The sequence below is a fragment of the Eucalyptus grandis genome, chromosome 6 (genome assembly GCF_016545825.1).
Source record: "Eucalyptus grandis isolate ANBG69807.140 chromosome 6, ASM1654582v1, whole genome shotgun sequence".
Classification (NCBI taxonomy): domain Eukaryota; kingdom Viridiplantae; phylum Streptophyta; class Magnoliopsida; order Myrtales; family Myrtaceae; genus Eucalyptus; species Eucalyptus grandis.
Genome location: NC_052617.1, coordinates 39,356,762 through 39,428,850, shown reverse-complemented (window position 1 = coordinate 39,428,850; position 72,089 = coordinate 39,356,762). Strand labels below are relative to the sequence as shown.

Sequence of the window (72,089 nt, the reverse complement as noted above, 5' to 3'; positions counted from 1 at the left end):
TGAATCGGAGTAGGCAGACATCATCTATGAGCTAATTATTGAACTTATATGCAAATTTTATGTCATGTTTAAAAATATTTTACTGAGGCATTTCCAGAGAAGTGGAACATTTTGTTAGGATAATGACTCGATTGACAAAAACCACTAGACACTTAAGTTTTCTAGGAGAATTGCCTCGTAAACATTTAAAAGTATCAGGAAGGACACTTGGGCATTTAGTACATCATGATTTTTCTAGTTAGTTCGTAGATCAAGACAATCAATCTGAGCCACTTGGGAATTTATTATGCTTAATTGGACAGCTTGGGTGTTTTATTAGAGAACTGTTAAACTATGCATGTTAATTGTCAAAAATGAGACTTACAGAGCAGATTGCGAAATGAGGGAAGTTTGGTACTTTGCAAGTATCGCTTCACTTTAAATGTGACATTTCTATGTATTGTTCAAAGCTAGTATGGACTGGTATTCAAATCATTGCGATGTGATAGGTCAAATTAGAATCTACCCGCAATAGCATGGTATAATGCCCGTGGAGCTCTAGTTGTGGCGTACATATTGTTGGAGAAATCTTCCTTGAGTGTTTTGAAGCTGACAAAACGTTTCCATCAGTCTAGTCTGAAGACTTGCAGACTCTTCCATCAAAGTCTGAAGACCTCCGGATTGCCAGACTCAAGACCCAAAGTCTATCCTCATTGACAGTTTCTAGTCTGTCGAAGAAGACTTATCCAGAACTTGATGTTTCGTCAAGGATTTGACTTTATCGACTGGAGAAGATCTCTTGGCTGGATATAGTATGTCGGAATCCTTTATTCTAATCAAGATTGATTTGGGAATCGTGGATCTGTTAATTGGCGAAGTATACTTGGAAGGTTCTACTTATGGAAACCAAGATCCTGATTGTATGGGCGAGCAGGATTGATGGGCTATCGTCATGTTCCTTAAATAGCTCGAAGATCTTCCTAATTGATTCTCGTCCAACGGGTAGATTGGAAGAATTCCTTTGGTAAGTGCCAACGCGTATGATGGCATAAAGGAGTATATAAGGAAGACGTTCCGCTTGTTCGAGTGTGTGCACGATAGAAGAATTCCAAAGTCTAAAGCTCCTTGTTCTTAGTCAATAAAACTGTTGAGCGAAATCTTGTACGCAAAAGAGAGTCTATATCATTGAGAGACCTTGAGGAAGTGTAGTAGAGTCTCTACACTGTGGAATCAAGGAAGAGCCTAACTGTAACAACTCTTTTGTTCATAGTGAAATCCAGCCGGTGGGCTGTCAGTGCGGAAGAGTGGACGTAGGCTTGGATTAAGCCGAACCACTATAATCTCTATGTTTATATTCTCTTCTCTACACTCTTTTACTTTGATCGTAACTCGTTTTGTTTACAAGAGAGAATTTCCTTTTCATAATCTATTGTTGATTAGCACTACACATATCTCGCAAAATTATTTCTGCACCTATTCACCCCCCTCTAGGTGCTCATACTAGCTTTCACAATTGGTATCGAGCTTGTGTACTCACTTGAATTGAAGTGTTTTACTTGAGTTAAAGATCCATGGCTAGTATGTTGGCTCCAGGACTGGTTGAAGGGCAAAGCAATACCAGACCGCCTTACTTTGATGGAAAGGAATACAACATATGAAAAAACAAGATGAAGGCATTTCTAAGATCAAAGGATCCTCTGGAATAGGACGTGGTAGAAAAATGAATCATTCCTAAAGCTGCATCAGTCTTAGAAAGAGGAAAAGAAACCATTGAGTCTAGCGAAATGACTCAAGAAGAGATAATTAAGAGACAAGCTCTTGATGCAAAAGCTATTTATTCTTTATATTGTGCATTATCACCTACTAAATATAACATAATATCTTCTTGTATTACAGCTAAATAAGTCTGAGATAGATTACACATCACCTATGAAGGAACTGACCGAGTGAAAGAAACCAGAATCAACATTCTGCTCGGACAATACGAAGCATTCAAAATGAAAACAGGAGAATCTATCACTGACATGTTTAGTCGTTTTACAGAGATAGTGAATGGTCTTGAAAATCAAGGTCAACCAATTTCTAATCCCATGAAAGTAAACAAGCTACTGCGTGGACTCTCCAAGGATTGGAATCACATAAAGACCTCAATAAGGGAGACACAAAGAATCATGCCAGTCTCTGTTGATGAGTTGGTTGGGACTCTTTAGTCTTATGAAATGGAGCGAATCAACGAAGATGAAGATCCTAAAGATAAGAAATCCATTGCATTAAAATCTAATGATGATTATGATGTCACAGATTTTGAAGACGATATGGGTGATGAAGAGCTTGCTCTCATGATAAGAAGATTCAGAAAGCTAAACAGAAAGGGAAGAAGATTCAATCCAAAGAAACAGAGTTTTCAAAAGCAACAGAGTAAGTCTGTTGAGGATGATGAATCCAATAGAGATGTAGTCTGCTTTGAATGTAAGAAAAAAGGACACATCAGACCCAACTGTCCCCTTCTGAGGAAAAATAAATGAAAAACTGAGAAGTATCGAAAGACACTCAAAGCAGAAACTTGGAGTGATATAGAATGTGAAGAAAGCGATGATGATTATGCAAATATTTGTCTCATGACACAATCAGACTTTGAGACAGACTCAGATTCAGACAGTGAAATTGAGGTAAGTAATTTGAAAATCCCTACTAAAGTCTCTAGATACATTGATGAATTATGTCTTAGTCTTAAAACTTCTCTTAAAAGGATTTCCGAACTTAAAAGAGAAAATTCTGCACTAAAACAACAGGGAAATGTTTTGAAAGAAAATGTCAAAAGTTTAGACAAAAGTGTTTCTACCTTGAAAGAAAATGAAGACAATCTTTCAAAAGAAAATGCATTCTTGAAAAATGACATCTCAAATATTTCTAAAAGATTTTCTATGGGATCCGAGAAACTTGAGAAAATTCTTTCAAAGACAAAGACCTTACTTCAACAAATCAGGTTTAGGAATAACTGTTGAAACCATTCTTCTAATTGATTTTCCTAAAGTAAAAGAAAGAATTAAGCAAAGACCTACGAGAAATGCTTACAAAAATCATTTCCAAAAAGTGTTTGTAAAACCAGTAGGTCGCAGTGCTCTTAAATGTTCAAAGTGCAATAGTTCAGATCATTTTGAAAAAGAATGTTCTATGGTTTGGAAACCTGTTAAGAAGGTATGGGCAAAGACAGTATATCATACTAACACCAATGGACCCAAGAAAATATGGGTACCAAAGAAAGCTTGAGTCTCTTTTCTAAATGCAGGTCACTATCAAGAGAAAGATTAAATGGTACCTAGATAGTGGGTGCTCAAGGCATATGACAGGAGATTCAAATTGCTTCATAAAACTTGTTCAAGTTAATGGTGGAAAAGTTTCATTTGGAGGAAACAACAAAGGAAGAATTGTGGGATACGGAACTGTAAAGATTGGAAATCTCACAATCAGTAATGTTTCCTTAGTGGAAGGACTCAACTACAATTTGCTAAGTATCAGTCAGCTGTGCAATACCGATTTCAAAATCAATTTTCAAGAGGGAATCTATTCAGGAACCAGTAAAGACTTCTCTCAGTCTTTTATGGGTCAAAGACATGGAAATATCTACCTCTTGGATGTCAAACCAAATGAAACCCAATGTCTAATCTCAATTCAAGAAGAAGCAAACTTATGGCACAGAAAACTTGGGCACATCAACATGAAGCAAATAGCCAAAATTTCAGCAAAGAAGCTTGTTCGTGGTTTACCCAATCTATCATGCCAAAAGTCTGATCTATGCACACCATGCGTATTGGGAAAACAGGTAAGAAAATCATTTAAACCAATAAATCAAGTTTCTACTAATCGTGTACTGCAGCTTCTGCATATGGATCTCTTTGGACCAACTAGAACTCAGAGCATTGGAGGTAAGAAATATTGTTTAGTGATTGTGGATGATTATTCAATATTCACTTGGGTATAATTCCTGGTAAGTAAGTCTGAAACCTTTTCTTACTTTAAAAAGTTTGCTAAAAAGGTTCAAAATAAGAAATTGTATATTATTTCAAGTATACGGACAGACCATGGAGGTGAATTTGAAAATCAAGATTTTGCTAAGTTCTGTGATGAATCTGGTTTTCAGCATGTGTTCTCTTCTCCATATACTCCAGAGCAGAATGGAGTTGTGGAAAGGAAGAATAGATCTTTGCAAGAGATGGCTAGAACTCTTTTAATTGAAAGTAACATATGTTCACGTTTTTGGGCTGAAGCAATTTCTACAGCATATTATATCATTAATAGAGTTTTTCTAAGGCATATTATGGAGAAAACTCCCTACGAGTTATTCAAAGGTAAGAAGCCCATTGTTTCATATTTTCACATGTTTGGATGTAAATGTTTTATTTTGAAAAATGCAAATGATCGAGTTGGGAAGTTTGAAGAAAAATCAGACGAATGGATCTTCCTTGGATATTCAACCTCAAGCAAAGCTTACGAGTATACAACAAAAAGACTCAATCAGGAGGAATCAATGAATGTCAAATTTCAAGACTCTATGCAAAGCGAATCGATTCAGACTCAACTTGAAGAATCTGAACCTACTCTAGACTCTACAAAGTCTAAATCTCCAGAAGCAGCTCAGACTTCAGAAGACCAGCAACAAATGATAGTCGAAGATTCAAATGAGAAAAAAGATCAATAGTCTGACAAATCAACCTGCAACTAGAAGCATAAGTCCAGTCATCCCACAGATCTCATTATCGGCGATATTAATGAAGGAATTCGCACAAGATCTAAAAGGCGCGAAAAGTCTAGTGTTGTGGCTCTTATTTCTGAAATAGAACCCAAAAGTATAGAAGAAACTCTAATTGATGAAAGCTGGATTGAAGCCATGCAAGAAGAACTCAGGCAATTCAGTATCAATGATGTCTTGGAATTGACTCCTAAACCGAAAGGTAAATCCATCATTGGAGCTAAATGGGTTTTCAAAAACAAGATGAACGAGAAAGGAAAGGTTGTAAGGAACAAAGCAAGACTCATGGCCAAGGGATATACGCAAGAAGAAGGGATAGACTATGATGAGACTTACGCACCAGTAGCAAGGTTAGAAGCAATTAGATTATTACTTGCTTTTGCTTGTCATAAAAATTTCAGGTTATTCCAAATGGACGTCAATAGTGCTTTCCTAAATGGATTTATCCAAGAGGAAGTCTATGTGGAACAACCACCCGGTTTTGAAGACCCAAGGAAACCAAACTCGTTTTCGTGAAAAAAGCTCTATATGGTCTAAAGCAAGCATCTCGAGCTTGGTACGATAGACTAAGTAAGTTTTTAATCCAAAATGGCTTTGTCAAAGGTAAAGTAGATACTACATTGTTTATCAAAAGAGAAAGCAAAAGTTTTCTACTTGTTCAAATTTATGTTGATGATATTATTTTTGGATCTTCTAATGAAAGTCTGTGCAAGAAATTCTCTAAGTCTATGCAGGATGAATTTGAAATGAGCATGATGGGTGAGCTAACCTTCTTTCTTGGGCTTCAAGTAAAACAACTGAAGGAAGGAACTTTTATTCATCAGAAAAAATATGCCAATAAACTTGTCAAAAAGTTTGGGCTGGAAAATTGCAAAAAGACCGATATACCAATGTCAAGTTCCTTGAAGCTAGATAAAGATGAAGGAGGAAAGAAAGTTGACCAGAAGCTATACAGGAGCATCATTGGTTCACTTCTTTATCTTACTGCTTCTAGACCCGACATTTTGTTTAGTGTTTGCATTTGTGCTAGATTTCAATCAAACCCTAAAGAATCTCATCTAAGTGCTGCAAAGCGTATTATCAAATACATTGCCTCAACCTCAAACATAGGTCTCTGGTATCCTAAAGAATGAGACTTTACTCTTCTTGGATACACAGACGCAGACCTAGCCGGATGCAGAGTTGATAGAAAGAGCACCTCGGGCACCTGTCAACTACTTGGAAGCAGGACAGTGTCTTGGTTTTCGAGGAAGCAAAGTACAGTAGCTCTTTCTACAGCAGAAGCAGAATATGTAGCTCTTGGAAGTTGTTGTTCACAAATTCTGTGGATAAAACAATAGTTAAGAGACTTTGGAATTGAAGATTCATGCACTGAAATCAAATGTGACAACACCAGCGCAATCAATCTCACTAAAAATCCGATTCTTCACTCAAGGGCAAAACATATAGAGATTCGACATCACTTCATTAGAGATCATCTTCAAAATGGAGAAGTTTCGATTCAATTCATTGACTCAAAGAATCAACTGGCGGATATACTTACAAAGCCTTTGGAGAAAAATCAATTTGAAGCTATTCATTCCGGACTCAATATCCTAAAGTCTCGAGGAAGTTCGGACCCGGACCGAAAGTCTAAAGACACTCGACTCGCATACAATCAAGATTTTTTACCGTAAGTTATTTTTATTATCTCTCAAATCAAATCCCAAAAAGGTACGATTATCTATCCTTAATTGATTGTTGCTATTTTCAATTTCTGTGATTATTGCAATTTTTTCCTTTTCGAAAAGAAGTTACTTTTGAAATGACAGTTATCCAACTTTTAAAAAAGGCAGTTAATTTTTAAAAGGCATCTTTACATTTCTTTTACGACGGTCCGTATGCCTCGCTTCAACCGCCTTATATACTGTCGGTTCCTTTTTGTTTCATTCTCACAAACCTTAAGAGAGCTCCGATATTCCATTTCTATCCTCTTTTCTTGTTTAATCTTCGAAAAGTTGTCATCTTTCTTGGAAAACAAGCTTGGAATCCCTCAAAGACTGTGAAAGATATCGTCCCAAAGAAAGTCTTCAAGGATCGCGAACAGGGGACCACAGCAAATGCGTGAGGGGCCTACGCACTTTGATCTCACCGAGGAAGAAGAATCTCCTCATCAGCGATAGAGCCCACAACATTCTCAGCAGCGTCCATCTTCTCCTCCTAGACCTCAGAATGTTTCACATCAAGAAGAAGAAGAAATCGTCGAAGACGTAGAACCCGTAAGAACTCTTAAGCCTGGCTTTATTTATAAGCTTTACCGTGCTTTGAAGAGGGGTGGTACTCCTTTGAACTACATTGACGAATTTTTGAAAGAAAAAGGGTATCGAAATGAAACCTATTTTCTACGCACAATGGAACGATTGGGAATTGCCCCTGCTAGATCGGCGGAAGAGACATTGGCAAATATCCCAACTAATCCATGTGTTGGAGGGCTAAGTCAGCCAGATGGGAATGATGATGATAGGATGTACAATCAGTTTAAACCGAGAATGGGTGTTGCGGCAAAAATCCGATGTAAAAGGACAGACTTGTTTCGATCGGATGACCACAAGCAACTGTACTCTAAGTTGCTGAAGCGTGGGGTAATAAACCCTAGAAGTGTGGATTTTGATTTTCTTGACTCTGTGAATGTCATCAATCTGCGGGAAAAATTCACTCTTCTTCAACTCGAACAGTTTTGTTCTGAATCTACAGAAGGTTATGCTGAACTTGTTGCTTATTTTTATTCAAATCTAAGTTTCTTGGATGCGAATAGATTTTCTTTTAGTGTTCGAGATCAGGACTATGTGGTTGACATGAATACATTAGTTGATGTGATTGGGGTTGAAAAAGGGAGATATCAACCTATCAGTGTGTCGATTGCTCGTGCAACGTTGGAACTTGTTAAGGATAGAAGAACGGAAGAAAAGATTTCCTATTCGAGGATGAATGCAACCAACATTTTGCTTCACAAGATTGTGATTAACTGCCTCAGATTGAAATCAACTTCAAAAACTGACGTTTCAAACTCGGAGGCAAAGCTGATGTATGCCATCAATGCTGGTAAAAAAATTCTCTTCCACACACCATTATGTTCCACATGTACAGGGCAGTGGTGAAGGACAAGGGTCAACTCTCGTATGCAGCTCTTGTAACCAAGTTATTCAGATACTTGAATATTCAGCCTCCCCGAATTCTTTGTGGTCGAGCGTGCGATCAAATGGTGGTGGGACTGAAAATGGTCTCTAAAATGCGTCTGAAGGAACTCAACAAGGAGTTGGAGAAGTTCAAGGAGAAAACCCCTGTCAAGACTCATCAAATCTCTTTGGCTGCAAAAAGGAAAGGGAAGAAGCCCATGGTTGCTCCATCCAAGAAAAGAAGAGCTCCCATCATTGAGGATGAAGAGAATGAGGATGATATCACCATTTCTACAATGGCATTGAAGAACTTGAGTCGTTCTGAACCAGAATCAACGGAGAGACAGGAAAAAGACACGGCTGAAACAGAACAAAGGACTGGAGAAAGTGAAGATTTTGAGAAAGAAGCAGAGGAGAGAGATGCAGAGGAGGAAAGAATTGAAGAATAAGAAGAAGAAGAGGAGGAGAGAGTAGAAAAAGAACATGAAGAACACTCTTCTCCACCTAAAGGCATGGAAACAGGGGGAGATCCTGAGAAAAGAGAAACATCCTCAATCCTTGCCACCAGTGAAGGAGTAAGTCGCTCTCCGCGAGATCCAGAGGACATCTATGCCTCACAATTTCCTGAGGAGGGACACGATGTTTCATCGCCCAATCTGCGTGACAATGCTGATTTGCCATTATCTGCTTATACACTGTCTGATCGTGCAGAAGCAAGTACTCGGACTGATAATTCAGCAAACTTTCGCAGAATTCTTGATGTTCTTTTGGAGATGAAAGGTCAAATCTATGCTCTGGGATACGAACTTCAGAATATGCAAAATGCAGGACAAGCTTCTTCAGTTTCTTTGAATGATCAACTCCAAGCCCTTGCTCTTCAAGTTCAGGCAAATGCTAAGGGTGAAGAAGTAGCGCAACTGAAGGAGGACTTGAAAAAGCTGGAAGGCATTGTCCAGTCAATGGGAGATTTCCAGCTTGTTCGTGTTCCCAAGCCATCTTAATTTCATTCTCTTTTTATCTCTACCTTTTTAATGATGACAAAAAGGGGGAGAGATGTGCAGATTTGACTGTTTGGATTTAAAACTTTTTGATTGACTTGATGTTTGTGTTTGGCTGTTTGGATTTGACCGGATTTGGAATTGACTGTTTGAACATCTGTTTATCTTAAGTATTATTGATATCTCATGGCCTTGTTCATAAGACTAACCTACTTTTTGTGGATGCAGATTCTAGTGTTATTACTAAGCCATTTATCTTTGTGAGATATCCATACTTGCTTGAGTAATGTTTTGCAGGTCAAAGTTATCCAATTCTGCAGGAAAGTTTTGTCACCATCAAAAAGGGGGAGATTGTTGGAGAAATCTTCCTTGAGTGTTTTGAAGCCGACAAAACGTTTCCATCGCCTAGTCGAAGACTTGCGACTCTTCCATCAAAGTCCGAAGACCTCCGGACTGCCAGACTCAAGACCCAAAGTCTATCCTCATTGACAGTTTCTAGTCCGTCGAAGAAGACTTATCCAGAATTGGATGTTTCGTCAAGGATTTGACTTTATCGACTGGAGAAGATCTCTTGGCTGGATATAGCATGTCGGAATCCTTTATTCTAATCAAGATTGATTTGGGAATCGTGGATCCGTTGATTGGCGAAGTATACTTGGAAGGTTCTACTTATGGAAACCAAGATCCTGATTGTATGGGCGAGCAGGATTGATGGGCTATCGTCATGTTCCTTAAATAGCTCAAAGATCTTCCTAATTGATTCTGTCCAACGGGTAGATTGGAAGAATTCCTTTGGTAAGTGCCAACGGGTATGATGGCATAAAGGAGTATATAAGGAAGGCGTTCCAGTTGTTCGAGTGTGTGCACGATAGAAGAATTCCAAAGTCTAAAGCTCCTTGTTCTTAGTCAATAAAACTGTTGAGCGAAATCTTGTACGCAAAAGAAAGTCTATATCATTGAGAGACCTTGATGAAGTGTAGTAGAGTCTCTACACTGTGGAATCAAGGAAGAGCCTAACTGTAACAACTCTTTTGTTCATAGTGAAATCCAGCCAGTGGGCTGTCAGTGCGGAAGAGTGGACGTAGGCTTGGATTAAGCCGAATCACTATAATCTCTGTGTTCATATTCTCTTCTCTACACTCTTTTACTTTGATCGTAACTCGTTTTGTTTACAAGAGAGAATTTCCTTTTCATAATCTATTGTTGATTAGCACTGCACATATCTCGCAAAATTGTTTTTGCACCTATTCACCCCCTCTAGGTGCTCATACTAGCTTTCACACATATGAGTTTTACATTTCAGTTTTGCTCGTGGAAGTTTGGTACCCTGACTATGAAAATGCCTCATGGCTTCATATCTTTTGTACCCAGATTGGATGATATCGAGTGAATCAGGCACATGAATCAATCTTTGCTCATAATTTTCAAGTTTATTAAATTGTTGTTTCATCCATGCCGAGTAGGAGCGCAAAGCATTTTTGTAGGATGTTATTATTTGTGCGGTCAATGCATGTCTAGTCCATCTTGCCCCCAAAAATCAGGTAGTCAACCTTTTGTTTGAAGTATCGATGATTCTCAAGCCTTTGGCGTCTTAACAAATTTAACTTAATAACGTTTCTTTTTTTTGTCTTTGTGAAAGTTTCGTTTTTGTCTTAACACTGGATCTAAACATATCAACTCGACTAATCCTCACCAATGCGCATATTATCCCATCATGTGCACTGGTTAAAAGAAAGGGGGTCAGGATCCGCTTTATATGAGTCGAGAAGTTCTTCAGACTTCATGCTTTTAGATTTATGTTCTGTGATTCATACATACGAGTAGCTTTCTCTAAATGATGCTCAGCAGAGTAATGTGCTTCATTGTAGAGAAAGATGGAGAAGTCGAGCACCGGAGTTTTCTCCATGTGCCTCCAGTTGTATCCTGGAAGATATGAGGTAGGTCTTCTCTCAATTTAGTCTAAGACGGTCTAAAATTACAAGCAGTTGCTGTCTCTGGATGAGCTTCACAACCTCCGTGGTCTTCCTGATGCAGATAAAGTTCATAGTCGATGGAACATGGAGGATTGATCCATTGTGGCCAATTGTTCATAACAATGGATATGAGAATAACTTGCTCATTATCACAAAGCCATCCGAAAGAGAGAGCTGACACAAACATTTACACGAGAAGATTCGTTGTCTTATAACCGATGGAGGATGATTACATAGATCCTTCTGCCCTTTTCTTTTACACAATTGTAAACTTATGCCAGGCTTTTGATATGTATATACCACATTGATTGGCATCTTATTCTAATGAAGGAATTTCTATTTGTTTCTTTGGGAAAAGAACTTTCCCATCTTTTACCTCATTTCGATGTTACGGTCTTGAATCAAAGTTGGTTGATGATATTAATGAGTAAGTGTCAAAAAGTCAAGACTGAAATAAACAAGATTGATGCTAACATCTGCAAATACAACTATATGCACATGGTCAAGCCTGCGCAAATTGTGTAAGGAAGAAAAATGCTAAAACCGAATCTGTTTCCCTTGTCTTATAAGTCAGAATTGCATTGTCGTTGTGGAAATTTCCCTCCTCATCCTGCCATAGTGCCTACATTTCCAGAATTCGAGATGCTTATCATTCCACACCATATGCACAATTATTCAAGCATGCCGAGATGTAAATTACAAATCACATCACTCCTTATCAGCTCAACCAGTTTGCACTCGATGCGAAGAATATTTGTAAGGTAGAAACTAGTTCAACAAGATTCAAATCAACCTCTCCCTCGAAGATGTAAACTACAAAAACTAAGTTTGCAAAATCCAAATGTTCCAAACTCATTTTTGTCAAGCTTTCGAACCGCTTGAAACACATAGTGCATAGCAAAAATATCGCAAATACAAAAGGACATTGCCAAATCCCCAAACACAATGCATAGCCAAATTAACCTATAGACAACATCAAACTAGCACTTTTTAGTCTACAACTCAATATCAAGTAGTAGGGACTACACAAGCATTTCAAGGTCCACAATTGCATCTTTAACCACCAATTCCAGATTCTTGAGTGCATGGAGGTTCCGAGACATCAATGGAAGATTGGCCTAGTGAAACTTCAACGACATTCCTTGCTCTTGTCTGCCTCTTGGAAATAGATGGACCTCCAATGTCAATAACTCTATCAGTACCATGCATCTACAAGAAAAAAAAAACAAATGAACTCACTTTTCTTTTCGACATATATATATATATAACTTTAGATAGAGATTACCCTTAAATAGGAATTCCCAGTAGCTTCGGATATGAAAAGTCCATATCCTTGTCGAGCCTAAAGAAACAAAATGAGCATAAAACATTAATAACAATATACACATGATATGAAAGTAAAATTATCCTTGATAAAGCACTAGCCTGTGCTCTCTCCTTCCTGATGACAGTGGAGTCCCTATTAGATGGTCTATTGGCCTGTGAACTAGCCTGTGCACCACTAGCTTCATCAACTTTCTTTGGTCTTCCTCTTTTTGCCTACATGTGGAAAAACACAAGAAATAGCAATGTTATCATTCATAACAACCCAACAAAAATCTTAATTAACAATTACAAAATTGTCCAATAAGACATACTTTGGGTGGCCTTGATGTCATGGGATTCTTGCATGTCTTCTTGTTATGCCCATATTGAAGGCAATTTGAACATTGCATTTGAATTCGAACTTTCGTCAACTTCTTTCCATCACTACTTCGCTCATCCTTATCCTTGATTTTATTTTTCTTCTCTCTACCCCTTTTCCTTCTGTAAGGTGGGGGTTTGATTGGCTCACCACTAACTTTGGGCCACATTTTTTCCCCATTCATGACCGGGAAGGGAAATTTATAACAATTTTCATAAGCATCTTTCTTAAAGTAATCATCAACATAATCATTGATCTCTAACTTCATAAAAGCAATGCAACATATGGCATGTCTACATGGTATTCCAGAGATATCTCATTCCCTACAAGCACAAGTCTTTCTAGCCAAGTCAACCACAAATCTATTGCCATCCCCTTCAACCTCAAATTTATTCCCCAAAGATGCTATAGCAAAATAATACCTAGACTCCAGTTTAGTTTTCTCCAACTTCATTCTAATTCTTGGGCAAATTGGATCCATTCAATCAACCATTAATTGGCTTCTCTCTGTCATCTTTTCCATCAACATGGCTCGTATTTCTTCAAGCATCTCAAGAATGGGTTTTGCTCTCGGTATGCAAATGTATCCATTAAAAGTCTCACTTAAATTATTTTCAACTGCATCACACTTAGTACCTGTCCTAATGAAAGCCCTGCAGAAGTGATTAGGGTCTTGTCTCATAAAGTCTTCATAACCTTTAGGGCACTCCGTCTTCAAATTTGCCATTACTAGGTCAAAATCAGCTTCAAAAGTACACCTCACAGCCCTCCAGAAGAGATTCTTCAAAGCATCCCCTTTATGCTGTTTTTTCCAATTAGCATATATATATATGTCTTGTACAATTTCAATGTTCTGCTTGTGGGGGGATAGCCATGAAACTGCATTCATTAATCCCTGCAACCAAAATCAACTAATGAAAAAGAAATATGTCACAGCAATGATTGTACTAGTGTAATGTAATGGTAATAAAATAAAAAAGTGAGATATCACCTTTTGCTTATCACTAATAAAAGTCCAACCTTCACCTGTGCCCACATTCAAGTCAATAAATAACCGAGTGAGAAACCAAGTCCATGATGCCTCGGACTCAACTTCCACAACTGCCCAAGCTATTGGAAACATTTGATTGTTTCCATCTCGTCCAATAGCACATAACAACATACCTTTCTATCCAATCTTAAGGAAGCACCCATCCAAGCCTATGACACGCCTACATCATGCTAAAAACCCCTTTTTCAACTCATCAAAGCCTACATAAAACCTCTCAAATACTTTGTTTGCTGGGTTGACCTCCATCATGAATGTTCCATTTTTGCTAACTCTCTTGAGCTCCTCCAAATAAGATCTTAGCATATCATATTGCTTTCCTATAGGCCCTCTTATATGACTAAGGGTTGTCCATATGGCTCTATAGCATTTTTTTTTGTTAAGGATCAGGGCAAACCTTTCTCTTGCATCTGTTTGCATTTTAGTAGCTGAATAAGTGAGTCTGGCTCTAATCTTAGGCATGTACTCCCGAGCAAGCCATGTAGAAGTGGCTTGCCTGTTTGTGAGGCTTCTATTGCAGCTGTGCAGACTTCCAACTCTCTTTATTACAAAAGTTTTCTCAGCTTGAACCCAACTACCATACAACCTCCAACCACAACCACTTGCACACTTTGCTTCCATTCTTTTTTTTTTTTTGACTCCTTGGCCAAAAAATGTCAAATCCATTAATCATAGCATATTTTTGCACAGCATTCTTGAACTGTTCATGAGATTCAAATCTCATGCCTAGACTAAACATATTTTCATTACGGTCACACATAGGATCATACCTATTAACCATTCGTCCAATTGTGCTATTAGTTTCTTCAAAATCATCAATATCGGGACCACTTAGAAGTTCATCATCCAATATTGCATCTTCATCATCATCCCCCCTATCGTGTGGAACAGCACCAACCTCCTCCTCCATTCTTATATTGATGGAACCTTCAGGTAAGTCTCCACTATCATCCACCTCCTCTATTATTGCTTCCCTAAATTCTTTCCTCATCTCCCTTGTATTGATCTCTTCATCATCGGATATATATATTTCATTATCACATAAGTCTAATGAACCATCGTCACTGTCACTTTCATTCTGTGTAAAAAACACAAAGTCATACGTTGGAAACTAAAAACAATATTCAAACGTAAAGGGTGAACAATTGAATGAACTCACCATTACTTCTTATTCAACCTGCAACACTTCAATTCTCCACAAGTAAAACGACAATCAACCTAGAATCCCAACCAGCCCAATCCTATAAAACAGAGGTAGAGCAAAAAAGTAGACATTTAAAGTTCAATGTCGGACTTACCATGCTAATCAAATTCCTAGTAAGACAGCAATAACTCTACTATTTGTAAAGCATAATAAAAAGTGACGACACACTTCACATTGTGAAGAAGCATTTCACACAACAATAGCTTATTGATCAGAAGCTCTAAAGAAAAGAATAAGTTCTGGCTCCCAATATCTAAACACATGACAACCCATTTGAAATACGTAACTATTTGAACTAATCCAAAATGATAAAATAGGAGTAAGGGAATTTGAGCTTCCCAAAAAATATGATCGTAGACATGACAATGAATGAAGAGTTGATTGCAGCCAGGCTACTCTGTTTACAAAGTGAATTGTATACTGTTTATGGGACATTTTGTGCTTAGGATTTGTACCATGAGCTCTCAGGCATTCTGCTCCTTTTAAATCTTCCATAAGATGATTGTGGTGAAGTGCAAAAGGCCAGGTTTAAGCTGGACCAAGATCCTATGGAATTAGCATATAGACCAAAGAAAGTGGGCAAATCGAATTTTATACTATATTTGTGGCTAAAAATATTAGCTGCAGCATTTCCTGTTTCTTTTTTTTGCACATTGCAAATAACTATAAATAACCAGCATGATGTTAGGGGGAAAGTATACTATCATGTAACATGTGACTTATATTGGTGAAGTGATACTTGCAAAGTACCAAACTTCCCTCGTTTCGCAATCTACTCTGTAAGTCTCATTTTTGACAATTTACATGCATAGTTTGACAGTTCTAATAAAACACCCAGGTTGTCCAATTAAGCATAATAAATTCCCAGGTGGCTCAGATTGATTGTCTTGATCTACGAACTAACTAGAAAAATCATGATGTACTAAATGCCCAAGTGTCCTTCCCGATACTTTTAAATGTTTACGAGGCAATTCTCCTAGAAAACTTAAGTGTCTAGTGGTTTTGTCAATCGAGTCATTATTCTAACAAAATGTTCCACTTCTCTGGAAATGCCTCAGTAAAATATTTTTAAACATGACATAAAATTTGCATATAAGTTCAATAATTAGCTCATAGATGATGTCTACCTACTTTGATTTAGTAACTTTCATTCATATCTTCATAAAGAATTTTCGATTTTGATAACTCCAGTAGCTAAACTGCTTAAAGCAAATATATGGTGCAACCAAACAGTTCATAATAGAAAATCACAACTACTCCAAAGTTTACCATGAACTACATAGATCCCAATGATGAGAACTAACCTGGGTGGCTCAACCATCAAATGACCCAGCTAAAAGCACCTCTGTGGCTGAATTTGGCCAAACTACGCAAGCCGTCCAAAGAAGTCGTAGAGCTCTACAAGCATTATCAATCCTCCTCTATTTCTCTTCCCCATAAACATGACACTTCACTTTAGCACGCTGCACTTTTACACTTCCATTAGGATGGACAAGTCTTGTTTTTCCAACTTTTATCACCCATTCTTCATATGCCCTTGTAGACAACAAAAGACAAATTACCCGATAGGCGTGAAAGTATCAATAGAGTCCAAGACTCCAAGTCATGACATATCCACCTATGGCCATGATCAAATTCATTCCAAGCCATAAGATTCTAAAGACCTAGCAAATTCACAAGTTCATTAAGCCTAGAAAATTTCAACCGACTTCAGTTCCTGTGAGGTAGATCACTTCTAGACAAACCATCGAGCACATGGTGACCGTAATTTAATATGTCCAATAGCAAAGAGTTGAATGCCTTCAACGCTCTGTCGACTTCAACCCTTAAGCAAGCACAGATCCTTTGAGCCTAAAATTTTCGAGGGAAACGATGTCTCCGAGCGAACGAGTGTGAGTATGTGCGAGAGTGACAATTTCCGTGTGAGAGAATGAGTGAGCAAGTCAGCGCGCGAGATCTTCCAACGGATTGAAGATTGCCCGCGCACTTATTCGCTGAAGAAAGGAAACCGTAGACAGAAAGAGGAGGAGGAGGAGGAGAAGAATACCTTTAGATGCTCTGTCCTTCGACCTTAAGGAAGCATAAATCCTTCGAGGCCAAAATTTCCGACAGAAAGGACGTCTCTGAGCGATCAAACGTGTGTATGTACAAGAGCGAGCATCTCCGTGTGAGAGAATGAGCGAGCAAGCTAGTGCGCGAGATCTTCCAATGGATTGAAGACTCCCGCGCCCGAACTCACCGACGAAATGAAACCCTAGAAATTTTTTTCCCCAAACTCATGAGCCATGCGTTCAGAGAAGAAGAGAAAGAAGAGAAAGCCCAAACCAATTTTTCCTTGTTAGATATCTGACGTGGAAATGCCAGGTCGGATGACCGTGAAGGAGAGTTAACGGCAGGCCAGATTTGGGACACGAGTGAAAGTTAGTGCTTTTTTTCGAGACAAAATAAAGTTCGGGCCAGATTTGTCCCAAACCTTAAAGTTCGTGCTTTTTTTTATGGAATTGGTCCATTAATGGATGAATAAATGGATACTTGGAGTTTCATTCAAAAGGATAAAGAATTGAGCCTCCATAGAATCTGAATAAATCTGTATGGTGTTGCCACATGAGATTATCAAGATTTTCAATGAAATTATCACTTTGGATCTGTTCAATGATTTCTGAGGATATTCCAAGCTTGGCCAATCCCACGTTCTTTCAATCTTGTACTTTTACCGTTGAGGAAAAGCATGCCTAAAAATATACATGTTAATCTTTACTGGTGCCTTGGGTCTAGAGAGAGAATCAACAAGAACATTTTTCTTTCCTATAATGTACTTGCTTTCAAAAGAGTATTTCGAAAATCATTCAGCCCATCGAAGCAGCTGAGAATGGGGAATATACTTTTGTTTGAATTTGATCATTTGAGGAAAGGATGCCATATCCAATTCTACCAAAAAATGATGGCTGATGAAATAGAATTCATACTTTTTAATCCCATTCTTCATTGCCAATATTTCCTTGGAAGTAGAATGGTAATGTATTTCAGCTTGGGAAAACATTCTACTTTTGTAAGCGCAAAGGTTTTGCCTTCAATTTCTTCAAACAAAATGGTTGTCCAATATTCATTACTAGTATTAGTCTAGAGGATTCTCTTCCCAATGGATAGTATTTGCAATCGGGGAAGATTTTGCATTACCTCTTTTAGTTCTACAACTGTTTTGGTTTGAGCTTTATTCCAAGGCGAAGGATTCTTCTTCAGCATCAGTTGTGATGGGAGCAATAATTTTGCAAAGTTGGGAATAAAGTCTTGGATATAATTAATTGTCCCAAAAAATTGTTGAACTTGCTTTGTTATGAAATTTTTTTCTGGGAATTTTAACAATTCCCGTGTAATATGCAGCCTTGGATAGTATGTATATTTATTGAGGTGCATACAAAGAAATTTAATTTCTATCTGAATAATGTTCATCTTTCTCTGAAAGAGCATGATTCCATATTTTTTCACAATGTCTACAAATTGATTGAGGAGTCGACAATGGAATTCCTCATCAGGGCTATAGAACAAGATGTCATCAATGAAAATTGTTGTGCTTGATAGGATTGGTTGAAAAATATGGCATATGGCCTTTTAGAATAAAGACGGGGTTACTTTGAGGCCAAAGAGGATAACTTTCTATTGAAAATGCTAGTTTGGAATAAGAAGCATGTCTTGGGCTTGTCTTCAAGATAAATTCCCAATTACCAAAATCCGGCTTTGAGATCGAATTTGGAATAGATATGAACTTCGGATAATCCGATAAAAATGATTTTGAGAGGGTAAATGGAACTTGTCATCTTAGAGGAAGAGGTTGAAGGGTTAGTAATCTATCATTAGCAGCATTTTTCCTCTATTCTGCTCAACTCATTTGTTGACATACAAAAGCCCATTGAGAATATGAGATTTCAATAAGACTTTGTCGTAGTAGCTCTGAACACTCCTCTGAGCAGCAGCAAGACGATCTAGATTCATTCTCACGTGACTCGTCTTGGTGGGATTTATGTCTTCATTTTTTTTAAAAGGAAGGCAAACAAAAACCTTTAGATTTTTTCATAAAAGATGAGAACATTTCTGAGAAAATTCAGAATGAGATTATGAACAAGATTTTGACAACTTTTGCATGATCAGATCTAGCAAACTCATTTGAATAGAGAAAAACCTTTGAATATTAACAAATTTAGAGAATTGGTCTTTATACTTAAGACCTCTTCTAGGAATGATTCGAAGCTGAAGAATTTGAGTCATAACATCCCAACCAATAATTAAATCTTTATTAGAAAGACTAGATCCAAAAAATTTGGTGGTTATAAAACACCGAGAGAAGAACTAGATGGTTACCGGCGTAATTCACACATTTGTAAAAAAGTTCATCTTGAGATAGAATTGAATAATCAAACATAGGAAATCTAGTATTATTCAGGAAGAACTTTAGTGTCTAGAATTGAAGAACTAGTACCAGTATTTATAAGAGCAATAACTATGATTGATTTGACAAACTTTGAAATGAGAATTTTTACAGGAAATTAAGTACAATGAACTTGACTAGAATATATACTATAGTCTTATTCTGAAGAGGTGATGGATATATGGAAAAGATCTTCAGAGTCTGAATCCTAATCAGATGTACTTAAGATTTGATAGTAAGGAATAACACAAAGAGTTTGCTCAAATGGTTTCATCAATGAAAAACAATGATTCATCATCATCATCATGTTCAAGTGAAACACCAGTTTTAATTTCAATGTAGTACATCAAGTGGTTTTGACCTTTTTTTCTACTAGGAGCAATTTTTGGCAAAATGACCTATCTTCTTGTAGATGAAGCATTTGGTTGATTTCTTGAGGCCTGAGCAATCTTTTCTTCTTTGCATGAATCACCATTTTTTCTTTCTCCAGAAATACTTAGATTTATGCTCGGACCTTTCCACCAAATACCTTTTGAAATGTTTTTTTCTTTCTTGAAGATTTTTCATAAGAGCTATCATAATCTCTTTCGGGATACTTAATTTTCAAATTCTGTCGCGAATAAGCTCAATCAAGTTCTCGATTGTCTTTGAGGTAAGTTTTCATCATCTGGTGTTTTAGACACAAATCATCAAACACAAATGGATCGATTGTTGTATTTCTCCTAAGGGAATATCCACTATTATTCTTTGCTTGTTGAGAAATGATCTCTCAACTTACTGTAATAACTCTCTAGAAATAGAGGCTAGAAAAACCTGTTTCAGTTTTGCATCAGCTCCAAATCTGTAGAAGAGTTTGATCATTTCTCGATAATGTTCAAGATGCTTTTTTTGGAGAGAACAACATTTTCTTTTAAAAAATTCTTTTCTCTTGAACTCATGGAGGTCAGCAAATTTGCCAATGAAAAAATGGTAGAAGAGAGCAATAGCTTGGCCAAAGTCTGCTGAGAGCAGAAATTACACTTGATCTTATTCTGTAACTGATTGTCACCAATGTTTAGGGTTACCTGTGAACTTCGTGACAAATCCAAAAATGACATCATACTCGTCATTGTTGACACCTAATTTTGGAAAAATAAAATTGCATTTTGAAAAGAAAAAATAAAAAAGAGGAAAATTGATTTGATTGATTATGCATAGAAGTTTGAAATTATGATGAGTATTCAGATTTTAATAAATGTAGAAAGAATTGAAAAATCAGGCGAACAAACGGCAAGATTTTGACAATATGGAAAGAATGGACACTCACTCCAATATTGGGCGTTCATGCACAAGTGAATGAATCTGGACACGTTCACGGCAATATAAGTGAATCAGAAAAGGAAAAGATTGCGAAAGAAGATGAGGGACGCATACTTGAGAGATTTACGATGACAAATCAGGGTTAAGATTTGGCAATCCCCACGATCAAAGGAGCATTGATTCTGACTTTCCAATGTTAAGTGGAAGTCTTATGCTATAAAAAGAGACATGTTGAGTCATGAAAAAAAAAGAGGGAGGAGACACACCCTCAAACATCTCATGTCCACTATCCCGAGAATTCGCCGAATTGGAGTATGGCGTTGGCAGTCCTCTCGACGTGCCGTGTTCATCTCGCTTTGTGGATATTGACGACAAGCATAAAGCTAAGTCAAGCATTTTTTTTTTTTGATCACGTGAAATTCCGTTTCGCTATTTAAATCTTTTAACTCATTTATTTTTGTGTTTTCACTTGCTGTCTAGGTTCAATTTCTCGGTCACCGTGGGCTTTCACGCCTAATCTACATCAACATCTCACTGCCATTCTTTTTTACTCTGCGAGAATTCATGCACAAGTCCACACTTGGGACACCGCAGAGAGGGGCGACCGAAGAAAGCGTGAGAAAGAGAGCGGTGGTCGGCCAGCCCTGGATAGGTGACAAAATCCTGAAGAAAGAGATTTTGGATGCTCATCTCGCAGACACGAAGGTCACCCGCAAAGAGAAGAACGGCCCGGCTTGTCGCCGAAACGGTTCCCGTCAACGGACCTCCTGGGCTTAAATTAAGCGAGTGCTAAATTTTCTAGCGACGTCTTTGCATCGCGTGTTGAGGCAATGACGTGTGGTTTCCTCGTTCGATCCGCGGCATCACTACGTGTGCTTGCTCCGAACTTGCTACGACTTGCTGTCCCCGAGTCCACTTCGAGCAACCAGAACCGACGTCCCAGCTTTCAGACAACGTCCAACCGTTGCATCCCGAAATGCCGCCACCACCATTCTTGGTGTGCCGTTAGTCCTTCAATTGAGAAAGCAAGTTTTGGGGCATCGATATGCAATACGAAGCCAAGTAAAGAACGTGATCATGGGGGTTCAGTAAGTCAAATCTTGGGAATTAGTGAAGAGACCGAAGGGAGCAGATTTGTTCCTTGGGTCAAAGTGAAACTGAAGCGGAGCACCTGGACAACCGGGCAAGCACTCAAGCACGCCCACTTCTCAGTGCATGGTCAAGGAAAAGATGGACACCTGGAGAAAAGGATATAACATGCAACTCAGCAGAAATTCTCTTTAATCTCCCTCGGCGCCACGAAGAATACAAGCATTATTGCTTTTGTTTCGATTTCTATTATTGCAGGTCTTTCTGGTGAGACATCACCGCGAAGAAGTCCTTTCTCAGTCGCATATCACCCTGAATCGCCGGTCATTGCTGTCCGAATCATCGATTGTGATCCGCTGCCCTATTTGAATTTGGAAATCATATCCTTCGGGTTAGGTGAAATTCTCATCCCAAGTTGATTTGAGTATCTCATTGTCTATTTGATGCTGTTGATATCTAATTAAATATTTTTGAGTGATAGACATTATCATTTAAGATTTATTTCATGATTCGCAACCGCACCTGAATTTTTTATTTCATCTATAAGGCTTTAGATGAAATAATTAATTAAGCGGGAATAAAATTGATATTTTTGATCTTTAAGGCTTAAGATCAATTTATTGATTTTATTAGCGAAATATTATCCCTCGATGAATAATGTATGATATCTTTGGTTTGGTTTGTCTTGATTGCTTTGTTTATTTTGAAATATGTTTGAATTAGAATATTGCATGATTTAGGGTTATCTTGCATGTTTAGGATAGGAGTTTTATTATTTCGAAATTAAATAAAAAATAAAAACAAAAAAAATCATCATGCATATGTCGTGTAGAATTAGGGCATATCATTGCATATTAGGGTAAAATTGCACTTAATTTAGTTTTAGATAATACTTTTCTTAATTCATTATAAGTTTAAGTATTTTCTTGAATAGATTGCATTTTAAGATTATTTGGATTAAGATAATATTTTAGTTTAAATTAGGATTTATCTTTACCTAATTCCTAATGCAAATTAAATATAATCTTAATCTAGTTAAGTAATTTTCACATTTCACCAAATTTCGAGTTTCATGAAAAAAATACAAAAAAAATGTCATAGAATAAATGAGTTTCAATCTTTAGGATAGATTGTATTCTTTTAAGAAAAAGAAAATAAAAAATGTCATGTGCATGTCATTAGGATTAGGTTCATGAAATGCATGCCATTTAGTGGTTGTTGCTAGGTCCTTTTAATTAGAAATTGCATTGCATTAGAACTAGGTCATTTAGTTAATATTGCATTGCATATTGCATGATTCTCATTAAACAAGTGAAAACAAAAAAAAGAGAAATTGCGTGTTAATTAGAAATCATATCTAGAGTTGATGATGTGAATTCTGATCTAACGACGCAGATGCTTTCGTTGCTACAAGGTAAGTCTTGTAATTTATTCATTACTTTCTTGGGTGTTAAATTGATGGATTGCGTAACCGCATGATCAACCTCACATGTTAGGGAAATAAATTTAAAATCAATTTAAGCTGCCTGCAAAAAAAAAAAAAAACATTTTTTCAAAATAAAAGAATGGTACCGAAAGGGCATTAGAAAAATCTAGTGTAACCAAGTCCTCGTACCCATAATCTTTGGTTTGCAGGAGTAAAATAATTCTCCCGTTATTTTACTTGGGTTTCTAATCGACCCACCAAAAATAGATTAGTGGCGACTCCTAGATAAAATCCATTTGCATGTTAAGAAACTTGAACCTAAGTCGCGAATTGGTATGGGCTTGGGAGAGCCCGAGTTAAGTCTAGGCTTAACAATCCATTAGCCAAATTCTAGGCGGTTCACACCTGAAAAATTGGTCGCGACAGTCATGATTTGTGAGAGCTTGGGCATTTACCCAAAAAGGACATCAATAGCCGGGTTCGAAAAAAGAGAAGGAGGATGAAAGAGATACTAAATCTGGTTTTGAGTCTAAATCGGTCGGAAGAATCGGTTCTAGAAGAGGCTGAATCTGGTCTTTCGAAAAGTAAGATCAATCATTTTTTCTTGTCGATTGCTTAGATCTCTTAGAAATGATTCCAACGGATTGGATAGTATCATTTGATTTGCCTTTTCCTTTGTAGAGGTTGAAGATTCTTTAAGAATCTTTTATTTCTCCTTTCTTTTCCTTAGCCAGTCCATTTCTCGAAGGCAAGTTCGCATTTCTACCACATTAGCTTTGTCTTGTCTGATAGAGGATTCTGTGAGAGCAACAAATATAGAAGCATTTTGTGATGGCGGAAGAGAATACTCAATTTGTAGCAAGGTTGGGAATTGATCAAAAGGTTTGAATTTCCCTTCCTCGAGGAGTTGGATTTGGCTCTTAAGCTTCTTTGTTTCGGCCTTTGAACTTTCGAGATGATGATATCCCAAATGTTGTCTAAACTCTAGTGACGTCAATGGTTACCTATTATCCAATGGTTTTATCCCATCCTTTTATGAGACTCGGGGAAAGAAGGGCAAGTTCTCATCCATTCCGGTGGGTTCCCACTCGATGTTCTCCGGAGACCTCCATTAGTCGCCCCCTAAGCGGCGTCCGGCCGCACCTACACTTGACCTGGCCCCGCCGATCGGAGAAGCCGAGAAGCTGTGCGCTCTCCCGCTTCCTTTCGTCCAAAGCTTCGTCTTTCTCGGCGACACCTTACCCACAAGGTAAGCCCGTGTCCCCGTTTTTGCTGGCCCGGGCTTGCTCATGCTCGTGACTTTCTCTGTTTCATCCTAAAGGTTATTTGCTGATTGGGGGTTGGTTTTGGCTTGAGTTCGTGTCCCGATCGCTGTTTTGGTTCTCCCTTCAGTCGACGCTCCCCACTCATCTTGGGTTCGATGAAACGACGTTGACCCGTGTTTAGGGAAAATCCGAAGGGGTACTCGCTTGTTAGCATGTTATTAGTTGAATCGCTCTAGTCATCGCGTGTGATGAGTCCAATAGACAATCTCGACAGTTATATCCCAAACATCAACATGATAAAAACCATACACCCCAAAGACAAATCTTCAACAATTCATTCACCGCAAAGCGTGCCATTTTTTCGTTGGACAAAGCCAACCCATCATAGGGAAAATTGTCCAAAAGTCCTAAACCTATTGTAGTTTTGCCAATTCAGTCATAAACCTTTTAACTTTGCCAATTGAGTCCTAAACATTTTCACTTTTTGCCGATTCAATCCATCCGGCCAATTTTGGCCGGAAAATGCTGACGTGGACGCCAGCGATGCCACGTAGGACTCGCCGGTCTGAAGTAGACAATTTTTAATAATATTTTTAAAAAATTAAAAAAAATTGAATTTTTTTGAATTTTTATTTTCTATTTTTTTCCTTTTTTTTTTTTAATTCTTTTTGGCTTTTTCCAGTGGCCGGCCACCGGCCATAGGCGGCGGCCAGCCGGCCTCGCCCACCACAGTAAGGCCGGCCGGGCGACGGCAACCCTTGGCGAGGCGCCTAGCCCCCAAGGCAAGGGCCGACCTCGCCCGATCCGGCGAGGGGAGCCCTCGTTGGGGTCGCCCTCACCCAAGCGAGCATCAGCCTTGCGGTGGCCAGTCGACACCCAGCCCGGCTAGGGGCGAGGGCCGGCCTTGCTAGATCTCGGCGAGGAGCCCTCGTCGAGGCTTGCCCTCGCCCTAGCCGGCCGGGCGAGGGCGACCCCGGCGAGTCGGCCCTCGCCGGGCCGTGGTGCCCTCGCCGGGGTTGCCGTCGCCTTCGCCGAGCCTCGCCCGTGGCGGCGAGGCCAGCTGGCCGGCTGTGGCCGGTGGCCGGCCACCGGAAAAGCCAAAAGAATTTTTTTTTTTTTTTTTTTTTAAAAAGGAAAAAACAGAAAATCAAAAAAATCAAAAAATTTAAAAATATTAAAAATTATCCACGTTAGCGCCAACAATCCTACGTGACACCACCGGCGTCCATGTCAACATTTTCCGGCCAAAATTGGCCGGATGTACTGAATCGGCAAAAAGTGAAAAGGTTTAGGACTCAATTGGCAAAGTTAAAAAGTTTAGAACTGAATTGGCAAAACTGCAATAGGTTTAGGACTTTTTGGACAATTTTCCCCCATCGAGATTGGAAACAAGAAACTTAAGGACAAGTATTACTTGAATCTAACGGTCCTCTTTTTTCAAACCAAAAAAATTAAAATGGTCCTCTTTCCTTTACTACAAGAGGTAGTCCTGCATTAATAATGACTAGTCTTCTAAAACGTTCAAGGGATGAGTCCAACAATTTGTTCACGTATTTTATAGAAAATTACCCAATTAGTCTTAAGTTTATTGTATGGATGCCAATTTAATCCTAAAATTTCTAATTTTGCTAATTTGATCCTAAAAATATGGGCAAAATCCTAATGTAGGACAATTGGTAATTACCGAATTGCTGTATCAACGATTTTCAACGAAAATTGATCAGAGTGATTGCATTTAAATTTTGCATAAAAATTTATGACTAAATTGACAAAGTTTATAGTCATATGTACAATAGATTTAGAACTGATTTGGTAATTTTTTTTCAATTTTTTTTAATGTTTAATGGATGAGTCTGCTATTTATGTAGTTAAACTTTTGGAGACAGCAAACAGCTCAGTCTACAATAACACGTCTGTAACGCGGAATGCACCATTTTTCTGTTTCTCAACCATTTGCATTGGCCCCAAAGACAAGAGACAAGTCCATGTGCATACAATGATGAATGATCTTTGTGCCGAACTTATCACGAAGCCTACTCATGTTTCATAACTCGCTGGCATCGGACGGTATAGGCCCGTCAAGATAATGTTGGCCCATTTCTTATGAGATATTTTGCAACACATATAATCTAATTGCATTAAGGCAGGAAAAATTCTACTTGTCATCCTTTTATCTTCACATTTTTTTCCGATGATCCCTCCGTACATTTTAAACTGTTTAATCAAGTTATTATGTTTTTTCCCAAGTTTTGCAATTAAGTCGCATCTAACACCTAATTCGGCCAAATCCAGATAATGTAACCATCAGATGGTGTCTGACTTACGATATGCATAAAAATTTAGTCATCTTAGATGCCTACACAGATGCTATCGTGGAAAATTTGAGCCAATGTCAATTACATTAGAGTATGATGGGGATGAAACTTAGTGAATATGGACGTTCACGTGCATGTCTATGTGGGAAAAATTCTACTTGATGGTAGTGCCGACTGGATTTTGAGGGATTCTACCGAAGGACTTGATTAGAAATTTTGTTAAAGTGAAAGGATTTGATTAGCGAATTGAAAGTACAAAAATTTTATTAGAAAAAGCATGAAAGTAATGGATGTAAGTAAAATTTACCTTAAATGGATTTGGTTTCAATCTGATTTCTCATGTCAAAATATTAATGAATGAATAGTTTCTATGGTGATGAGTTCTAATTGCATACACTTACCAGAAAAAAAAAATTAATTTGAACGACCCATTACGTCAAATTCCAAAAAAACTATTTACTCATTTTCTTTTCCATCTACTAATACTGGATAGATTAAAAATTAAAATGAGATTTAGTGGATATAAATATGTCATGTCAAATTGCATGATAATTTTGCAGTCGAATTTGATATATTTAGCATTATCCTCTTTAACTTACTCAGGAAACGTCAGTTTGTTTTTTTCTTTTTTCGTCAAAAGAGATTTGTGTTTGACACGTTGAGTTTTCCCAGCAGAACCTCCTTTTCACCTACACATTCACGTGATACAGGGTTGGCAGTCGGTTGAATTGACTTTGCCAAGAAGGGCAGCCAACGTTGTAAAGGTGTATTCTCCATTTTATTCTCACCCCAAGCGTGAGAAGTTACTATACCTACTTATCCAACGGTAATTATGAATAAATCATTGATGTTGTATCTACCTTCACCACCGAAGAGCTCCTAATCCCAATCAATTTTTTTGAGGGAATATGAGAGTAACATTGCGGGTCTTTCACCCCAAGGTAGATCTCCCGGCCATTTCTTTTCCTTGAGCCTTTTAAGGACCTACTTAGGTCTAATATATCACTCAATGTTTGATTATTTCGTGTCAATATCATTTTTCAAATAGTTCCAAAAACATTTTTTAATAACCTGCACATTTGTCTTTTTCACTGGTAAAAGAAAAAGACAAAAAATCAAAATCTGGCGTTCCAATCCAACTTAGATGCCCATTTGCCTGGGCGGTCCACTTGATCAAATAAGTTAGGATTTGATGTAATCGGCCCGAGCGGGTCGTGATATGGCCAACTTGCATGCGTGTGTATCAGCTTTTTATTATTCCATGTGTGTTGGGTGTGAGCCAAAAATGTATAATTTATGCCATGAGATAGCAACATACGTACCATATTTATGTTATCACCACAAGCACAATCATATGCATTGGAAATATATGCATATTAACAAGTTTGTTGATTTAGCTCGATTTGGTTTCAATTTGAATCCTTTCGACTAAAGTTAATTAGACTTGCTTGGAGTTGCATGTGTTAATATATCCGTTTTTGAGAAATGGTCATGTAACTCTGAGACTGAGGTACAAGTCAAAATGTCTGAGCATATAACCATTCCTCTTTGGTCTTGTTCAGTCCGTTAATCTTTTTTTCCCTTCGGCTGTCGATTCAATTTGGTTATATACACTACAATCTAATCTTTTCGACACCTTTATCTTTGAAAAATCATCAAAAGGAGAGACCAAGTCAGAATGAGCTATAAACCAATCGATTATGCTACCTAATATATATATTTTTTAATAACCCTCTTTCGATGTGCGAGTCTTTTACGTTGCATCCTTACGCGTGCGGGAAAAGTATCAAAAAAGTCATAAACCTATTATATTGGTACCAATTCAGTCTTAAACTTTTCAATTGGACCAATTCAGTCCTAAACCTTTTAATATTAGTACCAATTCAGTCCATCTGGCCAATTTTGGCTGGCCAGCACTGACGTGGACATCGGCCGGTGACTAGACGCTGACGTGGTAATTTTTATGATTTTTTTGTTAATTTTTTTCTTTTCTTTTTCCTTTTATTTTCTGCATTCTTCCTCACAAGGGGCCGGCGAGCCTCAATGAGGCTCGCCGCCACCGGGCGAGGGCCGTGAAGCCCTCGCCTCTCACCGCCGACACGGTCGCGGCCCTCGCCCGGCCTCTCCTAGGGCCACCGGCGAGGCGGCTTTGCCCGGATCTAGGCGAGGCCAGCCTCGCTCGCGGCTGGCGAGGCCATGGCAGCCATCGCCAAGGCGGAGGCGAGGGCCATGAAGCCCTCGGTTGTTGGGGTGCGGGCTAGGGTTTCGGAGGCGAAGATCGGGCGGAGGAGCTGCGGCGTGAGGGGCGGGAGGTGGGGGACCAGGGCCTCGAATTGGGATTTCGTGGAGGTGAGGGCGGCGGTGACAAGGTCGAGAAGCTCCGAGGTCGACAGCGGAGGAGGCGCCGTGGACTCATCAGCAAGGCCAGGCGAGGCCGATCTGGGCTAAGCGCCTCGCCGGCGGCCCTAGGCGAGGCCGAGAGCGAGTGTCACGACCCTCGCCGGCGGCCGGCGAGGGCTTCATGGTCCTCGCCTCCACCCCGGTGATGGCCACCATGGCCTCACCAGCCGTCGGCAAGGCTAGCCTCACCCAGATTCGGGCGAAGCCTCCTCGCCGCCGGCCCCGGAGAGGCCGAGCGAGGGCCACGACCCTTGCCCAGTGGCCGGGAGCCTCACCGGAGGCTCGCCGCCACCGCCGGAAGAAGGTAGAAAATAAAAGGAAAAAGAAAAAAGCTAATAATAAATTAATAAAAAAAATCGAAAAATAATTAAAAAAATCATAAAAATTGCCACGTCAACATCCGGCCACCGGTCGACGTCCACGCTGTCGAGCCGGCCAGCCAAAATTGATCGAATGGACTGAATTGGTACCAATATTAAAAGGTTTAGGACTGAATTGGTATCAATGCAATAGGTTTATGACTTTTTTGGTACTTTTTGCTTATGCGCGGTGACCTCAAAATTAGTAAAACCTGATTATGAGGAGAAAGGGGTGGCGTTGGTGCATCTACTGGCCACGGTAACTTTTGAGTTTCTCTAACTTGTGATCTTTGGAACAGCCCCACGAATTACGTGTACAACAACACCTGTTTACATCTTTGAGTTGCTCTTTGGCTTGCGACCGAGTCGCCGGTGTTGATTTTCGGGTGAACAACGATGAAGGAGACTCATAGTCGCGGCTTGGATGGGGTTTACGATAATCATCTTTTTATGTGTTTTGGCTGCATATAACTAACTTTTCTTTGTATTGTAGTTATTCCACAACTATTTACAAAGTCTTACGATTTAACAACACTGCTTTGCACTCATAATCTTCTTTATACAACAACACTAATCGAGGGGAAAGTTTAAAAAAAAAAGGTCATAAAACTATTGTATTGATAGTAATTTTTTTTTTTTTTTTTGGTAAAGGGTAAAATTTGTATTGATAGTAATTCAGTCATAAACATTTTAGTTTGACCAATTTAATTTTAAACTTTTTCACATTAGTATCAATTCAATCCATCCGGCTAATTTAAACTATAAGGTGCTAATGTGGATGTAGGCCGTCCAATGTGTCATGACCATTGCTGACATTGATATTTTAAAAAATATTTTAAATATATATAAATATTTTTTATGGCCATCAACAACCACTAGCCATAGCCATGGCCGACGAGGATTGGCCGTCCGGGTGAGGGCCCCCTTGCTAGATTGGGCAAGGCTAACCCTCGCCTAGGATAGGGTGAGGGTTGGCCTCACCACATTTGGCAAGGGGGCCCTCATCTAGATGGCTGGCACTCACCTTCAACTCCGCGAGGCCGGCCATTGGCAAAAGGAAATAAAAAAGAAATGAGAAGGAAAAAAAAAAAGGAAATAAATAAATATATATATATATTAAAATTCAATAAATTGAAAAAAAAAAAAAGTATTAAAAACATCCACAGCAATTTCTAACCTAAGTTTGTCGAATGGACTGAATTAGTATTAATGCGAAAATGTTTAAGACTAAATCAGTCCAATTGAAAAATTTATGGCTGAATTGGTATCGATATAATAGGTTTGTAATTTTTTTGATACTTTTTCCTACTAATCAGCCACCGCAGCTTCTATTTCATGTGCTGGAGAAATATTTGTGGTCGCAATCTTTCTGACTTCCCTCTTTGCTCGCAAAAAAGATTTCAGATATCGCAAATCACACATGACCAGCCCGACAAGTGTGCCCCATGCTGATTCCATTCCGACAGCCCCTGATTCCAGAAAATCTGCATAAAACGAGTGTACCCCGCCCTCAGGCAGGACAGGAGGCTTCCCCGGCGCCCTGGAATTAGTACAAGTTTTGGACAATGAAATGCTTGTACAGGTCATTGTGAGAAATGAAACGTTTGTACAGGTTGAGTTTTTCAAGTAGAACGTTTTTTGCACTAAAATATTTACACATGAGATATGATTTGACATAATGTACTTCATACTTTGACAAACGTTATATCACTCAATGTTCGATTTTTTCTTGTTAATACCACTTTAAATAGGTCCAAGATTAATTTTCCAAGAGCCTGCACATTGTCCCTCTTATTTGTAAAATAAACAAAAAAGAAAAATCAGTCGTTGCCTCCAACTTGTATGCACATTTGCTTGGGCGGTTCATTGGATCAATAAGGTCAGATCAATCATTGGTTTCCAAATTTAATTAGAAAAACACTGTCGACAAGTCACTTACTGAAAGCAGCAGTCGGATCCATGCAATTGGCCCAAAACCGTCGTGACATTTTGGCTAACTTGCATGCAGGTGCATCAGCTTTTTATCCTTTTATGTGTGTTAGTGTGCGCCAAAAATAAAATATTTATACAATGAAATAGCAACATGATCCTCGATAATTTACCATATTTATCATCACAAGCATGTTCATATGTAAAGAAATTATATGTATAATAACAAGTTTGTCGATTTAGCTCGATTTGGTTTCAACTGGAATCCTCTGGAGTAAAATTAATTAGACTATCTTTTAGTTGCAAATGGTCATGTGACTTTGAGACCAAGGTCCAAGTCTAAAGTTTTCAACATAACCATTCCTTTTTAATCTTTATTCGGTCCGGTAATATTATTTTCCCTTTGGTTGTCCATCTAATTGGGTTATATACTCCTATATCTTATCTTTTCAATACCTTTATTTAAGAAAGATAAATGATTGGATGACAGTATTTAATGTACTATGAAAATAACAGTTTATTCTATAAAAAAAATTAATTATAAATTGTTGTGACGTCTATTCTTTCAAGAATTTATGGCTCACAATAAATTATTATTCTCAAAGTAGCCAAAGACTATTGTTAGTAAAGCCCTTTAAAAAAATCATAAAAAAGAGAGTCCAAATTAGAACCTAGAACCTATTACCATTTACATATGTATATCCATTAGAAGCACCTTCAAGAAAAAGAAAATTTTAAAATCAATGAGCTATTCACCAATCGGATATGTTACCTAATTTTTAAACGTCCCTTTTGGATGGTGCATCTACTGTCCACGGTAACTTTTGAGTCTCTTTAACTTGTGATATGTGAAACAGCCCCACGAATTACGTGTACGATGAAACCTATTTACGTCTCTAGCGTTGCTCTTCGGCTTGCGAACGAGTGGCTAGTGTTGATATTTCTGGTGAACGACGATGGAGGCCCACAGCCACAGTCACGGCTTGGATGGTTTTATAATTGTCATCTTTTTCATGTGCTTTTGCAACATCTAATATTTTTTCGTACGGAATATTATTTTTTGGAGTTATTCCACAACTTTTTACAAAGTCCTATGATTCCCAATTCGCGTGAACGATTCACACGATTGAGCAACACTGTTTTACAGCAACACTAATCAGCTACCATGGCTATTATGTCGTGACGTTTCAAGGCCCCGCTGGAGAAATATGTTTCCTAGCAGTCTTTCTGACTTCCCTCTTTGCTCGCCAAAAAGATTTAAGATATTGCAAGTTATTCATAACTAGTCCGAGCACTATGCCACATAATAATCCTATTTCCACGGCCTCCGGTTCAACAAAATCCGCAAAGAATGAGTGAACCCCGCCTTCAGGCAGGACAGGAAACTTCCCCGGCACCCTGGAATTAGTACAAGTTTTGGACAATGGAAACCCGCACAATCCTGGGTTCCCGCGATAGGATTCGGCTTGAAACGTGCTGAATTGGTTCCCTTGAGGAATCGGTCCTGTTAGTTGATTAGAAGAGACATTTAGGACCTCCAGAAACGTGAGATTTGTCAGTTCGGTTGGTATCATCCCGCTAAGCTCATTTGAAGAAAGATCCAAACATTCAAGCTCTGAAAGGTCCCCCAGAGATGATGGTATATGGCCTTTGAGATTATTATGAGAAAGGTTGAGCCCCTTGAGTGATCCTAGCTCTCCTATTACACCTGGAATCATTCCCTGGAACTTGTTGCTTGATAGATCAACGGTGGTCCGGGTCACTAGGATTTTAGCGAGATGCACTTCAAGTCCTTTCATCGTCACATCCATGGGATCCTGGTAGTAACCTTGGTCCATGTATTGCAACCCGGATCTATCCTGACCAGTTGACATCATCGCTTTCAGCTTTGCAAAGTAGGCGCTGGGCAAAGGACCAGTGAACTCATTGGAGGAAAGGTCGAGAATGTGCAACTGCGGAAAGGGAAATTCAGTTCCGGGGTTGCCTATGGAGCCGTAAAGTCTGTTCAATCGCAAGGCCAAGAGCCGCAGGCTAGGAAGATTTTCCAACCATTTTGGGAAAGTGTCGCTCAAGTTGTTACCACTGAGATCCAGCGCTTCAAGTTGCTTGCAATTGATCACAGAGCGTGGCAACGGGCCTTCAAATTTGTTTCTATTGAGGTGAAGACTTCTCAGGACAGCATCTTTGCCGAATGTGAGTGAGATTGTGCCGGAAAGTCCATTTTCTTGCAGATCCAACACTAAAAGGCTGTCGCTGAGGTTCCCTAGACATTGAGGGATTGTTCCAATGAAATTGTTGCCAGAGAGGTCAAGAATTTGTAGGCCCTTCATTTCACAAATAGAGCCAGGGATATAGCCAGTCACTCGATTGCTAGCCATCGAGAAGATGAGAACCGAATTCGGGAGTGATGGAGGCAGAAATGGCCCTTGGATCAAGTTCGAATTCAGGTCGAGGAATATAAGATTTTCCCATGGAACTTGTTTGAAGCTAGTGAGGAAGTTGTGAGACATATTGAGATAAGACAATGACCCAGTCCCAACATCCCACATCCATGGTGGGATATCACCATGGATTGCGTTGCGTGACAGGTCTATCCACCCCACGCTGGTTGAATTTCTCAAGAATGCAGGGATTGCGGTAATTTTGCACCCAGAAAGACTGACTTTTGAAAGGTTTGGCAAGACATGATCGGCATTTTTGCTATTGTTGAGTGACAAAATGTTGTCCGAAAGATCGAGACCTATTAGACTTTTGAGTCTCGAGAGCAATTGTAGGTCTAAAACACCGGTCAGGTTATTTGCTGAGATACTCAAGTAAGTGAGGTTCCCAAGCTGGAAAATCGAGCTCGGAATTGAGCCACCCAACTGATTACCACTCAGGTCAACATTGTTTAATGAGGGTGCAGCAAGGAACTCTTCGATGCGACCACTGAGCCTATTGTTACTGAGGTCTAGGCTCGTCAAGGATGGAAGAGAGAACAGTGATGACGGTATAGACCCACGAATGAGGTTATTGGAAATGTCAAGTTGGGCTAGATTGGAAAGATTCTTTATGCTCGGAGGAATGGGGCCCGCGAAGTGGTTATGTGAGAAAAGCACTTGTTGAAGTTGTGTCTTGTTGTCGAAGACATCGGGTATTAAACCTACAAAATTGTTGGAGGAAAGATGGAGCAGAGTGAGCCCATCAAGGTTTGACAGAGTTGAAGGAACCTGACCACTAAGCTCATTGAATGAGAGTTCCAATCTAGTGAGTCGCGTTAGGTTGCCGACTGAAGATGGAATTGAGCCATTGAAATTACAATGGCATAGCCAGAGTATCTCCAAAGAGTGCAGGTCCCCCATGGACTCTGGTAATACTCCAGAGAAGCCTGTAAAGGACAAGTCCAAAACCTTCAAAGAGCTGTTCCAAGATGATTCAGGTAAGTAACCCGAAAGCTCCTTGTTGCCTGATAAATTGAGACATGTCAGCTTTGGCAAAAGGAAAAAGTTTGCTGCTAACTGGCCACGCAATTTACAACATCTGAGGCTGAGGACTTCCAGAGATGGAGAGAGATTCATCAAGCGACTCACATCAATGCCAGACATGTTTAACCCATCGAGAATGAGGACTCTTAACATGGTCAGGTTTTGAAGCAGCATATTGGAATTTGACCCTGATGGCCTTTCTGTTTTGTGAAGAGAAGAAAGATTGAGGGAATCCAATGTAGATAATTCAGTGCTGTTTGAAGACCCTGCAGAAGAGTAGCAGGTCGGGTTTATGGTGTAGCAGCCAAGTTCAAGGCGAATCACATGACCTGTCATCTGATCGCATATGACTCCCTTCCATGAGCAACAATCCGTGTCAGCATTCCAGGGAAGCATCTTTGGTCCAGTGGAAATGTCGTCCATTTGACAGAAGAAGGACGTCGAATTATTAGGCATCATTGCGTTCATGAAATGAAGCAAGTCAGACTTTTGATCAGGGCGACAGGTGCTGCTGCCCCTAGAGAGGAAGGAGAGAAAATGAAGAGTTAAGGGCTTGAATTCCAATGAGGGATGAGAACAGAAGCAGGATGATCTGACAAGATCCTATCAAGCGTTCCATTTTTTATGTAGGGAGTAAGTGTAATAGTTGGCCGTGATGCCAACATTTTGCAGAGTTGGCTTATATAGATGTGTTGGTTACCCTCGTGGAAACCGCATAAACTAGGACTGCCAGGTCTTTGTTTAAAATTTTACGTTATTCCTCAAGGCATTGGACCACTTAAACTAGGAAATTCCTCCGTAATTTTCCTACAACCACCGAGAATCCTGGAGAGACTGATAGCTGCCCTCCATCGGCCGTTTATTTTTGTACATGCGAAATGTGCTCCTTCCGAGCATGCGATTCTTTGTCTGCGAGTCAAAATTAAATCACCATTGGGATCTTCCTGGCATCTGTCCACAATATTGGAAAATCACAAGAGGAGATGATCCAATGTTCCAACGGATGCCGAAGGTAATCCTACAAACGGGACAAGAAATGAAATGTTTGTAGAGGTCACTCTAAGTAACAGGACGCCTTTGCTCAACCCGAAGTGAACATTAGACAGCACTTTGCTTTTCCTCCCGTTTGGGTGTCAACCTCCAGAATAGATATCGATTGCTCTGTCTATTACCAAACAGGAAGAGATTGCTTCTTCTTGCTGATGGAGATCTCGTTCGAAAGATTTAAGCTCCGTTCATTTCATGAAAAATAATTTCCGAAAACGCCTTAAGTTCTGTTCATTTCACAGAAAATAATTTCCGGGAAAATGTTTTCTGATTTTCCGGTGTTCGTTTGACGGAGCATAATTTTCTTGGGGAAAATGCTTTCCATGAAAAGAAAAAAAAATCTTCTAAAATTAGGGGAAAATGTTTTCCTTTTTGAATAATGAAAACATTTTCATCACTTGATCTTTCTTTTCTCACACCTCTACAAATCCTCACTTTTTCCTCCCATTTCTTCTTCTTCTTTTTTTTTTTTATTCAAATTGTTTTTTTAATTTTTTTCTTTTTAAATTCGAATTATTTTTAATTTCCTTTTTCTTTTATTTTTATTTTTTTTTCTTTGTTTCCCATCTTCTTCTTTCTTGGCTAGTTGTCGCCCGTCGCCAGTGAACCTTGAGCTCGATGCTCGCGCTCACCAATCTAGGGAGTGGCATGCCTCGTGATCGTCAACAAGCTCGAGGCTCGCCGGTGGTCGGTCGCCGGCCATTGCCATGACTAGCAATCGGCCAAGAAAGAAGAAGATGGAAAACAAAGAAAAATAAAAATGAAAAAAATTAGTAATAGATTTTAAAAATTAAAAATAATTAAAAATCAAGTTTTAAAATATGAAAAATCCATTTTAAAAATAAAATAAATGAAAAAGAGTATATGAAGAAAAATATTTTCCTTACCGAATAGCAAAATATATTTTCCACTTTATTTTTAGGTTTCATCCTAACACCGAAATTAATTACATTTCCTAGAAAATGACTTTTGGAAAATATTTTCTAGAAACGTCACATTTTTCGCGAAATAAACGGAGCCTACGTCTTTGATGATTTGAGGGTGCATTTATCCTTTTTTTGTGAGGTAGATTTGCTTCCTGTTGTGTACGGGGGTCGAAGAGAGAGGTGCATTTTCATTTAAGTTCTTGCGAGTTGGTAGCAACGAGGGCTTTACTTTTTCATTTTATTCTTTTGGTCAGAACGGGGCTTTATTTAGCGACTTAGGACTAGGGGTTCCACAGATGCTTACGTTGTTGTTCTGACATCATCAGTCACTAGAACGTTGCATGCGAAATGACGCCCGACCAGACCCCAGACTCGACTCATGCACATAAATCCAACGTTTGGTTCGTTAAAGTATGCGTAAACAAAGTGATGTTGACGATGAGGAGGATTCTAAATGGCCTCCACCCGAAGGACGTCTTGTGGTTCTCCGCTGCTTCCGTGCATTTGAGATAGAAAAACGTTTGTAGTACATAACTGGTCTAGGCAAGCGTAGACCTCAGCAATTGCGGGTTAGAAGGAGCTAGACTAACTATATTGACAAATCGTCAAAAGTTTTAGGAATCAATAGGTCAAATTAAAAGTTTATAATTAAATCAACATCTATACGGTAAATTCTCAAATTAAAAGTTTATAATTAAATCAACATCTGTACGGTAAATTTAAGACTTTTTTGGTAATTACCCGTCAAAAGCGAATCCTCAAATCTTCATGGCCAGCAACAGCACATTACAGCAAAGGGGTCAAATCAAACGAACGATACTTGAAAAGAAGACATTGGATAACTTCAGTTGCAAGTATTTCGTGAAAATAAATAATTTAAAATTTATTTTTTAGAATGAATAATTATATTATTTAAAATAATTAGTCAATAAAAACTATATTGATTGTTGATGCAATTTATATCTAAACATCTTTGTGGACAATAGAAATATATTTAGTTCATCTATTTTTGCAAACGATAAACTGATAGTTTTTAGGAAAATATTGTCTAAATCATTTATTTTTGGGAAACAATTTGACCCTTAATTTTCAATATTTTCACCTAGACTAGACTTACTCATTTGGAGCAAAAATTTATCATTCTCAAAGAGGAAAGACATCGGTAAAAACCAAGAAAATCACAAGATATTTCGTGCAACTTTAATTTAAGATTGAAGGTGATAGATTCACACTCAAAGGACCCATTTTGTTCGTAAAAATCAACCTGACCATTCACACTCAAAGGACCCGGTCTATTCCTCAACCCGACCCCACTCAAGTTGACTAAGGGTATGCATGACAAATTTCTGTTTCTCTATTTTTTTTTTATTATTTGAAACAAGTTTGAAATATAAATACGTTTGTTAATACAATTTCATTTTCTATTTCTAAACAGATTTCTATTCCAAAAAGAGATTTGAATTAAAAATCTTAAGCTAAAATTTTTAGTTTTTCTATTTCTGGAACAAAAGTGAGAAATTAAAACTCTTCTCTTCGTTCACTCTTGTCGCCGATAGCACCCACCCGCCACCAGCCGCTAGCCACCGGATGCCAGCCACTCACTGTCAATTGCTAGACGCCAACCACTGCCACCTAGAAATAGAAATTTTATTCTGTTATCAAACAAATTTCTATTTCTGAAATAGAAATTTTGAGTCATTATCAAACGTGTTTTTTATTCGGAAACTCATCCAAAGAATAGAAATAAGAAAATCAATTTCTGGCCAAAAATTGATTTCTAAAATAGAAATTTTGTCATACACACCCTAAATAGATTCACACTCAAAGGTCTTGCTCTGCTCCTGGAAATCTACCTGCCCCACTCGAGTTGACTACACTTAGATGACAAGCCAATTTAATTCATTGCTAGCAGGATTTTTAAATAAATTCAACGCCGTCCTTAGCATGACATTATAAGGCTACATCCGAGGCCTCATCTGGACCTCCGGATCCTTCATATGTAAAGCAACTAAAAGGTAGAGCTTGGTATGGGGCTTGAAAAAGATATTATGCCAATGAGGGGAGGACAAGGCGTGCAAAAGGGGAACGTTAAAATAAAGAATGCAATTAGGTAGCCCACCACATTAGCGGAAAGGCACAAACAGACCAATTAGATGCAACTCAACATGTCGTGAACCTAAAAGTTGAAATATGTATGTCATTTGTTGATATAAGCATTATCAAGATGATTTTGAAAATTTAGAAGAGCATTAGAATCGTTGGTTTCACTATAGCATGATAGAGACAGAGAGCTTGTTCTATTATGTACGATACTTCTTGAAATTTCGTAGACGGTTCCAATGTCTTCTTTCAATTTTCGCTTGACAAAAAATTAATAAAATGCTAATGTAGGATGTTTATATATGGTCCTCTCATAAAATCCGAATTGCGTTTTTACAAAGACAAACCCAATGGAGTAATATCTACTATGATTTTCATTCATAGGAGTGTCAAGAGCTCAATCACTGATTTCCCAGTTGCGTGTGTCAATACATACATACATACATACATATCTAGATATATATAATTGCGACAAAATTCCCCAATAAAATTAGAATATAATTGTGCTAGCCGCCCTTTTTGATTATAATATATATTTTTCTGACTTTAGGTGGATCTAATTATACTAGTAACCAGCATATTGATATCGAATTTTCTTCAACGCGAGGATCTAGAATCTTTAAAGTGAATCTCTTGAGCATCTCACTGCTCCAAACATTAAAATGTTGAACTAGCAAAATTTATCAAACAATATGCACACCCATGTTATGTATTTTGAAAGTGTACTTAAAATAATTGAGATTTTTTTTCCCTTTTTTTTTCTTTCTTTTTTCTTTTTTCTTTTTTCCTTTTTCCTCATTTCCTTTTGCCAATCTGCAGCCTCGACAGTAGTTAGCAGAGGTCACTATTCACAAGCAAGGGATACGATGCCCTCACCTGACCCAAATTTAGCTAGGGTGTCACAGCCCTCATCTGCCACAATGAAAGCCCATGGGGGTCGTCACCCACGATAAAAAGAAAGGTAAGAAAACAAAAAATCAAAACATTATTAAAGAATTATAATTTTTTTCCATGTGTGCTTATGCAACAACCATGCCACCTAAGAACAACATGCATCCACATCAACTATTTCTAACCACGATTGGGCAGAAGGATTATATTGGCAAATCGAAGATTTAAGACTAAATTAACTGAATTAAAAGGTTTAGAACTAAATTAATATCTATACAATATATTTATGACTTCTTTTAATAATGATCCCTATATATGACATGATGGCATGGCATGTTAAATTAAATAGTCATTGTCTTCTTTTTCTTTTTCTGTTTGGATAGAGAAATGAAATAATAATAAATTTGATTGGGTAAGACTTTCAAAGCAAATGAATTCCAGAACACCGTTCAACTACTTCACCAGCACGCTGCTTGGACTTCGGGTTCAGAATATTAGACCGGTTATATATGACTCACGCTTTTTCCATTTCTTTTGTGACTTTTGACACCCTCTATCACCTTAAATTGACCATAATTTACCTTGCACGTTCAAGATTTGTGATTATTTCTTACCTTTTTTTTTTCTCTTTCTTTGGAAATTTTGATGCATTTAGGATTGCCAAAAACTATGTATCTGCAAATGGTTTGAATGGAACGTCTTATAATGCAATTACAACTGTCATAATTAGGAGCATTTTCTTTTGAATTTGCATGATAATAAGGGATGTTTAGAATTTTGAATGCATTGAATTTTGTCATTTTCTTAAATTTGTCTAAAAATCTTTACAAAAATAGTGCATCGATGGCATGAAAAATAAATAAAAGTTAGAATATTAGATTCACCAAATAAAACGAAATTCAAATAGTTACAATGCATGGATTACAACATAATTATACACGTTAAAGTTAAAAATTAAACCGAATGCATTCATTAAAACTAGTAGACGATTCTTTTATTTTTACTTGTACTTTGATTATTTTTAAACTAATAGTTTGGAAAAGAGGGAAACCAATTTTGTCCTAGACGGAAGCAAAAGAAAAAAAGAGAAAACTAGAAAAGAAGAAGAAAAAAAAAGGTAAGAAATAATCTTAAATCAAGAGTAAATCCCCATATTCAACCTTAAAATTTATTGTTTAAGTTGAACATAGTAGATTTGTCTCTTGGTAAATTTGAAAGAAAAAAATGAAGGAAAAAAAGAGTAAATAATCTTAAATGAAGTGGGACCCACAATAGATAATTGAGTTAATTCAAGGTCGTATGGGTGTCCAAAAGCCAAAAAATGGATGAAAAAAAGCACAAACCTATATGAATTGTTAATGGTGTTTTGATGGAACCCTCATGTAAGGTTCTTTAATGGTATGTCATCCATTATTAGATCCCGTATATTTTTCTTTTCTGGTAATATTGACTAACCCAATAACATTTAAAAGGAAATTAGAGCATACACAGTTAGTAAAAAAAAAAAAAAAAAATTGCACTAGCAATCTTATCTATCATGGATTCAAACGGTTGAACTTCTTAATCTCTTACCAACTATTAAATAGGGAGTAAGAAAAGTTGTTTCAGAAGATTTCTTACTAAATTGAAAATTTAATACCCCATAAAATCTTCAACTTTAGGTCCAATCCTAATTCTACTCTAATTTGTTTATCCTCATAAAAAACTCCAACATTAGGGGTAGTCCCAATTCTAACTTAAACTCTTTTTTGTCAAAAAAAAAAAAAATCATCAACTTTTTGTTTGGTCTTAATTCTACCACATTTTTTTTTTTTTGTTTCATAAAAAAATCATGAACTTCTACTTGAGTCCTAAAGCTGCCCCCATTGACTCTTCATTCAAAATTTCTCTTGACAATTGAGAGATTGAAAACTCCCAACCGAGCTACTCGAGTGTCCCGAGTTGAGTGTCTCAAGTGTGAGCTCTTTAACCATGAATGATTGAAAACTAAATGCAAAATCGAAAATCCCTAAGCAAGATTGAAGGAAGACTCTCTCATAAGTAAGAATGGTTGAAAAAACTAATCCTAATTGCTCAAATTTTAACTCCAAATTTCAGATCAATGAGATGTCATTTGGGCTGACATAGAAATTCATCCTCAAAAGACATTTTCTTGGATATGAAATTTGGGGAAAACTAGAATAATGATGCGAAAATGCCACATAATTGAAAGTGATTTTGAATGCAGGGTTAACTAGGTTAGTATGGGACTCAAGTAAAAGTTGATGGTTTTTTATGAGAAAAAAAGTTGAAAGTAAAAATGAGACTTGATCTAAATTTTTTTTTTTTTGGTAAAAATGATCTAAAAATTTTGGTTTTTTATAAGACAAAAAATAAAATTAGATTAGAATTGGGACGGAACCAAAAGTCCAATGCTTTTAATTAAATAAAAAAAGTTTATGGTAGGATTAGAACTAAGTTAAAATTATGGGCTTTTTAGGGTATTAGGCCTGCTATAAATACTCAATTTTAATTGTAAAATTCAGTTTTTTTCACTGCACGACATGCTATCATCCAAACTACCTAATTATACCTAAATCACTAGGGACAGCAGGCATTTGAGGCTGATAAAAGGGGCTGAAATGGTGGTGGAGAAGTTTTTTGGTAGAGTTTAGGAGTGAAGCAATTCGAATAGTATGTAGTTTTGCTTGCACCCATATACACGGGTCAATTCATATGCCAAAATTACTGTCCAATATTTAAATCACGAAATGTTTGATCTACATCCTTAAGTAATCGCACTAGTTTTTTCCGCTATGACGTGCTTTGTTTAGAAAAATCATAGACTAAGAAAAGAAGAAACACATATAATATAATAATCTACAATTCTACATCATATATAACAAGTCATTGGGAATTCTACTTTGTAATAAGTAAATAAATTTTAATATAGTCGGAAAAGGAGGAAATGAATTTTTGGAGTTGGTCTAGACAAGGAGAAAATTAGGTGGGTTTGACGCAGTTCATTCTGTATGAACACAACTAGAAATTTATAACACGGTTCTTATCATCTTAGCATCGCAATGCTGAAGATTTGACCGGCTCCCACGACTTGACCAATTTTGAGCATAGTTCTCATCTTCCTACCATCGGAAAGAAAGAAAAGCATATTGCAGAATAGGTACTAAAGTTGGGAATGACCGGCTCCAACGACTTGACCAATTGAAGTCTTTGGTTTAATGATTTTTTTTTTTTTAATCTTACTTCCAAGATGTATTGGACCAAAAAAGGTCTTTGCTTAATGTTTTCTTTTAGCTAACTTCCGTGCGGTAAATCAGGATCCATTAATAATTTCAACCGAGAAAAACAGTCTCGGTAATTCGGTGGTCATTAAACAAATTTTGAGTGTTTTCTTAATTCGGTGATCATAGTCATTACATGAATTTGACTATAACGTTTTTAATTCAATAGTGCTTTTGAATTCGGTGGTCATTGCCATTAAATAATTTTGACAATAATATTTTTAAGAAAAGATTATCTAAAAAGTCCTAAATATATTATACATATCATTATTTAGTTTTAACTTTTTGATTTGATTAATATAACCTTGAAATTTTTTACGATTTTCAAATTTAGTTTATCTAGCTAAAATTGTTTACATGGAGGACTAGTCAACTTTGCTCATCTTACATGACATGATCAATGATATGTGTTGAGAAAATATGGCTTCGAATTAGATAGAACAATGAATTCGGATTTTTAGAGTAATTAAATCGGACTTTGATGCGTGATATCACTTTCTTTGAGGATTTATTTACCCCCACAAAGTTGCTAATGGTCACCAGCAAATATCATCTAAGATATAACAAAGTCTCAGCAATTTTAATATTTCTCTAAAATCTCTCTAGGAAAAAATTGAAAAAAAAATGGCTGTAGTTTTTTTTAGAAAGAATGCTTGAAAATATAAAATTGATCACACACTCTCTTCTAGAAAACTGACATGCATATATAAATTAGTATAAAAAAAGTAGGCAACTCTTCGTGAAAAATTGCAAAGTGAACAAATGTATCATTTCGAAAAAATTGCTGCCTACAAAGAACAACCTTTGAATTGATTAAAGTTAACAAGATAACGTAAGGAAAAAAAAATAACGAAGGGATTAATGCTAATTAAACCGCAGGTGCACCAAGTGCTATAAGTGCGCCTAATAATTGCGCAATTATTTGCGCACCCGCACGCTGGTATGGTGGAGTTTAGCTCGCACCCGATCATTTCTTTAGGTACGCTAAAGAAACCCCACACTTATTAATTAGCCAACTTCCTCCCATTTTTCTTATGTGGGACAAGGAAACTTACACTTAGTTTGTTTTACAAACAAACTTCAGGCAAATTTATTTTTATTTCTTTCTTCTTTTGACTTTTCGAAGTTTCCTAGTGATGAACTGAAGTACTCCATCGACAGCTCTTCTTCTTCGCAGTCCCACGTTCCCTCCGCCCTCCTCTATTTGCGGTCGAGCCCGGCGACAATGAGATCTAGGCCACGCTATACGACCTTGAGCTCTGCCGCAGAGTCGTGCCCAAGCTCAAGATTTAGCTTTTGGTTCAGTGGGCGTTGAAATTTCATTTTCATTTTACAATAATTCAGGGGGTCGAAACTTCTTTTCGTGGAGTTAGAACTTTTTCATTACCAACTTTTTCCTTAGAAATTAATAAGATACCTTTACCAAAAGTTGATCTTTAGTTTTTTATGAACTGGGTTCAGTGGTGATTCAGACACGAATTGAATTAAGTAACAAGGATCATAAATAATAAAGGAAAAGAAATGCAAATACTAAAAACTAACATAAATTGATAAATTAGAAACACATAATTTTTTGTTGAGATCGTGAATGCTCTACAATGCGCACGCACAAACTTTTATTGTCTACACAAAGTAACTTCTAATAGGCAGATAATATTTTTCATGCAGTTACAAACAGTTACAATTACAATCATTGAACTTTATGCTCTATGATCACATCTCACCATATTCACAAGCGATTGCAACTCTTTAAATATCGGTGGAATTAACTACCAATCATATATTCATATTCAATTGGCCTCCTCACTTGTCTCCTCTCATTTCGTGTCCAACACTTAGTAATAATCGTCAACAATTGCCATCCTACGTCAACAGCTCTATATCATGGTAATCATTAATCATCATAATCACCAACAAGCGATTTCCGTCAAATAGTCTCTCGAGCTGTTGGAGCATCATCAGGCATTTATAATGAAAACAGAAAAGGTGTGCTGACATTGAGTGAATACTGTGAGAACAAAAGAAAGTAATAAACAAATTTATGCGGCTGCATAAATCAGGAGTTGTCCCAGATCAGTCAAATATTACCTTTTTCAGCATAACCAGCTAATCCTTAATTAATCTAATTATAGAGCACTGCCCAAGCCCTTAAAAGTTAAAACACCACCCCGTGCGTATCTTGTCCTTTCCTTTTACAGCCTTTACAATTCTGTGGCGCGGCTGCATTATTATATTCAAATGAGATCGAGAGAAAAACTATTGCATCAAAAAGACTGCGCCATTTAATATGTTGCCGAAGTGTTTTTTTTTTTTTGGTCGGAATGTTGCCGAAGTTCACAAGCACCCATTTAAAAACTTAGACCACCCAGAACTACTAATCCAAACCAAACTGCAAACCTTACCAATGAGAAGATACCATTCATTAGTATTCCCTGGCAATGACAAGCATTCTGAGAAATTTTCCATAAATTAACTAGGACTTGATATACGACAAACCCATCTTCTCATTACTCGCCAAGATAAAAGAATTCCAGAATTGTGGGAAAGCTTCACATAGCTTAATTGGCCAAAGTTTAGCTTGAGTTATCTCATAGCAGATTTTCGGCCTTTCACTTTTCTCTCTCTGTATCTCGTTCTCGATTTCTCTCATTTGCATGATTCTTCTGTGAAGGCTGATGCTGTTTTCAAGTCTTCTTGTTTATTTGCCCTTGTTATTTTTTCACATACGTGTCGTCTGCACCAAAATAACACGTTTGCGTGGGAAAAAGTAATTTTCCTCATACAATCTGATGAAGCAAGGAATTTACGAGTGATAATTGAAAGAATTTTAATTGGTTTTTCCCTCAAACAATTGTTGATATGTTTTCTTTTTCTTATAGAATCTGAGAAAGATAGGAACTAAAATGGGTGCTAAGATAAGGTGGAGGTCAGGGTGGACGTCGAGAACGTTGTGGCCGAGGATCAAATGATATAATTCAGGAAGCAAAAATTGCGCGATCAAAAGAAGCGGGATTAGGAGGAATGTGAGCATCATCAAGAAATAGGAGAGGGGTCCGGAACGGCATTCTTAGAAATAGGCGAGGAATTGGGAACATGTTCATTGATCGGTAAAGGTAGAACAGAAGATGCATATGTAGACGCAATTACTTGATTAGGAAAGTGAACGCTTAGTGAATATGAAGATCCAAACACGATAAGCCCTACGCCCTGAAGGATGACAAGTGAAAATACATTGACGAGTAATAGACGAAAAACTAATGTTTAGACGGTGAGGTGTTACTGGCATGACAAAGACATCCAAAGACCCTCCGTTGCGTGTAAAGTATGTGTTTCACGAAGAACCGACTCCTACGGTGACGATTAACCAAACATGACGGGGTCAAGAATACACCAACAAGGGCTTATTGCTTCCGACTTCCGCTTCTAGTCTGTGAGTCCATCTCTAGTTGCTCGAAAGTGGGGAGGGTTTTGGTAGCTGATATGACAAAAATTATCGGATATAATGGACCCCATATGTTATGAGAGGGGGATACATATCTTGATGTGTGGATATATTTCTCATTATATGGACCCTTAGGATGTGTGCGAGAGAGAGAGGCGGTGGATGTTAGTCGTCTTGCGTTGGGCTGGGCCACAAATTTATGTTCGCTAACACAGTACATAAGTAGTAAGTAGGGGTGTCAAGGAATTGGGTCGGACCAGGTCAGGTTTTCATGATACCCGACCTGACCAACCCGAGACCCGAATATTCATAAAATGGTTCCATTGAAGGGGTAAAATCAAATACTCTATAGGGGTGTAAAAAAAAACCCATGCTAGCGCAGCCCAACCCCACCCTACCCCAATCCTATTAATACCAACATAAAAAAATCCTTACCCAAAAAGACTAAAGCCTAGCCCCAAAGTAGTCCAAATTTTAGAGCCGAGTCGAGCTAGTGCGGGCTTTTTTGACACGCCTACTACATAGTCTATAACTCAAAATGAAAAACATAACACAAAGCATAAGAAATTGGAACAAGGAACAAAGAGTCAGAGATGCTGACAGGACACAAGCATAAATAATCATAACCCTTTTTTTTGGCATGTAAACCCCTTCATCGTGTACTAAACAGAATGAAAGCATTCCTCCTCCGCAGTTTCCTTTGTGAGCCCCAACATGTTGCCGCCACCGCCAACCAGTACCGCCAATTCTTCGCCCAAATTTGTTGGGGGGTAAATCTGCAGTATAACAACCATTACACACTTTTGTGAGGTCACTCTGTCACTTTTCTGTGATAAGATCGAGTAATACTGACAAGCAAGGCACTAATTGATACTGCATGACACGGGTAATTTTCATCGGTGGTCACTGCACAAGCCTCCAAATTCAATTAAGTTCTGATTCGGCATTTCCCCACAAATTTGGATGAAGAATTGGCAGAAAGTCTGGAAACTAACTATATAAATCTCCCAAATTTACCAGAATCTATAAATTTGAGTTGGTATAGTGCCTTGACCTCTATGCCAACATCTGGCCTGTTCATACGCTTATTACTAATCATGATAGGAGGAACAATTTAATAATGCTTGTGACTGATTGATTTGTTTGAAAACATGAACACGGTCATAAATCAAGTTGAGTCAAAGCAGCACTCCGCTGCACTTTAGCTCTCAACTAAATAAGAAAAATCCATGCTCGAAATTTGACACAAGCTAGAGTTTCAAAATTCATACTCAAGCTTGAGTTGAGCTAATCATTTGAGGAAAATGATATAAATGGTTCTTAAACATTAGTCCAATATGTAATATGATCCTGAACTTTTAATTTGTTTAATGCATTTTATAAACTTTTGATAGATATTCAATTTAGTTCTTGAATTATATGAAAATGTTTAATACTATTCTTCCATTAATTTAAGATCAGGGACAACATTAAACATTGTCATATAATTCTAGGACTACATTCAATATGTACCAAAAGTCTAGAGATTACATTGAACAAATTAAAAATTCATATACTACATTAAACATTAGGTTAAAGTTTAAGAACCATATTAAATAAATGAAAAGTTCAAATATCATACTACACATTAAGCAAAAATTCAAAGACTATATGTATCATTATCCCAGTTATTTAGTTACTCATGCTCCACTTGAGTAATACCCCATGTAAGAACCAAGCCCTTGGATTAAGCTTGAAAAAAATTGCGCCATCAATTCGGAAGTAAAAATCACAATTCCACTATTTAAAAGTAACAAAATTAAAGGGAAACCAAACTCTGCACATGTTCACAACTCTGCAATAGCTGTTTAGCATGTTTTCATAAACCACTGTCAGACTGAGTTATCCTCTTGAATTTTGTATACGTATTTCGGTGATTTTACTACGGAGAAAGACCATGAACTCAGAGAAGCCAAGATATTTTAGGAACTATATTCCCTCGATACTTAGCACTCTTGGCTGTCTTCTAGAAGTGTTGCCCTAATATTACCACCATGAATTCAGAAGTAAATTATCTTCAACTCATTTGCAAACGGAGGACTAGCAACAGAATTACATGCCTGATATACTTGAAAACAAGAAATAAGGTAATATGATATGCTATATGCTTGATTCTACTCGTCATGTGCATACTAAACTTCAGACCCTTTCTCAGCAGTTACTTCAGTGCACAAAAATCTAATTGACTAATTAGTTCTTTGTGGACCTGAGCAAGTCCTTAAACGGCTCCCCGCCAACCCCTCCACAAGGGAGGGGAGCTCACCTTGGATCCCCGTGAAGCCATTCTCCTAGCATATTAGGCTGAGTTCAGGGAAATGAAGAGGCCTGGGTAGCCCCCCATGCGAGTGGGCTACCCAGGGTGGCGGCAGCGGTTCTTTGAATTTCTTTTTGACAAAAAACTTCTTATGGAGACAAAACAGAAACCACTTCAACTCGTGTACGAGAACAAAGCCACCGTCTTTATAAATTCCATTTTATTGCGCTTTTCAGATTAGTTGTGGTTACAGCTTTTGGGGCCCCAGCAATTGTTTTCATAAACAGTTGGTCAAGACAAAAAAATGGCAATGGTTCCGAGCAGTGAACTTACTTTTGAGCACATTTCCTAGCAGACCTCAAATTAGTCAATAATCAAAATATGCAGTCATGTAAGAACAAATTATCACAATGTTTGATCATCATGGTAAATCATGAAAGAGCAGGGCGATCACAATCCATTGCACGTGCTGAGATGTAGGATACTCACCTCCTTTCATTGGTCTACTGTGGTGAATAGACAGCGATATTCACAATCCCATTCTTGAACAGGCAGGTGGCGCCAGCTGATGGAGGACCAGAATAAGAACCGAGCGCCGGGCAGTCCTGCCCAGAGGGTAGCCCCTCCCCAGGCTTGCACGCAACAAGTGATCCCGAGTTGTCATGCACCCTCAAGTTCTCCGGGCATATATTCAAGGCTATTACGCAGCTAAACGACGGGCAATCACAGCCAATACACAAGAAAACCCGGTCCAATCCGCAGTTGTAGCCATTCTCTGTAGTTGTTTTCACAGTACCGGAGTCGTAAACAATCATGGTTGCAAGTTGCAACTGGCGGGTCCGCCAAGGTGCAGCTTCCCTCTCCGCAATCCCCGGTGCTACAATTCATGGGATGCCCAGACGTGTCAAATGTGTACAGTTTCAAGGCCCGATCAGAGAAATGTCTTTCCTCGCAATCTTCCTAAATTCCTGTTCGCCTGCTGGATAGCGATAAGTTTTTTCAAAATTCTCGTGAATAATCCGAGAAAGATGCCGCATCCTAATCCTATTTCCACAACCCTTGGCTCGAGAAAATCCATGCGGAATGAATGGATCCTGCCTTCAGGAGGCATGGGGAGTTTCCGCGGAGCCTTGTAATTAGTGCAAGCTTTGGACAGTGGAAACCCACACAATCCTGGGTTTCCATGATAGGATTCGGCTTGAAACGTGTTGAATTGGTGTCCTTGAGGAATCGATCCTGTTAGTTGATTGGAAGAGACATTTAGGACCTCTAGAGACGTGAGATTTGTCAATTCGATTGGTATCATCCCGCTAAGTTCATTTGAAGAGAGATCTAACCATTCAAGCTCAGAAAGGTTCCCGAGAGGCAAAGGGATGTGGCCTTCAAGACTGTTGTGAGAGAGGTTAAGCCCTTGAGTAATCTTAACTCTCCCATCACATCAGGAATTTTTCCCGAACTCGTTGCTTGATAGATCAATGGTCGTCAAGATCACTAGGATTCTAGCAATCGGCATGTCCCGTCCTCTCATCGTTGCAATCATGGAATCCTGGTAGTAACCTTGGTCCATGTATTGCCGCTCTGATCCATTCTGATCATTTGATATCATTGCTTTCAGGTTTGCAAAGAAGGCGCTAGGCAAAGGACCCGTGAAATCATTGAAGGAAAGGTCGAGAATGCGCAACCTTGAAAAGGAAAATTCAGTTCTGGGGCTGCTTATAGGGCCACAAAGTCTGTTTGATCGCAAGACCAAGACTTGCAAGCTGGGAAGTGTCTCCAACCAATCGGGGAAAGTGTCATTCAACTTGTTGCCCCGAGATCCAGCATTTCAAGTTGCTTGCAATTGATTAGAGAGCGTGGCAACGGGCCTTCAAATTGATTTCCATTAAGGTGAAGACTTCTCAGGGCTGCATCTTTAGTGAACGTTAGGGAAATTGTGCCAGAAAGTCCATTCTCTTGCATATCCAACACTAAGAGGCTGTTACTGACGTTCTTTAGACATTGTGGAATCATGCCTGTAAAATTGTTACGAGAGAGGTCAAGAACTTGTAGGCCCGTCATTTCGCAAATAGAACCAGGGATGAAGCCAGTCAATCGATTGCTAGCTAGCGAGAAGACAATAATTGAATGTGGGAGTGATGGAGGTGGAACTGGCCCTTGGATCAAATTCGAATGCAGGTCAAGAATTATAAGATTTTTCCAAGGAACTTGTTCAAAGCTAGTGAGAAAGTTGTGGGAGAGATTGAGATAAGACAATGACATGGCCCCAATATCCCACACCCATGATGGAATATCACCGTGGATTCTGTTTCTAGACAGATCTATCCATTCTATGCTGGTCGAATTTCTCAAGAATGCAGGGATTTCTGTGATTTGGCACCCAGAAAGACCGACGGATGAGAGGCTCGGCAGGACTTGCTCAGTGTTTTCGCTATTGCTCAGTGATAAAATGTTGTCTGAAAGATCGAGATTTGTTACACTTTCGAGTCTTGAGAGCAATTGTAGGTCTAAGACACCGGTCAGGTTATTTGCTGAGATGCTCAGATAAGTGAGGTTCCTAAGCTGAAAAATTGAGCTCGGGATTGAGCCACGCAACTGATTACCACTCAGGTCAACATGTTCTAATGCGGATGCAGCAAAGAACTCACCGATGTGACCACTAAGCCTATTGTTACTGAGGTCTAGGCTCGTTAAGGATGGAAGAGAGAACAATGATGATGGTATAAACCCGCCAATGAGATTGTTGGAAATATCAAGTCGAGCAAGATTTGAAAGATTCTTTGTGCTTGGAGGAATAGGACCCGTGAAGAGATTATGAGAGAAATCTAGAAGAAGAAGTTGTGTCTTATTGTCAAAGACATTGGGTATTGGACCTATGAGATTGTTCGAGGAAAGATCGATCAAACTAAGCTGATCAAGGTTTGACAAAGTTGGAGGAACCTGCCCACTAAACTCATTATACGAAAGTTCCAGATGGGTGAGCCGCGTTAGGTTACCAAGTGATGATGGAATAGAGCCTGTGAAGCTGCACCGGTTCAGCCAAAGTATCTGCAGAGAATGCAGGTTGCCGATGGACTCTGGTAATACTCCAGAGAAGCCTGAGGAGGACAGGTCCAAAAACTTCAAAGAGCTGTTCCAAGTTGACTCAGGTAAGTAACAAGAAAGCTCCTTGTTACCTGATAAATTGAGACATGTCAGCTTTGGCAAAAGGAAAATGTTTGCTGTTAATGTGCCCCGCAATTTACAGTAACTGAGGCTGAGGACTTCCAGAGATGGAGAGAGATTCATCAAGCGAGTCACATCAATGCCAGACAGGTTTAACCCGTCGAGAGCAAGGACTCTCAACTTGGTCAGGTTTTGAAGCAGCTTGTTTGACCTCGATGGTCTTTCAGCTTCCTGGGGTGAAGGAAGATTGAGTAAACCAAGGGTAGATGGTTCGCTGCTCTTTGAAGACCCTGCGGAAGAGTAGCAGGTCGGGTTCGGAGTTGAGCAGCCGAGTTCAAGGTGAGTCACATGACCTGTCATCGGATCACATATGACTCCATCCCACAAGCAACAATCCGATGCAACATCCCAGGAGAGCATCTGTGGTCTCCTGAGCCAACCAATATCCAGTTGGCAGAAAACTGACGTGGAATTATCTGATATCAAAGCATTCAGGAAGTGAAGCAAATCGGACCTTTGATCAGGGCGACACGGAGCTCTTTCTAGGGAGAGAGAAGAGGGAGAGGGGGACAACATGGTGCGCATTGCCTGTCCTTCGATAAGGAATGAGAACAGAAACAACAGAATAGTTTGAAGAGATCTTGACAAGCATTGCATTTTTTATTCAGGATGCAAAAGCATTACCATTCGGTTGCAGGATCCCCTTTCAGGGTTTTTTTTCTTCTTCTTTTTTTTTCGTTTTGGTCTAATCCTTTATGGGGTTAGCCCGTCTATATATGCCCCTCGTGAACGGAGTTCACGAAATATCCAGGAAACTATGGAAATTTGAAATTATAGTTCAATGGAGATTTGTCAAGTTTGTCTATAAAAGTCTGTTTGACAAACTTGCCAAACAGTGAAAATTTTTATTTTTTTGTTTTCGTGAATAAATTTGAAACAATAAACTGTTTTGGTTGTCCTTTGCTTAATATATTCTTACCCTTTACCCAAAAAAAAAAAAAAATCCGTTTGGTAAATTTTTATTTTCGAGAACAAATTTGTTCCCAGGAATAAATTTGAATAAATTTGGAGTAGAATCGAGAAGTAAAAAGAAATTGATTCTTTGTTTCAAGAACAATTCCATAATCAAGCTAATCTATTTTTTTCTCTTCTTTCTTCTTGTTCTTCTTGCCTCTCTCTCTTCTTTCTTCTTGTTCTTCTTGCCTCTCTCTTCTTCTTCAACCATCACCGCTACTATCGCCCTATGCCACCGTTGCCATTGTCCGCTGCCGCCGCCCACGACGGCCGATTGCTAGCGATCAATCTAGCGAGCTCACCTAGCCTCAGCGAGGCTCGACCTCACCTAGCTACCAATGAGACTTAGCCGACGAGACATGGTCTTGCCAAGGGCCAGCGATACTTCCATAAGGTCGTCGGTCCTCGTATGGCTGATCGCTGGTCATCCTAAGGCCAGATTACAGAACCTTGAACAAGAAGAAGAGGAGAAAAAATGAAAAATTGAAAAGAAGAAAGAAGAAAAATGAAAAAAAGTAATAAAATTATTTGAAAATTAAAAGAAAATGATTTATATGGGAAATTTTGAAAATGGCACTAAACACAATTCTATTTCAGAATAAAAAATTTAGACAGTTACCAAATGATTTAAAATGATTAGAAATTGTTCCTGGAACAGAATAAAAAAAATCATTTATGATAAGAAATTGTTCTAAAAAACAAAATGATTACCAAACGCCCCTAAGCTTCTCCCAAGTCTAGACACATAATTGTTCTAATAATGAAATATGCATGAGCATGATACTTGTCCTACGTCTAGAACTGATTAGGTAAATGCAGGCTTGAACCCTGGTATAGCTATTAGCTATAGTTGCCCTTTCTGAGTTCATATTTCCTGTGCTTCAGCTTTTCAGCGAGCACGCGCACAGCGTCTAGCTACATCATATGTTCCATGCGTCAAAAGCTCAGCATGCGTGTTGATGGGGGGTGTTTGATGGCATCTTCTTTCTCTTCATTTTCAGAAAAGATCCTTAGGATACGCCTCCATGTGGATCACAAGGAAGGCACTTCGCCAAACATTGACTGCAATTAAGACTAGTTAATGTACCGAAGACGGAGTAATATACATGAACCCTAGTCTCATTAAGACAACGTATTTTATCAGCAACATGAGATATAACAAGCTGATGAGTGGTTGATGTTTGGAGTAGATATTCCTATCATCTCTGACTCTACTGGCTGCACATTTGATTGTAATTATGCTTTATCATACGCAGGTTTATGACTTCCTCACCACGTCTTGTTGACGATAATGGTTATTATGCTTGTAGGTGGTATTCCTTAAGGAACATTTCACCTCTCTCTTTTTTCAATTGCAAAATTAAGCCAAATAAGAGGAAAATCATTCCGTTTGCTAAAACCAAATGGCGGAGACTTGGACGACTTACTCGAATGCAAGGGACCCGCTTCGGGCAAAGTAATGCGGAGAAATATTATTACACGCCATGACTTGACTTTAGAGGGCCAAAACTGGGCCCACCTAGGAAATTAATATGGACTTGGGGTAAAGATTGACGAGGACTTGGTGGGCAATAAGAGAAACTTCTGTCGGCCGACTAGTAATACAATAAATTGACAGTCGCTCGCCGGAGAAAGGCCCACCGTTGATATTGACTTTTCATCTAATCTTCGCCCTACGTGCAGGCGACGCGGATTAACATCCTTGATTGAGTTGTAAGTTAGACATAGCTCCTCTTGTTTCACGCAAATATATTTTTCAGAGAAAATGTCTTTCTTGTTTTTCTGCGTTTGAATTATTTAAGAAAATGAGTTAACAAAAAATCTAAACTTAAATTCAGAAAAAGTAATCTTAAGGAAATATTGGTTATAACATATTAACATCAGCAATTCTATGCGAGGACATGAGAGCAAGGACCGGTGTCTCGGGTGACAAGGTCTGGGCACTGGCGCCAGGGTCCCGAGCTCAGCTTCTGTGGACTCAAATTGAGGCGTCGGGAGCTCAGGCCTGGCCTCGATGGAATTGAAGTCTAAAGGACATTTGTGTCTTGTCTCTTCAAGACAGGACGGCATTGTAAATTAAATCATATGAATTTCGACGAAGCACCGCTCAACGACTTCACCAGTCCCGCTCCCTAGTCCATAGGATTCGGAACCCGAGGCACGTTCGATGAATTGTAAATAGCGTTTTGATGGGACCGCAGCTTTTCAAAAGTTTCCAAAAGTGAAAATTATGAGCCGTGACAATTACTCCACGAGAAAGTTGATGGAGACATTATCATCTGGTCCCATATGGTGGGGCCATTCACGGACCGCGTTTCTAAGAAGTAACGTCACTCACGCAAGAAATTTCGCCGGCACGTGATTTTGTTAATGTGCTCGGAAGAGAGAGAAATGACTTGGGGCAACGACTTGATCAATTGGAGTCTTTGTCAGTGTTTTCTTTTTGGGCTTAACTTTTAAGTTAACGTTTCAGACGTTCTAAATTAGACTGAAAAAGCCGTTTCAGACGTTTTCACGCATTTGCGAATTCGATCAATCAAATTTTGTTACCTTACAACTCGGGTTAGCACCCAGCAGGGTCATTTCCTTTTTAACATTTCTTATAATCTCACAAACGTCACATTTAAATCTTCATTTTAATGTCTCTCTTCTCTCAAATTATTTTCTTTTTTTGGGATAAAATTACTAAAAATCCTAAATTAATACATTCGTAATAAGTTTACTCTAAATTAATTTTTTGGCCACCAAAAGTCCTAAACTAATACGTTTACAATAAATTAATCCTTAATTTTCGTTAAATTTTATTATTGTTGAGTTGAATAATACATAGCAATTAATGCATGTATTGATTTGTAGATTTACTCTCGATTTATCAGGTGTGCCATAATACAATTTAACGGAAATTAATAGATATAAATTCGTCACAAAGTTTGAGTCAAATTTATCATAGACGAAGCAGTTTAAGATTTTTTTGTGATCAAAAATGGTTTAAAAGAAATTAGTAACATGTGTACCTGAGTGGTTATAATGATACTGAGATCCTGTAGCTGAGCTCAACCTTCGCCGCCAGCTACAGTCCGTGCCTTGCCATGGGAGCAAGAGACGTGGGGGCCGGCAATCTTGAGCATGGGATAGGGTGCGACGGCAGCGGCGGTACAGAGGCGTGGCTTGCACTTGCAGCATCGTGAGCAATGGCAGTCCGTCTGAATCTGGTGCGGGGGAGAGGAGGGGAAAAGGGGTTAAGAGAAGAAAATGCAAGTATTTGTCTGGTTTTCGGGTGCATTATTTTATGTAACTTAACAAGAAAGCAAACATGATTAATATCATTGGATAGCCTCGGGGAGGGTTCGTCCTGTAGTTATTACAGGCATTAGAAGAATCGAACCCTAAGGATCTTATTATGACTTTTGCCAAAGGCTAAGCTAAAAGATGGAAAGATGGCAAAGCATTCGCTGGTCTCTTAAAAACGAATATGTCTTTTAAAGCACGCCGCTCGCCTACTTTACCAGTATGTAGATTAGCACTTCCTGTTCAGAATATAAGACAAATTGCATTACTTGTTCATGGCGTTTCCACGGAAGAGCAATACGAGGATCTTTAATGGTCCCCCGGCCATATGTGAAAGAAAGCAGATGTAACGTGTTGAAGAGTTGGCACGAAAGCGTCAGGAAGGTCACATGCAAGTTCCATCTCTTTTTCCCCGACGAATCGATGCTAAAGTTAAAAACGACTGGGTGCAAAGTCTTTGTCAGACACTCAGCCAACTGGGAAAGGGTAGGCTGCGTTTAATTCCCATCGATCAATTAGGTTTATTTCAGTGTCGGAACGTTATATACGTTTCTTTTTTTGACTTGACCAAATCGATAAACCGGATCAGCTCGCAGCAGGCCGTCACTTCCTCATTTCCTGACGCCTCTCTTACTCCGGCAAACCTCACCTCTCTCAAATCTTCGTTTTAACGTCTCTCTTCCGGGTCGCGTGGTGAGCAGCAAATCAAACGGAAGTTCGATAGGGATGGAAGATTACCGTTGGAGGAGGAAGGGCAAGCAGCAGCAGTTTCCTTGGATGTCAGACTAGATGAATGGCCAAACTGATCTCCGCATTCACTCGTGATCAGCTATTGAAATTTATTCACACACACAACTCCCAGCTATAGAAATTTATTCATGCACACAACTCCCAGAACAAATCGGGAAAGAAAAGAAAGAGTTTTAAAAGAGGGAGGGAGGGAGCGAGGTAGGGAGGGGAGTCTGGGGATCTCCCTCCCCCTCCCTTTCTCTCTCTCTCACACAGGGACAGCAGTGCAGGGAGGCAGCGGCTTCAAGAAAATGAGAGGAAATCCTAACCTAGGATTTAGAGAGAGAGAGAGAGAGCTGCACACTTGAATTATTACTATATTTTATTTTTTTTGGGTGGAAGCACACTTCAATTTTCACTTGCACCAACATAGAGGGGTAAAAAAATACTTTAGTTCCATTTTCTAATAAGTAAATGAATTATACTGTGATCAGAGCAGAAGGAAATGAGTTTCTCAAGTAGGTTTAGCTAAAGAGAAAAATAAGGTGGGGTTGTGCGATACTTTCATCACAATGCTGAAGACTTGAGCTCTAATAAATGAGAAAGAAAGCAGACGGAACGTGTTGAAGAATTGGCTCGAAATGAACGGGAAGGTCGCTCGCGGGTTCCGTCTCTGTTTCCCCGAAGCATCGGGAGAAAGTTCAGTACGACCGGCTGCAACAGTCTTTCTCTAATGTTTTTTTCTTAGCCAACTGGCAATGGGAAACGTGCATTGGATTCCAATCAATCCATCAGATTTTTTTCCAAAGTGTCGGACGTTTTAAACGTTTTTCTTGACTAAACTAAATTGAAAAAGCGGGTGAGCACGCAGCAAGCCGTAACTTCCTCATTTCCAGACGCCTCTCTTCATCCGGCAAACCTCTCCTCTTTCAAATCTTATAGTTTTAACGTCTCTCTTCCGTCGCAAGATCCCATGGAGAGCAGCAAATCAAACGGAAGCTCGATAGTGATGAAAGAATACCGTCGGAGGAGGAAGGGCAAGCAGCAGCAGTTTCCGGCACGGCAAGTGCGGCTCTGATGAGCAAAAGTGGCAACGCGAGACGGAGCACCAGCAACGCAAGGCTCGCGATCCCGTACAAAATTCCTGAGAGTAAAGAAAGAAATTGCGAGGGATCGATTGATGGAGGGCATTGAAAATTTAATTGAGTGCGCTGAGGAATTTCTACCTTTTGGAGGATCACGAGCCGCCGAGTGGTGAGAAGATTTGTTGAGGTTGAATGATTGAATGAGCTGGGTTTGGCGCGATCCATTTCAAGCAGCTTTGGGCCTTAGTAATACGGTCTCACGATCCTTTTGGTAACTCTCCCGACTTTGAGTAGTTAGAAAATTAAATGCTACTTTAAGCCTTAATGAATTTTTTCTTTCAAATCTTGCCCTTATTAATATGTTAGTACCCCTGTTTTACCCCTCTATCTTGAGAGAAAATATTTAGTGAGTTTGATATCACCGTGTCGACAGATATTCAATGACATCTGGACAAGTATTCACATATCCCAATCAGCAATTGGCTTGGCATTGTTTTAGCTGAGGTGGCCGGCTTCCTCTGTTTTCTCCATCTCGTCCTTCTCCAGATTTCGGGATCTGGTCTTGTCCGCGGCCGAAATCATCGCTGGTCCATCCATGGTCGAACGCGTTCAGGCGTCGTCTTCGTCGTCTTTGTGGCCGTGTTTGTCTTCCTGAGTATGACCTCTTCTTCCTCTGTTTTCCTTCTTGATATGTGAGCTCCGTCCACGGCGGTCGGGATCTTGACCTTGGGTATCATGGCCATATCTAAAGGCGGCTTCAGATCTGGAAGCCATGCCTTTAGTGCCACATCCGCCATTGAAGAAAGCACGACTTTAGTTCAAATCTGAAGCAGAGGTAGCGGAAGACATGCTTTCTTCCCCAGCATGACATAACCAGTCCAGATCTGAAGCTCTGCTCACGAATGAGCGCATTTCATGGTCGTCTGGACTGCGAGCTCGCCGCCAAGGCTCACGATCATGGACAAGCCTCGCAAGCCAAGGACGAGTTATGCGTGCGGCTCCGGACGCACGACCCCAGTCCAGATCTGAACAGGCAAGGACTGAGCCGAACGCGAGCGATGATTAAGGGGTAGGTTGGGTCGACTGCTAGTGACACCGAAAGTGGTGGAGATAGCCGGATTGGGTGGTCCTCTGTGATGGAGGAGGAAGCGCCGGTGGCCATGGAAGACAACCAAATCGGTAGAGGAAGGAGGAAGAAGAGAAAAATCATATTTTCCTTTTTATTCCACTCAGCTGACACGTGGCAATTTATTCTTGGATGCGAGTAAAAAAATGCCACCTAAGATGTTGACATGGTATGAAAGGGATAAAGTTTGATATGAAGTTTGATAAAAATCATATTTTCCTTTTCATATCAAACTTTATCCTATCTCACTTATTTTATTATAAATTTTATTTTGACCGTCAAACGTAACGTTTGGGTTTTATTCTTATTCTCATTTGGAAATTTGTTTTTGCAATAATTATTTTATAATGTGTTTACCAAACGCCATTTTCTTTGCATAAGTGGAAAGCATTTGGGCTAAAATCGCCCCCAACGCAACAATTAACCGCCTTTATGCCCGAACACCAACCCTTTCTTTGATTTGAAGGATGTCTCCGAGCTGCCCAAGACTAGATCTCCGACTTTCTCTTTTTTGTATAAACCTAATTTTTTCAAGCCTAAACTCTAGTATTCTTCAATTTTGGCTTAGCCTCAAATACCAAAATACTGGGAAAATTGCAAAATCAGTCCTAAATGTATTATAGATTTAAATTCAATTAAAAACAATTCAATGGAACTAATATAATCATAAACCTTTAAGTGAAGATACAATCCAGTTCCCCTACGTATAATGATAATGGTGTGATTGGATTGCAACGTCAAATTTTCTAATTTTCGTTTGGTTCATCATTTTTGTTAAAATATTATATATTGCTTGATGATGGTTTTATAGTTCTTTTTATACATATAATCTCCCTTCACTTAAAGTTTAAAGTTTTTGGGTTGAACTTTTTAACTTGATATCACCAGGTTCTACCCCTATTGCATGTGCATCATGAACCGAATTCTCTCAGACCCTTGTGAACTGAAGAGTGGAGCTTTGTTGAAGAGTTAGTGTGGCAGAAGAAATGATACAATTGATTCGTAGAAGCAATGTCAGGATGTTTATGCTAAGGTTTGTGGAGCAAAGTGAATACCATATTGGAGGATCTCAAAAAGCGGTTGCCTCCTATACACAAAGTTAGAACTTGAGGCCTGTTCTCCTTATGAAGCTGTGATAGGCCAAAATCAATTATCGTACTAAAGTATTTTGTAAGTATTGCTTGAAGAATTAAACACTTGAGCTAAGTTGGTTGTAGTACGATCAGGTGTAAGAATGTGATTCATCATACTATTTTTAGGAACAATCTTTAGAAGCAAGGCTGGCCTAGTATTCCTGGCTCATCAAGCCGTCAGGCTACTCTATGGTTAAGAATTTGTGGACCTGTGATAAATGATATCAAGGCAAAGACCCTCCAATAGGTGGGCAAGGAAAGCCTATGGTCTACCTAGTCTTATAAGAGCGGGGAGTGATTGCCGAGGCTAAGAGGGTTGGGATAAGGTGCGACTTTGATCAAACTTCTAAGATGGCAATGGGAAGGACAAGAATGAACTGAATTGCTCATTGAATGATAGAAATGTTTGGATCATGGGTAAATCTCAAGAGGTTTGTTTCCCATGTTTCCAATGAGGAAAGAAACATCCATTGATCTATTGAGATCAGGGGAAGACTAGTAGAAGGCTAGTAGGCAAAAGAAAATGCTGCAAGAGAGTGCAATTGACTCGAAATGTCACACTTGTCAGAGAGAGTACAAGTGGATGGAGATTTGCGAGCATATTTGATTGAGGGAAGTTTTCCATGAAATGGAGTGGCTTAATTCGTTGGGTGAACATTTGCCATTCATATAACTTTCGAGGTATTGGCATTTATGATTGTGGAATGAAAAGAAGCGACAAGCTGTCCATGCTGGGGGCTTTGCAGAATAAGGTGGGGGAGATGGTCATGGACCAAATTCTTTCGTGCCCTTGTGAGCTAAAGAATGGAACTTTATGGCATTGGGGTGAAAAGTGAGTGATGTAGAAGGGATGATACAACTAGTTTGTAAGAATGGCGTCAAGGTGTTTGTGCTAAGAATCCTAAAGCAAAATGAATATCATTTTAGAGGACCTATGAAGGCAAGATTGACCTCCCATGTACAAACTGATTGGGAGTTGATATTGCTTTCTTGATGAGGTTATGATAAGCTGAAACTAGTTAGTATACCAAAGTGTTTTGAATGTCTCGTTTGAAGGAGTGGATTGCTAAGCTAAATTGGACGTGATATGGTCCGATGTGAAGATGTAATTTTTCCGTACTATCTATAGAACAATCTTTTAGAGGAAAGGCTGACATGGTGTTCTCGGCTCACAAGGAGCTGCACGAGCTATTCCGCAATAAAAAATCTATCGACTTGTGACATGTGTCCACTCTCTTAGTCAAACTCCTCGTTTTTTGGGTTAAATCACTTGGCCTCATCCTCGTCTCTCAAATGAAATTTTGTTGTTCTCTTACAACAAATTCTTTTGATATACATCCCGCTTGGTGGCAAAAAAGGACCTGATCCTATTACACAAAAATGACTTGTACACGAAGCCCATCAGGTAACCGTAGCTGATTTTGTTTTATGCTTGATAAGAAGACATATCTCGAATGAAATTCAGGCTACAGAAAACAAAACAATAATTGTTATTGTTTAGACATCTGCACCAACTCCTTTTTTGTGGTTTGCAAGCATCAAGTTGATTCTTATAACTGCAGACCCGGTATTTCTATCTTCCAAAAAGGTTAGTACTCGTTCAATTCTATGTAACGAATTTTTTATCAAAGTATGCATCTTGAGCAATTCATGATGTTACTCTCACAATAATATGCAAAATTAATGAGGAGATCCTTTGGATTGCTTCACTCAATTCGCTTATTCAAAATTATCAAGGGTGACGTTGGAAAATAGATTTTTCCAATTTGGCCAAATACCTTGGGAAAAAAAGTATGTAGTTCACTTTTCTAGATGATTTTGCACTATCCTCAACCAATAAAATATTCAATCTAAGGGCGCATTTTGTAACTTGTCAAATAATGTTTGAATCTATTCTTTTGTTTCTAATAATAGATTTGGAACAGAAATTTACTTGGTAAATTTTTTGTTCCCGAAATAGATTTAGAATATAATCAATGAGTTAAAAAGAGTTGATTCAAGAACAATTTCAAAATCAGTCCAACCCATTTTTCTCTCCTCTTCTTGTTCTTCTCGTTTTTTCTTCCTTCTCTCTTCTTCTTCCACTATTGCGCCAACAACCGCCACTGCTTCGCCGATCATTGACGAGCTTGCCAACTCTCTCTCGCCCAATTGCTAGTCATCTCAACCAAATGACTAGCTAAAGCTAAAGAAGAAGAAGAAGAAGAAGAAGAGAGAAGAAGAAGAAAAAAGTAATAAATTATTTAAAAATTAAAAGAAAATTACTTGGATTAAAAATTTTAAGAACACTAACAAACGTAATTCTATTATGGAAATAAAAATTTTGAACAAGCAGTTACAAAATGCCTAAAAATACTTAAAAATTGTTCTCGGAATAGAATAAAAAATTATAATTGTTTATTAGAAATTATTCTCTAGAATATAATAGTTATCAAACGCATCCTAAGTCTCTAAGTCGAGTAGATCTTAATGCCTATAGTAAAAACTTATTGCTCACTAACCTGCGTCCCTAATGACTGCTTCTATGATTGCATAGTTCCACGGCGGGGCAATCATTAATGTTCTCCCTCAATTCATCTATACTGTTACAAACATTTTACGCAGTAGCATAGATGTTGATTGGAATTATCTTGAAAACTAGATGATTCGCCAAGAAATTCAAGTTGAAAAGTATAAAGAAAATCCAAGACTCAAGAACATGGAGCCCTGAGTCAATAGTCCAAAAGTATTTATGAACAACCTTTATTAGAAGTTCTCGTATGCTACACGTTGTCCTTGCTCAATGGAAAACTGTCAGAAAAGTCCTAATGATATCAATTACGCTATAAACCTTTTAATGATGCAAATTTTGTCTTAATTATTTTGACAAAAAGACAATTAAGTATTTCTGACTAATTTTGGCTAAATATTGCTAACATGGACACTGGTTAGCCTACTTGACATGTCTAGCTCTTATGTGAACAACTTGTAATCATATTTTAATAAATTTTCAAATTCTTTATTTATTTTTATTTTTCTTTCATTTTTTCATGTTTTGTTTTTTCTCCCCTTCCTCTAGTTGGTCGTCGGACCTTAGCGATTAGCTAGAGGCAAGGGCCAACTCTCGAGCCTTGCCCAAGGCTAGGCAAGGCACATTCTCGTCAACCCTTGCCTCTAATTGATCGTTGAGGCACCGATTGGCTAGAGGAAGGGAAGGAAATAAAAAAAAAAAGGAAAAATAAGATAGGGTTAATACCGAAAAATTCCTAAACCGACATTTGTGACAAATTTACCCCAAACTATTTTTTTTTTACCACCAAAAACTCAAAACTATACCTTTGACAAATTTACCCCAAACCTGACACTTGTGACAAATTTACCCTCGTTAATTTTCGTTAAATCTTATTGTCAAATTATTAAGTTAAATGACACGTGACAACCGACTTGTATACCAATTTGGGATTTTACGATCCGTTTGTCGAGTTTACAATTTTTATGATTTTTTTGTGGTATTAATCCAATTTAGCGAATGGTATATTTGTCATAAATTTATCGGTTTTGGGTTTTATACGGTCGAATAAATTAGTTTGGGGTAAATTTGTCATAAATGTACCGCCTTTAGGGTTTTTTATGATCGGTCGGGGTAAATTTGTCACGAGGTGTACCGGTTTTTTTTCATGGTAAAAAATATTTTTGGTAAATTTGTCACAAATGTACCCGCTTAAGGTTTTTTAAGGTTTTGTATTAACCCAAGAAGATAAAGATTCAAAATTTTATTAAAATATTGTTAAAAGTTGTCTATATCAGTGTCGGTCCTACGACGTAGGTCGATCAACATCTACATCAACAATATCCGCCTAAAATTAATTAAGAACTTAATTGAATTTAGGTCAAAAAGTTTACAACTAAATTGACACTATTAAATATTTTGGACTAAATTGATACTAATACAATAGATTTAAAATTTTTCCGACACATTTTCCCGTTGTCCAACCTTGTGTGTTTAATATTGGCACAATATGCTTATCTTTATAATGGCATTCTTCAGTGGACAAGTGATCTTCACCGTGGAAGTACCGCAATCAGTGGGTATGGGGCATTGAGTCTCAGAGAAATGTAGCCCCCCCTACATGGCTTGCGATCCAACCACAGCTCTGAACTGTTTGATACCCTCACATCATTCGGTTACCTCTCCAACCATTATGCTTTGCGGATGGGCCGCAGCCAGCACATATTCTTCTAATCTCAAGTCTGAGATTATACCCCGGTTCTGCGGACATAGTAATGTAACCGTGATGAAATTTGTTGTGACCGGACGGTCCTCTGCGCACAATCTCTTCCTTCACAATTAGCAGTGGCACAATTCCTGAGTGCCCACTCCATCAGAACTGCATCCAGCAGCACCGAAAAGGCCAAAGCCTGCCCACCCATCTGGCAAAGTATATGACCATATTTTATTTGGACCAATTGCCCTGAGACTGGTGCTACTGTTAATGTTCGGAGAACTACCAGTGGGAATTAGTGATGGAAATATCGGTATCAGGCAAGTATTTTCATTAGACTAACGTAAAACTCGCTGAAGCAATGGCAGGCATTATATTTGCTTGACAGTTAAACACTTTTTAGCCGTTCTCTAGAAGAGTTGCCCTAACATAATCACCATAAATGCAGAGGCAATCATCTTCTACTCAGATGCAAATGGATGACTAGCAACAAAAAGGGAAGATAATATAGCATGCCACGAGGTAATATAGCATGCTATATGATTGATTCTAGTCCTTTGCATGCTAAAGTCCTTTCTCATCAGTTGCTTGATTGCACCTCAAATCTACAATCCCACTTCGACTGAAGTTGAAAGGTACGTTGAAACAAAGCCATCATCAATGCTTTAAATTGAAATGAGAACCGATCGGGCATACAAAACTCCTGCTTTGCATCATCTCCTTTGTTACGTGGCTTATATGCATCAAGCGGCTTCTTGTGATGGTAAACTTGGTATCTATCTTCTGACAAGTTCAATAATCGGTTGATTCTGTGTTACGAAATCTTCGTCGAAGTATGCATCTTGAGTAGTCAATGATGTTTACTCTCGCAATAATATGCAGGAATACAGATGCCACTCTATCCCCCCAAATTAAGGCGACTTTTGGCCAAGTACTTACAAAAATAGGTAAGTAGTCGACTTTTGCAAGTGAATTTTTGCACTATCTCCAAGTGATAAAAGTAGTTAATCTAAATCTCTAAATCTAGTGGATCTTAATTCTGGGAGTAAAAGCCATTGCTCACCTACTGACTGCTTCCATCGGTGCATTGTACCGTGGTGGGAGAATCCATGATGTTCTCCCACCTTATTTCATCTGTCCTGGTATAGCCATTTCTCACAGAAGCACAAACATAGTAGAGGTATCCAATGGGTTAAGAAAAGACTACCAACAAAAGGTTCACCTTTGAAAGCATAGAGATTTCAAGGACTAACAAGGAGCCTGGTTTTTTAACTGTTGGCGTGCTTAAAATACATCAGCATGATATTATAATCATTATAACAAGATTCTTCCCTTGACAAGGGATCCTCCCCCTGGAAGTAGTGTAATCACCTGGGAAAATGCATTCATCCTCAGAGAAATGCAGCTCACTACCAGGTGATGGCATGCATGCAGCCACAGCTCCTGAACTGTTGAACACCCTGAGATTATTTGGGCAGCTTCCCAACTGGGCTTTGCACCTTGCGGAGGGGCAGCCGCTGCAGCCATTACACATGAACTCCATAGCAAGTCCAACATTGTACCCCCTTTCTACGGATATGATGTAACCGTCACTGGAAATGCTGAAAATCGTGGCAACCACAAGGTCCTGTGCAGTACAATCTCTTCCTTCGCAATTAGCACTGGTGCAATTGTGAAAGCCCATTCCAGTCGAGATGCACCCAGTCCTGACAAAGCCAAAGCCGAACCAATCATCCGGCAAAGGAACTGGCAGTTGTCCATATGGAGCAATTGCACCGAGACTGGTGGTGTTGTTAATTTCGACAGAATCACCAGTCGGAATCAGAGATGGAAATACTGGTACTAGGCAAGTATTTCTATAGACCAGCGTAGAGCTCCCTGGAGCAACATCAGGAAGTCCTCCTACAGATTAAAAAATCAGATGCATGAGTCTGATAAGCAAATGGGGTTCTTGAAAGAATAGACAAACACGCCATTAATGACAAAAGTGCTATGCATCGATACTAGGAGAACGGGTTCATTAGGAGACCACAAATAAAGCAAAGTGAGTTAGCACTATGAGATCACACCCTTGATCAGACAGATATTCCTAAACAGAAGAGCTAAAAATTAAGGTGCTGTCAGATGGGCCAAACTCAGAATAACTTAACAAGGCGACAAATTTGCAAGACGCATGGGTATAGGCGAAATCTAAAACGGGATTTATAGGTTGCTATTGAGAACTAGGAGTAGGCTCTCTCTGGAGGATATGGTGGCATCCCATCTGACTGAAACAACGAAGTTCGGTCTCAAATCCTCACGTCAAGCTGCCCAGAAAGAAGATAAAAAGCTGAGGATCCAGGAACTACGCGCAGAGGCTAGAGGTCGGTGCTCGTGCTGCTCTTTTCTATCCGGAAATTGGTCGCGAGGACACAACAAGATTTCATTGCACCGACTCTCCATGTCACCCCTACTCGATCGGGGTCTATTAATGGGACCAACTCCACAATTTAGGGCGGCGCATATTGGACTGCCTAAGTAGGAACCGCCCAGGCCAGACTGGATCAACCAGTTTGATCCGATTCCCGTTCCCAAAATTGGGAATCAATCCTCCCGGTCCAGTCCCCAGTTCCACTTTGGAATCAGACTGGATCGGAACCGATCACCACAATCGCGATTCAAGAACAAAAAAGAAAAGACAGAAAAGAAAAATGAAGGTCCATATTTCAGGTAGTTTTCCAAACGCCACTGGGTTCGACTCAACAGTGAGAACATCGAGAGCTAGAAGCCGCAGATGGTAGCCTCACCGAGCACGAGTAGGAAAAGCAACACCACCCCGGATTTCACGGCCCAAAACCTTCCTTCTCCAGCGTCCATCTGCAATAACACTGAGAGGAAGTTACGGGCGAATAACGATAAGACGGTGCCCTTGCAGCAGATTATATTGCAAGAGAGTCTATCGGCTCCGCTGCGATTTTGACTCTCTCACTAATAATAACAAGGGATTTTTTATGTCAGTGTTTTCGCACATACAGAAAATAAGAAAAAGAACAGTGCAGTTGCTTTCGCTCCATAGACGTGCCATAATTGTTGACTCGAAAGTTTGGCATTTTCTTCGAAGTCCGAGGTCGAGTGTTCCAGCATCCAGCACAGACGTTGTTGAGGTGAGAAACAAACATTCGGCGGCATGTTTGTCAACAATGACGTGCGGCATGTGGCGTGTGGCGTGCGTAGATGGAAATTAAAAAAAAAAAAATTTCTCTTTTCCTCCTCCATCTTCGACCTCCGCTCCGCCTGGGCTTGGACTATCTCCACCGCCCAAGCCGCCGCCGCCGTCCTCATCTTTGAACCACCGCCCCACCGTGGCCACCACGGTATGCGGCAACGCTGTTGAGCTCGTCGCCGGCAGCCATGGACGAGCCAAGACTCGAGCTCAAAGCTGTTGAGCAGCAAACCAGATCTAGCTGTCGAGCGACGTTATCGTCCCGTCCAGGTCGACCTCCGCGTCCACCCTTTCTGGAGCCATGGCCGTGAGCGACAACCGACCTCCGCGTTACTGGGTCATCCATGGCCGTGACGGGCAAAAATCGAGATCCCGACGGCCATGGACGCCTGAAGGCGTTTGACCATGGATGCACCAGCGCCGACGATTTCGGCCATGGACGGGCCACATTCGAGATCTGGAGGACGACGAAACGGAGAAAACAGGCTCGGCTTGAACGCAGCGGTGGTCGGCCTGGTCACTGCGCCGGCGACTTCCTGGTGGCGACGGCCGAGGAGGAGCGGAGGTCGGCGATTATAGATGGAGGAGGAAGAGAGAGAAGAAGTGAAGAGAGAAAGATATTCACGCAAATTCCAAGTCAACGTAAAGATTTATGGTCTTAAATTTTTTTACTTTCTTTTTCTTTTTAGTTTTTTACATACCACAATTAAAATTTTATATATTTAATTTTTATTTATTAAAAAATTTCATGTATATTAAAAGCACTGTGATTTTTTATTGTTAGAATTACTTCCATAAAAATTATTTTTCGAAAAGAGAAATTTCTAAAAACTTAGTTCTTTTCCATGTTGTTGATTGTATTTATGGATAAATTGTTAAATGGAAGAAATTTAATTAAATCAAAACATTACATACGGTAAGATTTTTTTTTTTGAAAATGCTAGTGAAATATCATTATTTTGGATCGAAAAAACTTAATATCATCTGTGAATATTTTTAAAAAGATATCACAGCACCTCAATATGCATAATGTCTTTAGTGCCTTCCTATATATTCCCTAACATTAATATGCTATGTATAAAAGTATCTTAACAGCAAAATAAGGAAAAAAAGAAGAAGATAATTCTTTGATATGGTTAATAAAAAGACTCGCTATATATTGTAGACTAGTGAAATTAATAAAAAAATTCACTAATAAAGTGAGCTTTCGAGATAAGCGAGACAAAAATAAATAAGTTGTTATAAGATTAATGATTAAAATAAACTTTTTGATTTCATACTACATCACATGATCTCTTTTTTCCTTATTGCTAATTAAATGATTTTACACGGAGTATGACAGATGTTATGTTATAAAAAAATCTGAGAACACACTTTTCTTTAATGAGCTAAAATACAAAACATGTGAAATGCTTGATTACAGTATCTATCATAAATAGAAAAAAAGAAAAAAGGAGTCAAGCTATCACTTTAAACTGTAATAGTAAGATTAAGGGTAGTTTTGTCTTTTTAATGTAAATAAAGGTGGATGCAGTGTTTTAGGCAGTGGAAATAGCGCCATCTTAAAATAATGGGAAAAAGCCATGAAAAATCCTGAACTTTACTAAAGTGACACATTTATCTCAAACTTTTTTTCGTGACGTGAAAAACTCTAAACTTTACCAATTATGACACATTTACCTTAAACTTTTTTTTTTGGTGACATAAAAAACCCTGAACTTTTGTTATGTGGCACATTTACCCCAAAATTATAGGGTATTTTGGTCTTTTCATTTTTAATTTTTCTTTTCTTTTTTTTCTTCTCTCTTCCCTCCGCCTTGGCGTCCGACGAGGGCAGCCCTCGCCTGTGTTTGGCAAGGGAGAGGACGACCCTTGCCAGATCTAGCAAGGGTAGGGACACCCTCGCTCAATGCAAGTGAGGGCCGCCCTCGCCAGATCTGGCGAGGGCCGTCCTCGCCCAACGCCGGGGAGGGCGGCCCTTGCCTACGTTTGGCGAGGACAACCCTCGCTTGTGTCTGGCGAGAATGACCCTCGCTCGATCTAGCGAGGGGTGCCCTCGCCGACATTGGGCGACACTAGCCGAACGCCGGCTTCCCTATGCCACCCGCCATGGTCACGAAGGAAGAAGAAGAAAAAAAGAAAAAGGAAAAAACTGAATAAAAAGATAAAAATGCCCTTAATTGAGTAAATGTGTCACGATTTGAAAAGTTTGGGGTTTTTCACGTTATAAAATAAAATTTGGAGTAAATGTGTTAGTTTGGGCAAAGCTCAGAGTTTTTCGTGACTTTTTCCCTAAAATAATCATCTGGTCATTATTTATCTTCATTATGATATTTTTAGAACAGATAAAGCGTAGGCGCCCATCGTTCCTTCCCCGACGACCGGCCTCTATGTCAAGCCTTTTGACGAGGTTCTTGTACGGTTTCTCCAGCACCGTGTTTGCTGGGGCATGGAATGGGCCACCTCAGCTGAACCATCCGTTCAAATTGAAATGGAATTTGGGGTGCTAGGATCTTTTGGGAAAAAAATTATAACTAATCTCTCAATAATGGTGCGGGTTTTGTTTAGGGTTTAGTGGAGTAAACCGAACCTGATTTCTCTATTCCAATCAAAGCTGTGTCGCCAAGGCGACATCGTTCAATTTTTGTGGTGAGTGTTTGGTATCTCCCGCGAGATACCTCATGTTACTTATTCACTAATCATCGTGTCCAGGCACATAGACACGTTTCATTTCGTGGATGGCTCATGTGAACTGAATTGCGACTTTAAAAAAAAAAAAGGGCAGAGAAATATCGGGAAAAGTATCAAAATAGTCATAAACCTTTTTGTATCGATATCAATTCAGTTCTAAACTTTTTAATTATACTAATTTAGCCCTAAATCTTCACATTGGTACCAATTTAGTCCATCCGGCTAATTTAAGCCAGAAATTGCTAATGTGGCCGGCGATCTTATGTGGCGCCACGTGGATAAATTTTATAATTTTTTCAGATTTTTTAAATTATTTTTTTCCTTTTTTTCTCTTTTTCCTTACCCTTGGCTAGCAAAGTCGCCGCCCAGCCAACCATCGTCGGCCACAAGCTAGTCAGGGCAAGGGGCCCCACGCCCTCACCAGCCACTAGCAAGGGCCACCGCCCTCACCGCCACAAGCAAGAGCGACGATCCCCGCCCAAATCCAAGCCGCGCCTACCTAGGCAAGGCTCGCGATGCTATCACCACACTTAATTCGGTGCGAGATCGCGAACTCCCCCACGCTGTTATCCCTTCAGAAGCTACCCGAACTCGGGATGCCAACCACCTCGTTCAACCTCTGAGGGCCGCGAAGGCTCAGGTGACCATGTCGCGATCGGAGGCGACGGAGCTCCAGATGCGATAGACGCAGCTCGCTTGGATCTGGGCGAGGGCCGCCACACCCTCGCCCGCCACGAGCAAGGGCTACCGTGCCCCCACTTGTGGCCAGCGAGGGCGCAAAGGCCCTCGCATGGATTTGGGCAAGGGCCGTCGCCCTTGCTTGTGGCCGGCGAGGGTGCAGAGGCCCTCGCCTGGATTTGGGCAGGGGCCATCGCCCTTGCTTGTGGCTGGCGAGGGTGCGAGGCCCCTCGCCCGACCAACTGTGGCCGGCGATGGTCGGCCAATCGGTGACCTCATCGGCCAAGGATAAGGAAAAAAATAAAAAAAGAAAAAGGAAAAAAAAAATAATTTAAAAATCTGAAAAAAAATTATAAAATTTGTCCACGTAGCGTCACATAAGACCGCCGGCGGCCACGTCAATAATTTCTAGCTTAATTAGTCAAATGGATTGAATTGATATCAATATGAAAAATTTATGACTAAATTGATCAAATTAAAAAGTTTATGACTGAATTGAATCGCTGATACAAAATGTTTAAGATTATTTTTTAAGAAATATCTTCATTGTGGATGTGGCTTTATGAAAATTCTAAGCATGAAAATATTATGGAGAAATGCTATGGTAGTGAGTCCTATGCTAGCGTAACCAAAATGTCTACGTCGCGGCTGTTGACTGGCAGCAGTTCCTCCGGTCCCCAAAAAAAAAAAAAGAAACATATTATGGAGAGTGTCTGTCTCTTCCTCTCGATTTTTTTTCATCCTTCTAGACAAGTCCAGCCTCCTGTCCATTGTAGACTGTTCCAGCCGCTTTATTTGACCAGAGCCACGTCCAAGTTGGCACGTTTGCTGCACTCCACTTTTCTGAGCAACTTGCTATATAAAATAATAAAAGATACGTGTAGAAAGATGGCAAGGTTGGTCAATGCATGAACCGGACAGCCTATAAGTAGGAGCTAGTGCTCCGATGTGATGTGATGTGTTGTTGTGTAGTGTGGGGTGTTGGAAGTTCAGGTTCGGAGCACGTGGGTTTTCCATTAAGGAGAAAGTGGGTATGGCG

General features: G+C 39.1%; 2 protein-coding genes and 3 long non-coding RNA genes across 9 annotated transcripts; 1 reads left to right on the top strand and 4 right to left on the bottom strand.

The window, feature by feature from the left end:
* Positions 1-14,617: 14,617 nt before the first annotated feature.
* On the bottom strand, positions 14,618-16,197 carry LOC120294979. The gene is made up of 3 exons (XR_005552336.1): positions 16,096-16,197; positions 14,747-14,828; positions 14,618-14,665 (listed from the first exon to the last, which is right to left on the bottom strand). It is a non-coding gene; the product is annotated as an uncharacterized LOC120294979 (long non-coding RNA).
* A 16,286-nt stretch (positions 16,198-32,483) lies between these two features.
* On the bottom strand, positions 32,484-35,216 carry LOC104451977 (receptor-like protein 53). Its single transcript, XM_010066519.2, has one exon. The coding sequence runs from the start codon at positions 35,214-35,216 to the stop codon at positions 32,484-32,486; it is 2,733 nt and encodes a 910-aa protein (XP_010064821.2).
* An 11,469-nt stretch (positions 35,217-46,685) lies between these two features.
* LOC104449667 lies at positions 46,686-57,156 on the bottom strand. Of its 3 annotated transcripts, none has more exons than XR_005552335.1 (3): positions 56,943-57,156; positions 55,931-56,125; positions 46,686-47,223 (listed from the first exon to the last, which is right to left on the bottom strand). It is a non-coding gene; the product is annotated as an uncharacterized LOC104449667 (long non-coding RNA). The 3 variants fall into 3 exon arrangements; XR_005552334.1 differs by lacking the exon at positions 46,686-47,223 and adding an exon at positions 53,613-53,978; XR_005552333.1 differs by lacking the exon at positions 46,686-47,223 and having other exon boundaries at positions 55,809-56,125.
* Positions 57,157-58,071: 915 nt separating this feature from the next.
* Positions 58,072-59,445, top strand: LOC120294703. Its single transcript, XR_005551945.1, has 2 exons — positions 58,072-58,289; positions 58,452-59,445. It is a non-coding gene; the product is annotated as an uncharacterized LOC120294703 (long non-coding RNA).
* Positions 59,446-65,683: 6,238 nt separating this feature from the next.
* LOC120294733 (pathogenesis-related protein 5-like) lies at positions 65,684-68,289 on the bottom strand. Of its 3 annotated transcripts, none has more exons than XM_039315191.1 (3): positions 67,492-68,289; positions 67,266-67,346; positions 65,684-66,381 (listed from the first exon to the last, which is right to left on the bottom strand). In XM_039315191.1, exons 1-3 carry the CDS (start codon positions 67,670-67,672, stop codon positions 65,774-65,776), a joined length of 870 nt encoding a protein of 289 aa, XP_039171125.1. In that variant the 5' UTR covers positions 67,673-68,289; the 3' UTR covers positions 65,684-65,773. The 3 variants fall into 3 exon arrangements, with proteins under 3 accessions (XP_039171125.1, XP_039171124.1, XP_039171126.1); XM_039315190.1 differs by having other exon boundaries at positions 67,266-67,335; XM_039315192.1 differs by having other exon boundaries at positions 67,266-67,335; positions 67,541-68,289.
* Positions 68,290-72,089: the final 3,800 nt, after the last annotated feature.

Excerpts from the sequence above, each read along its gene's own strand:
- LOC120294733 (XM_039315190.1), bottom strand. The coding sequence starts at position 67,800 with ATGAGGACGGCGGCGGCGGCTTGGGCGGTGGAGATAGTCCAAGCCCAG. Across the intron at positions 67,336-67,491 it reads TGTTCTTTTTCTTATTTTCT|ATGGACGCTGGAGAAGGAAG; the intron begins GTATGTGCGAAA and ends GTGTTATTGCAG. Across the intron at positions 66,382-67,265 it reads GCTTTTCCTACTCGTGCTCG|GAGGACTTCCTGATGTTGCT; the intron begins GTGAGGCTACCA and ends TTTAATCTGTAG.
- LOC104451977 (XM_010066519.2), bottom strand. The coding sequence starts at position 35,216 with ATGCCTAATAATTCGACGTCCTTCTTCTGTCAAATGGACGACATTTCC.